This window comes from Geotrypetes seraphini, chromosome 16, assembly GCF_902459505.1.
Source record: "Geotrypetes seraphini chromosome 16, aGeoSer1.1, whole genome shotgun sequence".
In the NCBI taxonomy this organism is placed as follows: Eukaryota; Metazoa; Chordata; class Amphibia; order Gymnophiona; family Dermophiidae; genus Geotrypetes; species Geotrypetes seraphini.
The window spans coordinates 13,818,778-13,890,866 of NC_047099.1; the positions used below are offsets into that span (position 1 = coordinate 13,818,778).

At 40.9% G+C, this 72,089-nt stretch overlaps 2 protein-coding genes and 1 pseudogene across 2 annotated transcripts in view; 1 reads left to right on the plus strand and 2 right to left on the minus strand.

The window, feature by feature from the left end:
* The first annotated feature begins 19,273 nt into the window (after window positions 1–19,273).
* Window positions 19,274–44,247, plus strand: LOC117349677 (olfactory receptor 6M1-like). Its single transcript, XM_033923271.1, has 4 exons — window positions 19,274–19,390; window positions 31,700–32,627; window positions 37,947–38,001; window positions 44,112–44,247. The coding sequence occupies exons 1-4, from the start codon at window positions 19,274–19,276 to the stop codon at window positions 44,245–44,247; spliced, it is 1,236 nt and encodes a 411-aa protein (XP_033779162.1).
* A 10,372-nt stretch (window positions 44,248–54,619) lies between these two features.
* LOC117349678 lies at window positions 54,620–55,562 on the minus strand (annotated as a pseudogene).
* Window positions 55,563–71,570: 16,008 nt separating this feature from the next.
* The window catches only part of LOC117349679 (olfactory receptor 10A5-like), a 1,701-nt gene continuing 1,182 nt past the window's right edge, over window positions 71,571–72,089 (minus strand). Inside the window, exon 2 of the mRNA XM_033923272.1 lies at window positions 71,571–72,089. This exon is cut by the window's right edge and continues 429 nt beyond it. Within this exon, the coding sequence (XP_033779163.1) occupies window positions 71,571–72,089 (519 nt within the window).

Sequence of the window (72,089 nt, forward strand, 5' to 3'; positions counted from 1 at the left end):
AAGTTGTTTTTTGTCCAAGTCGCAAGTTGTCCAAATTAAGAAACATCTTAGGACACATTTTCAAAAAATACGTCCAAATTTTTTTTCATTTTGAAAATCGTCTAACTATACGTCCTGCTGATCTGATGGTCCAAGCCCCTAAATCATCCATCTTAAAGCCTAGAACAAGCCCTGTTGGACATGGGAGGGGTCTGCGAAGTGATGGACTGAACATCCAGACATGGCACCTAAATAGTGGGGGTACCTTACAGGGCGCTGCTGTGAACTTCACAAAAAGGGTGCCATGTTATCATCTCACTACAGCTCCCTTATAGATCACGGTGAGCCCCCCCAAACCACCTCCAGAATCCCCTAAACCCACTTATATACCACCCCAATAGCCCTTATGGCTGCAGGAGCCACTTATATGCCAATACAAAAGGGTTTTGGGGTGTATAGGGGAGTGCACATGTTTCAATATCAATAAAGTGATTACAGGGGCTTATGGGCATGGGTCCTCCTCTCCATGGGTCCCTAACCCACCCCAAGATGGCTTAAGCTGCCTCTGTGCAGAACGACTAGGCTTTCTTATGCCAAGCTGCCAGGTGATAATGTTCTGGAGACACAATTTTCAAGTTGTAATTAATATTTTTATGGGGGGCGGTGATCACTCGGGTAGTATGTGGGGGTCTGTATTATGTGTTTTCAGTGCTTATCTGGTCACTTTAGGTGGGTTTTTGTGACTTAAATGGTTTAAGTCACAACATCCAATTTCCGTCAATCCTGTGCTGTATAACTTTCGGTTATACATGCTGTACGACTAAGTCTAAGCCAGCCCACATCCCGCCCAACTCCCACCCTCAACACAACTCCTGAAATGCCCATTTTAGCCCTGGTCGTTCAGCAGCACTATGAAGGCCTAGGTCGTTTATCAATACGTCCAAAACCCATTTTTATTATCGGCAGTTGGACATATTTTGACAATGTTCGTCCAAGTGCCGACTTTGACCTGTTTTTGGACGTTTTTCTCTTTCGATTATGAGCCCCGTTGTATTTATTTTTATATTTGATCTTTTTACTACTGTTAACAAAATTGTACATTTTATATTGAATTTCACTTGCTGTACACTGTTGGGTGAATCTGTTCATAAAGGTGGATAATAATTTCCAGTTAATTAATGGTAGATATAATTTTTTTTCTTGAATAAAATATATTCGTGGGAACATTAGTAAACGTTCTTCCATCCCTCTTCCACACTCTTTTACACTTAGTGGCTGGATTTATAAGTGTTAGTAAGTCCAATGTCAGCTTCAGGCATTGTGGAATAGCTGAAGACACTCAAGAAAGAATACTTCATTCTTAAATCCCCATTATACAGTTTCACACCTGCTTTTTGTGACTCTTTACTGGGTATTTTCCCTTTATAAATGAATTTGCAGACAATGACTTCAAAATACACACGGATCTGAACACAAAAATGAATCCATGACACAAATATTATGTTATTCTTTCAAATCAGATATGATCCCAAGAAGGTACCAAGATTACTGGCCTTAGTAAGGAAGGGGATAGTAAAATCATTGTGACATCTGAACATTAAAAAGGGAAGGGAATATACTCATCCACGAATCATCTGTCTTCAATCTACTGAGTGCAATGTTTTTTTTTTAATTTTATAACTTTATTTTCAGTTACCAATATGAAAAGTCTTCATTACACATAATTAAACAAACTACCTTTTGCTGTCTGACTTGGTGAGACCTGTTAACTTAATCTGAAACGCAAAACACAGGGGAAACAAATCCACAGAAAACAGAATAATAAAAAGCAAGTGGAATTGTCCTATAAGGAAAGGTGCAACAAATAAAAATGTCTTTCAACTCATCTGGACAATCAGATAATCCTTTATTCTTCCAAAAATACTCGACCCATATGATTGTCCAGATGAGTTGAAAGACATTTTTATTTGTTGCACCTTTCCTTATTGGACAATTCCACTTGCTTTTTATATAACTTAATCTGAAAAACAGCATTTTAGAAAGGACATAAAAATCAAAATTATTAATGTTGCTTTAGGGGCTTTTCAAGTTCTACTGGTATTTTCACAGCTCCCATTCTAAAATACAAGGAGAAATAAAAGTTCATGTGCCAGTTACATGTAGCACAAACATTCATTTTAAATTTAGGGGCATTTTATAATGAAGTGCAGGCTTTTAGAAGCTCAGCAGTGAAGATAATTTGTTAGGAAATATTCCTTATCTGACACTACAAAACCATGCTGTGATGCTCATAGAATCCTGTGAGCATCAGAGCTGTTACCACTGCTTATAATTAATTGTTGGATATAAGGGAGGGGAGATATTTGATGAAAGATATAATTTGATGATATAATAAGTAATGTTAAAGTATAAAATGATTGTATTTGTGCTATACTTATTGTGAGTTTAAAAAATGAATAAAGATTTATTTAAAAAAAAGAGCTGTTACCACAGCGGCCAGCGCTAAAAATGCTAGCGTGGTTTTCTTAAAGGGATGGGGTGGGGGGGGGGGGTAAAAGAGAGGCACCCACATCTTTTGAATACTGAACTCGTGTAGCTTTTGATACAAATCATGATTTTAGGTACGTATCTTTAGGTAGAAAACTTTCCTGAGGGCATTTTTGACATCTTTATTTTTCAGGCTGTAAATCAGAGGGTTAAACATAGGATTTAAAATATTCTGCAGCATGCTGAACAACTTGTTTTGATCTAATGATTGCACGGACACTGGTTTCATATACAAACAGAAAAAGATCAAATAAAACAGAATTACTGCTGTGAGGTGGGAGGAACACGTTGAGAAGGCTTTGTGCCTCCCCTCTGTCGAACGAATCCTTAGGATGGCAGAAATGATGTAGAAATAAGACGAAAGGGTTGAGAAAACGCAAGGCAGCCCTAGAAACACACCTACAATATACACTATGCTTTGAAGAGTTGTAGTTTTACTGCAAGAAAGCATTAGCAGTGCTGAGATATCGCATAAGAAATGATTAATCTCAATGGAGCCACAGAAAGAGAACTGAGATAGAAGAATGACATAAGATATAGGTATCGAAAGCCCGATGATCCATGTTCCTGTGATCATCAGGATACAGACTTTCTGATTCATAATCAAATGGTAAGACAGGGGATGACAAACCGCAACATAGCGGTCATAGGCCATGACTGAAAGAAGTACAAATTCCATGCCAGCCAGAGATAGAAAGAAATACATTTGCGTAAAACACCCACTCACTGAAATACGATGGCTCTTTCTTAGGAAGATATCCAACAGCTTGGGGAGAGTGACCGAGGTACAGGAGATATCAAGGAAGGACAAATTACTGAGGAAAAAGTACATAGGGGTGTGCAGATGAGCGTCCAGGCACACAATGAGGATAATAGTGAGGTTCCCCATCAGGATAATTAGGTAAATCAATAAAAAGAGAAAGAAGAGAGGTATCTGTAGCTGTGGAAATTCAGGAAACCCCAAAATGATAAATTCTTTTCCTGTAGTAAAATTTTCATTTTCCATTGGCGTTTGAAATGCAAGGACATTCAAGTATTCATGAGATATCCATTAGGTTTACACCAGCAATGAGGCTGTCGCATTGTCTGCTCCCTGAAATATAAGTAAAATGACTGCATAATTTGTTTGGTTGACAGAAATACAGATTTGTTTTTTTTTTACCTTTTTTAAAACATCTTATTTTGGGCTAATCACTTGAGAAATCACTGAATAAATAAATGGCTCATCTTCTCTGAGATCCTCTTGTGAAACTTTGGGTTCCTTTTACCAAACCATGGTAAAGCTTTTTACCGTGGGCTGGCGAGGTAAAGGCTCCAACACTCATTCCATTCCTTTGTGCGCTAGAGCATTTACCTTGCCAGTCCGTGGTTTGGTAAATGCTTGTTTCATTTCCAGTTATTTTTAATATGATTTTTGCATCCAATATTTTATATTCATATGATTAAAAACACAGCAGACAGTGATATTGCTTTAAGTCCTATAATAAGAGTAGAAATACGACTACTACTGTTTATTGTTTTTATAGCGATGAAAGGCGTACGCAGCGCTGTACATTTTGTCATACAATAGACAGTTCCTGCTCAGATGAGCTTCAAATCTAATTTAGACAGGACATTTCAGAGTTGAGGAGATTATAGTGGGTCTATGTATCTGACCGCAGTGACTGGGAGTTAAGAGTTGAAAGAAGTTTCAAAAAAGTGGACCTTTAGCTTGGATTTGAACACTGCCAGGGCTGGAGCACAACGTATTGATTCAGGCAGCCTGTTACAGACATACGGTGCAGCGAGAAAGAAGGGAGTCTGGAGTTGGCAGTGGAAGACAAAGGTATAGATAATAGTATTGGTATGCTTATTTTCTTACCTTTCTTGCACTATCTGTGATCTGGTTGCACCCTACAAGACCTGCATATGTATATTCCTTGTAGGTCCATTAGGGAATTGATCCCTAAGGCTTAGATGTGAAATCAAAGATGAAATGCATGACTGCAAAATAATTCCACTTTATGTGTTTTATTAAGTAGTAATGTGATAATAAATATCTGATAAAGGCTCCAATAGCTTGCCCAGTTTGAGATTTTTGCATATTAGGAGAGGCAGAAAAGAAAATCTCATGCAATTATTTGCGACACATAAGAAAAGTGAACTCCTCTTGTTTGAGGAAAGATTAAAGAGGTTAGAGGTCTTCAGCTTGCAAAAGAGACATTATAGGGGAGATATGATTGAACTCTACAAAATTCTGAGTGGAGTAGAACGGGTACAAGTGGATCGATTTTGCACTCCATTGAAAATTACAAAGACTAGGGGACACTCAATGAAATTACAGGGAAATACTTTAAAAACCAATAGGAGGAAATATTTTTTTTTTCATTCAGAGAATAGTTACGCTCTGGAACACATTGCCAGAGGTTGTAGAAGAGAGGATAGCGAAGCTGGTTTTAAGAAAGGTTTGGACAATTTCCTGGAGGAAAAGTCCATAGTCTGTTATTGAGAAAGACATGGAGGAAGCCACTGCTGGCCCTGGATCAGTAGCATGGAATGTTGCTACTCTTTTTTGGCTAGGTACTAAGGAACCTGGATTAGCCACCATGAGAATGGACTACTAGACTTGATGGACCATTGGTCTGACCCAGTAAGGCTATTCTTATGTTCTTATGCAAAAATATATAGCAAGCTCTTAGCTAGTAGACTCCAAAAGATTCTACCACACATTGTAATAATAATAATAATAATAATAACTTTATTTTTGTATACCGCAATACCACAAAACAGTTCAGAGCGGTTTACAGGAGAAGAGACTGTACATTTACAGCGAAGATGCAGAGTCAGATTAACCAGGGTAAAGTAACCAGTAACAATAACAATTAAAATTAAAAAGTAAGATCTCAGGCTGGAAAGGGGTCACGAGCGGAGTTCCGCAGGGGTCCGTGCTGGGACCGCTCCTGTTCAATATCTACATAAACGACCTAGAGGCGGGAACAAAGTGTGAAGTCATTAAATTTGCAGATGACACCAAACTATACAGCAGGGCTCAAACCAAGGAAGACTGCGAGGAGCTCCAAAAAGATCTAACGCAGCTGGAAAAGTGGGCCGAAAAATGGCAGATGAGCTTCAACGTGGGAAAATGCAAGGTCATGCACGTGGGGAAAAAGAACCAGATGTTCACATACAAAATGGGGGGAACACCACTAGGGGTTAGTAACCTGGAGAGAGACCTGGGAGTGATGGTAGATGCAACACTGAAGGTATCGGCGCAATGCGCCACAGCCTCTAGGAAAGCAAACAGAATGCTGGGTATCATTAAGAGGGGTATTACGACCAGGACGAAGGAAGTTATCATGCCGCTGTATCGTGCAATGGTACGGCCGCATCTGGAGTACTGTGTCCAGTACTGGTCGCCATACCTCAAGAAGGACATGGCGGTACTTGAGGGAGTACAAAGAAGAGCAACCAAACTGATAAAGGGAATGGAAAATCTCCCATATACCGACAGATTGAAGCAGTTGGGACTTTTCTCCCTGGAGAAGCGAAGACTTAGAGGAGACATGATAGAAACCTTCAAGATCCTGAAGGGCATAGAAAAAGTAGACAGAGACAGATTTTTCAAATTAAGGGGCACCACAAGTACAAGGGGGCATTGGGGGAAATTGAAAGGGGACAGGTTTAGAACAAACGCTAGGAAGTACTTTTTCACTCAGAGGGTGGTAGATACATGGAACGCGCTTCCAGAGGCTGTTGTGAACAAGAAAACACTAAATGGATTCAAAGAAGGTTTGGATAGATTCCTAGAAGAAAAAGGGATTGGGGGGTACAGATAGGTATAGACCATTGCTCAGGCAATGGGCCTGATGGGCCGCCGCGGGAGCGGACCGCTGAGCAGGATGGACCTATGGTCTGCCTCAGCGGAGGCAACTTCTTATGTTCTTAAGATAGGTACTTAGAAATTCCTTTACTGTCCCGAAGGCTCACAATCTAACTAAAGTACCTGGAGAATAACAAAGAAGTGAAAAATAGAGATAGAGGAAAAATAAGAAATAAACATTCTAACAAGACTGCATTGATCTAAAATGCTTTGGAAGGATGAAGAGAGGAGAGAAAGGAGTATATACAGTTACAAGGGAGTGCAAAATGAGGATAGTAAGATCCGGGGAAGAAGAGGTATATAGGTGAGGAAAGGAAGGAAGGATGGGGTTAGAGAAATTTATCAAAGAGGTAAGCTTTGAGAGATTTTCTGAAGGATAGGTAGGATGGGGCAAGAGAGATGAGGGTGGTAAGGCAATCATTCCATTTGCCAGCTTGAAAAGAGAGGGTTTTGTCCAGGAATCTTTTGTAAATACATCCCTTTGGCGAGGGGAAGGCAAACAGGTGGGCATTGCGTGTTCGGTTAGAGCCTGGGAAAATAAAGTGACGTGACAGGTATATCGGGGATGATCCAGTCAAGGTTTTACAGCAGAGTCAGGCGAATTTGAAGATGACCCTTGCTTCAATTGGAAGCCAATGAAGTTTTCTGTAGAAGGGGCTAGCATGGTCAGACTTTTTGAGGCCATAGATGAGGCGGATTATAACATTTGATAACATTTGATAAGAATGGCAAGGCAGACTGTCTAGTGATAACACAGGTCTATTCAGCAATGTAGCTGTAGCTAGTTCCTTGGATTATCCTTTATTAGCTATGGATTAGATGCAGAGAAAGCCTTTGACGGAGTTGAATGGCAGTTTCTGTTTACATTACATTACATTGATGTCTTCTATCCCACCGATACCTTTCAGTTCTAGGGGGTTTACAACAAGAAATTAGCCTGGGCATTCCCAGAGAGAATACAGGGTTGATAGCTATAGTATGCATCGGGATCTGGGCATGGTCGATAAAGTTTGGTTAGATCATTTGACAAATTTCTTGAATAGTATAGTTTTCAGTTCTTTCCTGAATGTTTTGTAGTTAGGCATCATGGTCAGCAGATTTCAGAGGTGGTGGTCTATTTTTGCTGCTCTGACGGCTAGTAGACAGTCATATATTTTTTTGCTTTGCATGCCTTTGATTGGGGGGTGGGTAAAGTGTGCTTGAGTTCTCCTTGGTCTGGATGTGTTTCAGATAGCTTGGTCCATTTACATTTAGGGCTTTGAATAGGGTGCAGTAGAATTTGTGTTGCATGCGTGCTTGTACTGGGAACCAGTGTGAGTCTTGGAAAGCTGAGGTAATGTGGTTGCATTTTTTCAGAGAGTATATTAATCTTAGGGCTGTATTTTGGACTTTTTATAATTGTTTTAGCATGTTGGTGGGGCATGACAGAAAAAGAATGTTAGAGTAGCCTAGGAGTCCTAGGATTAGCGCTTGTACTATGAGTTTGAATTGTTTGTTGTTGAATGCCTTCTGAACTGCTTTGCTGATTTGAAGTTGCATGGTGCAGCTTTTGTCTATCATTATTCCCAACAGTTTTAGGTTGGGTTGTAAGGGATATGTGATGAAGTTTATTTCTAGGTTTGTTTTGGTTGGGGTTTTGTTTCTTTCTAGAAGTATGAATTTGGTTTTGTCTTGGTTCAGTTTTAATTTGTGGTCTCTCATCCATTTTGACACTGTTTCTAATGCAATGTGTAGTTTGTTTGTTGTTTTGGGGGTGGTTTGGTCGAAAGGCAGGAGGATGGTGATATCATCTGCGTAGCTGTATGACATTATGCCTTGTTTGTCTAAGCATGTGCCAAGTGTGGCTATGTAAAGGTTGAAGAGTATTGGTGATAGTGGGGAGCCTTGGGGGACTCCACAAGGGTTATTCCAGGATTTTGATTGTTCAGTGTTTACTTTTACTGAGCTTACCTGGTTTGGTTTTAATTAGGAATTTCTGAATATGGTAAAAGTGCTATACTTATTTCCTACAACCATAAGTTATATAAATGACACATTTTTTGCTTCATTCCATCCCAAGAGAGACATGAGGCAGGGATGCTCCCCTGTCTCCACTTCTGCTCAACATTGCCCTTGCACCACTACTAATAGCTTTTCGATGTAATGTTGTGAAAGGTGTCAATTATGATGATAATGAGATTAAAATTTCAGCTTATGCTAATGATGTCCTTCTATATACCACACCTAACTCGATACCTCACATATTATAAATTATAGCATGTGGTATCTGGTTACAAATTCAACCTTTCTAAAATGGAAATAATGCCACTGAATTGCCCTGAATTTTGTAACACTATACAGGGGACTACAATGGTCTTCCAATAAAATCAAATATTTAAGACTGTATTTCGGTCCAACTCTTGAAGAAACAGTAGATTATAATACTACATACATAAAAGAGTCTATCCAAAGTATGACATCTACATGGTCCCCTTTAAAATGATCTTGGTGGGGATGCCTCGACACTATCAAATGATGGTATCTCCTGTGGTGGTTGAGTATGATGTCTATATATCTCAAGTGATCTTCATATGTGAAAACAGAAATACTATTAACATCTTCAGGAACAATAAGACACCATGAGCTCCTTTTACTAAGGTGCGCTAGCGTTTTTAGTGTTTGCTCAAGATAAGCGCGTGCATACCACGCGCCAAATGAAAAATACTATGGAGGTGTTAGCATTTAGCACGCGTGGCATTGTAACGCGTACTTAGTGCACGCTAAAAACACTGGCACACTTTAGTAAAAGGAGCCCCATGTATAAGTATAATGAAACTAAAAAATGATAAGAATAAAGGGGATGTGACTTTCCCCAGTTTTCTAGAGTATCATACTGCATTTATATTACACCAAGAATCTCAATGGATTCACCCTAAATCCAAGTGGATATGCCTAAATGGAGAAAATTTGAGCAATGGATGGCTTACAACACTGATGGGTATATTCACTTTATCTCACAAACCTTGTCTCAGTATTAGGAATGAAACCATCTTATCCACAAAGATGGCTGTACAAGAAATTGACAACATCCTTAAGATACATTGGAATGACACTACCTCCATGCTTCTATTCATTGAAAACTTTAGAGTTCTGCTGATATTTGGACTGTACAACTATACAACACCTCTAAATGGACACCATTTGAGGATCTTTGCAAATGCTTCAATATACCAATCAACCAACATTATTGATGGTTGCAACTATGCTCTTCCATTTGTACGTTATATCATAATGTGAACTTTAGCTATAATAAGCCAAGCAACCAAATTGTGAAAATGATGAATCAAAAATCTCATTCTCTCTTGGGATTACAAGCCACATGCTCCACAGATTCTGCCATTCAACTTGAGGAAGAAACCTGGTGCCTAGTATTGCTACTATTTGGATTTCTGGAAACAGGATAGATTGGGATAGATGGAACATTGGTATAATTCAGTATAGTTATTTTTATGTCACCTGATATAGCTATTCTTATGTTCTTATGTGCTGTAAGAGCTCTCATGTAAGCACGTGCTTTATAAAAGTCCTGAATAAATGTCTATCGAGCCCCTCTCCCATCCATTCCTTATGCAATGTAAATAGAATAAGGGGCATCCATGCCTAACTTTATGAGTGAAGATTTGTACATTTTCCTTGGGGGCAAATGGTCTTGCCGAAAGTTAGGCATGGCTCCTGGGCATAAAGATTATTCTAGAAACTGCACCTAACTTTAGATACCATGTATAGAATAGTACTTTAGAATATTTTGTTTTGTGTTTAGGTACTATATTTATGACATTATAGATGAAAGATCGATAATAATAATAACACAAGGCAACAAAAAAAATTTGGGGGGAATTATCTGACAACACAGCACATTTTTCTACCTCAGCTTTTCACCCTGATTTTAGATCTTAGTTTGTTTTTTTTCTGTCACGTAAACTTTCAAAGTTATGACTAATGTTAGTTTATAGTGTTTTAGCATATAGAGTTTTAAGAATTGCAGCATCAACTTAAAGAAATGCTGCAGTACCTTTGGTCCAAAGTCAAATAAGCACACAGCATAGCATAATTATACTGGACTGTGTCACTTAGCAACCAATATTTCTTCAAAAATGCTTAGAGTATGATTTCTTTTTGTGAGTTGTGTCTGGATTGTCATGGCACAACATCTAGCAGTAGTCAGCCATCATACTTTCATTCCAGAAACTTTGGTAGCGATACTCCATGAGAGTGATTGCTTAAAATCTTCATCCTGCATAACAGACTTGATCTGTGGACCTATAAATATCCCTTCCTTCAGTTTTGCAGTGCTGATTTTTGGAAATTTCTTAACAAGATATTGAAAACCTGGTGAATTTGCTTTATCCATGGCCTTTACCAGGTTCTTCATCAACCCCAGCTTGATATGAAGAGATAGAAGAAATATTTTATGAGAATCCACAAATGGCATAAATTTTACACTGCTTGTCCCTGGATTATAGGTATCCCTCAGCTGCCAGACACGCTTGACATAATGTTCAGCTGTAGATCTGCTATCCCACAACCAAAGCAAACAGCAATATTTAGTGAATCCTCCTTCCATTCCCATTAGCATGCCAATGACCTTCAGATCACCACAGATGTTCCGCTGGTGTGTTTTATAACTAATTGCTTCTAGTAAATTCTTCATATTCTCATAAGACTCCTTTACATGAGCAGAATGGGCAATTGGTATACTTGGTTTGGAATTTTCATTGTACAGTAACACTGCCTTCAAGCTTCTCTGTGAATAATCAATGAGCAGATGCCATTCATCACTTGTGACAAGCTATTGAAGAGCACATTGATGTCATGACAAAAGCACAATGAGCCATTTACAGTGAAAAATTTTGTTAAGTTATGATTCCTTTTTCTGTAATGAGCTATATTAGCATCTTTTGCAAGCAAGTACTTTTGCTTAAGCCTTGAAGCAAGAAGTTCTGCTTTTTTGAAAAGTTCTGCTTTTTTGAAAGTTCTGCTTTTTTGAAAGTTCTGCTTTTTTGAAAGATTTAGATCACGAATAAGATAATTGAGCTAAGTTTGTGTAAAGGTCTCTGGTTCTGGATCTTCATCATTCACATAATCAGGATCAGATAATTCTGGATTGTGACCAGCTGCTGCATCATCATCACATTCCTCATCATGTTCCACAGAAGCAACTCCATCTTGTGGAAGTACAGGGACAGGCACTGAGTCATAATGAGGAACAAGCCTAATAGCAGAATCCAGAGTAGGATATATAATTTTGTGCTTAGTTTTAGCTGATAATCCACTTGTGTTCACAAGGCAAAAGTAGCAATCTTTAATATGGTCTTGCATTTCCCTCCATATCATTGAGATTGCAAATGACATTGTTGCCTTTTGTCTATTGATCCAGTCACAAAGTCGATTGGAACAACTAGCACAGATGATATGTGGAGCCCAAGACTTATCCTGGTCACTCAGTCGATAGCCAAAGTACAATTTGTATACCTTCTTCAGATCTATGGTAATTGGGTGACGTACTTTCATCGTTAATGAACTACAGACGCAACAGAAACTATCTGGATGATTAGTACAATGTCGTGGTATGATAAACACTGATATTAATCACCGTCAGTAGCATAAAAACAGAGACAATTGTTGTTAACCCTCCCTATACGTTTATCCTATAAACACATGATTTATTACCCAATTAATGTTTATAAATATATATAATGAGCCTTATTACAAAAATGTGACGTGCTAGTGAAAAACTAAATACAGATTTGGAATCAGTATGAACAATAGTACAAAACCCCACCCAACATTAACTCTGATGAAAATCATGTGTTGATCTGTGTAATAATAATAATAATAATAGGCTAGATATTCAAAGTGATATTGTTTATATAATATGTGCTAGGGGGTAATAATAATTAAAAAAAAAATCTAAAAAGTGTCCTAAGTGGCTACTTGGACGATCAAAATGCCTGATCGTCCAAGTACCCATAACCAAAGCTGGTTTTTAGACGTATCTAAAAACAGCTTAGGCCTTTCCCCTGCCTCTAAATGCACAGAGAGAAAAGAGGTGTGTTTAGAGGAGGGGAAAGGGCAGGCAGTGGGCGGGAGGTGGGCCGACCTACACCTAGGCGTACAACACCTATAACCAAAACAGTTAAAGGTTGCCTAGTCGGCACTTAAATCTTTTTCACTTAGACGAAATAAAACCAGGTCTAAGTGCCAAAAAAAGGGCCGCTGAGCTGATGGCCGCTGGTGCCATCAATTCAGTGGCCCGGCAACCTAATTATCACGGCAGGAGAGATGCCTCATCTCCCCTACTGCAATGCCCTCACTCCTCTACCTGAACTGTCCCGACCTGTGGCAGTTCCGGTAGAGGAGTGATGCCATCGTGGAAGGGGAGATGAGGCATCTCTCCTGCCATGATGGATCACTCCCCCCACACACAACATCGGGGCAAGAGGGATCCCAAGCCCTCTTGCTCCGCGACAGCCGCGACCGCCCCCGACACGATCGGGGCAAGAGGGAGCCCAAGCCCTCTTGCCCTGCAACAGCCGTGACCCCCCTGACATGATCGGGGCAAGAGGGAGCCCAAGCCCTCTTGCCACGTGACAGCCGTGACCCCCCCAATACGATCGGGCCAGGAGGGAGCCCAAGCCCTCCTGGCCCAGGTGACCCCCCTACCCCCACCCCCCACTACATTATGGGCCCTCCTGCCCTCGACGACCCCCCTCCCCCAATGTCCGCCCCTCCAGAACCCCCGATCGGCCCTCCCAGCTGACCCGCGACCCCCCGGCCGACCCCACGACCCCTCCACCCCCATCCCCCTTCCCCGTACCTTTGTTAGGTTGGCCGGACAGATGGGTGCCAAACCCGTCCATCCGGCAGGCAGCCCAGAGAAGAATGGGGCCAGATTGGCCCAGCCTAACCAAAGCCCCACCTACTGGTGGGGCCTAAGGCGCCTGGGCCAATCAGAATAGGCCCGGGACCCTTAGGCGGACATTGGGGGAGGGGGGGTCATCAAGGGCAGGAGGGCCTGGGATCCCTCCTGCCCATAATGTAGTGGGTGGTGGGGGTAGGTGGGTCGCCTGGGCCAGGAGGGCTTGGGCTCCCTCCTGGCCCAATCGAGTCGGGGGGTAGGGAGGTCGCCTGGGCCAGGAGGGCTTGGGCTCCCTCCTGGCCTGATCGTATCGGGGGGGGGGGGTCATGGCTGTCGCGGGGCAAGAGGGCTTGGGCTCCCTCTTGCTCTGATCGTGTCGGGGGGGTTGGTGGTTTGACATGGCAGGAGGGCTTGGGCACCCTCCTACCTGGATCGTTGGGGGGGGGGGGGATTCTGTAACCGGTGTTGTTTTTGACAGACACCGGTTACAGAATCCAGCTTTTAGGCGAAGGACTGGCTCCTCCTTTGCCTAAAAGCCCTTCTGTTGGACGTTTAGGGCTTAGGCGTTTTTTTGTTTCATTATGGCTAAAAAGTGTAGACGTGCTGTGGGTGTACTTTTAGATGTAGTGGAGATTGGTGTTTAGGCAGAGGAAGGCCATAATCAAAACATGGCCGTTTGTTTTGGTTATGGACACTTTCCCTGCTTCTGGGTTGAACATTTAAGGACTTAGGCCAAAAGGGGACTTGGACGCTTTTTTTGATTATGCCCATCCACATGTTTCTTATTTTTTTGTATGATTGATTTTTGTAAAACTGCCTATTTATAGGTGGTTAAGAAATTTTTTAAATAAATAAATTTAACTGGGCCCGGATATTCACAGGTATTCAGCTGTTCTTAACTGGATAGTGCCATTGATTTCAGCACTGATCACCTCCATAGTATCTTGGCAGTGTCAGGGAGGTTTGGGTCACAATATGGGTGGAGCCAGCAGTTATCTGGGCATCAGCAATATTCAATGTCATTGCCTAGATAGCTAACTGTGCAGATAGAACAACATAAATATCAGTCCTATCTTTGTCCAGTTATCTATCCAGGCATTGGCTATGCTTATTGGTCAGTACCAGTATAATGTCCAGGGAGTAGTTGGGATGATATTTAATTGGTCCCTTACCAAGCTCTCTTCAATAACAGTAGATACCCCATCCTGACCCCCTAACCAATAGCTTATTTCTCATGTAGACCCCTCTCTACAGAACACCTATCCAAGATCAGCCCTTTCTAAGATAGACCTCTCCCCTTATTTAGCCCCCACCCAATACCAGGAAAATCCAAGATAGATATCATCCTCTGAACTCACCAAAAGATCTGGAACCCCAAAGAGCATCAAAAGGCCAGCAATGAAGTTCTTGCCTACCTACCTAAGATCAGCCTTTCACATAAGGTTCCTCAGGCCTACCTTAAAATATCCCTGGTGGTCTAGAATGTAATCCTGAGAGAAGGATGCCCTGTGACTCCTGCTTTTGTCAGTGTCAGGCTTCAAAATAGTAGCTAACACATGTAGCAGAGATTGTGGCCACAGTTTTGAAACTCAACTTGCCACTCAATGAGACAGATTTTAGAAAGTATGTGGAGAAGGAAATTCATAATGTAAGGTCAGGACATGGAGAATTCCCTTAGTATTTTACATATTGTTCTGCCAAACAAAGAACTCTTTAAAGGGAGCAGAATCACACATATTTGTCTCTCTGTGTGCTATCAGTGCAGTAGTTTTCAAAAACTGTGCGGAAAAATGTGGCCATCAATGATGTTCCCTCTAAGCTGAGCACATACATTCTAGGAGCATCACTCATAGAGTTTACATGGTCACTCACAAAAATGCTTGAAAATCTGGAAAATTGTTGGGTTTTAGAACTTGTTGCTCACCCAAAATTTTTTTTAGAACGCATCGCTCACATGAAAATTTTTTTTCATGAACCAGCCCAAATCCTTAGAGGGAATATTGGTCTCTACTTATTTGTTGGAGCAACCTTTCAAAACTACAGCTCCCACAAAGCCCCAGTCTCCCAAATAGAATAAGTCCTCCCTCTTAGTCTTCACATCCAACAATTTTACATTCTTTGGCCTTTCATCTTCACTAGCCATAATTGTATACTCTGTGTCTTATTTTGCATGAATAGTCACTGTTAGGCTGTGATATCTCAGTGGGATATCTGTGCATGGAAATCCCCGATGATCCTCTCACCTATTAAATGCTAAAAGTCAGCTGTCCTTACATCTACTTAATTTATTACAAGTGTTCCCCCATTGTCCTTATTTTTATATTTAAAATCCTTTACCCTACAGTAGATTAAAAATGGGAACCAAGCCTCAGTGAATCCAGCTACTAGATATTTGCTCTTTCTCTCTGATTATCTCATTTGTATTCTTTCCAACCATCTCTTTTCCCCCTCATTCTTACTAGACTTTTTAATTCTTTTTTTCCACTCATCATGAGTTAGCAACAGACTAAGCAGAGGACACATCGCAGCCACGGGACTACAATGAAACATTATCTTTAATAAACAACAGATGCTCTACCTGGTCAGCTACTGCTCATTCAGACTTAGAAACTGATTTGGAAAGTTTATCTCTCTCTGTTCTGTGTCTGTGGGAAAGGTTCCTGAAAAAAAAACAGGCCTTTCGGCTGTACAGTAGTTCTTACTATATACTTGGGGACAGCTACTTCTTTCAGCAGTACTGTGCTAAATTGTTACACATGTAATTCTACTTCTGAACTGATTTCTCTGTACTCTACGGACCATTTATGAAGGTGAGTATCTGATTTACTTATTGTTGAAACTGATGGCAACTTGAGGACAAAAGGAGTAGCAAACCACAAAAGTCAAATCAAAAATGCAAGCCGCAAATAAGCAGGATGAGATCAGGAGTCCAAAATGAAGTCACTTGTATTAAAACACTATATGAAAAATGAAGCAGCAAAATTAAGATGAATGGTTGCACTAAGGACCGAACACAGACATTGTTTGGGCAGCCTATATCTTCATCAGGAGTCCATATATCCTGTGCTGTATTATATAAAATTGAGAAATTTGGATTGACATCAGGTTGATATGCACATTAGTGCATTAATCTCCCGCTATAATACTGAAAGCCATTTCAGCATTGTAGCAGGAGACTGGGTCATTAATACATCCATTCATCTGGCTTTTGCTGCTTCATTTTTCATATAGTGTTTTTAATATATAATAATATCTAATATAATATCTAATATAGTTCATATAGTGTTTTTAATAAAGTGATTTAATTTGGACTCCTGCTCTCATCCTGGCTATTTGTGGCTTTTCCACCCATTTCATTTTAAATTGAGAATGAAACACTTTATCTTGCAGAACCTTATGGAAAGTCAGAATTGTTCATCCTGGAATTCTATATTTAATCAATCAGAAATGGTTTTCTTATTTAATTCATAGGCTCTCTCAGGTACTTTAGGCATTCAGCTGACAAGACATGTCATTATTTCATTTTTTGTTAATTCTTTTTCTATCCCGTTGGCCCCGAAGAGCTTAGAATGGCTTACAGGTTAAACATATATATTATATAGTTGACAGGTTACAATTTGACATAATTACAGAACAAGTTTACTTTACAAGGTTGTATCCTAACTTGACACAAACTAAGGATCTAGTATAAACAGAGTTTCCAGGTTACAATTTGCATAGTTATCCTTGGCAGAGCATGTATTTTCAAGACAAGATTTTAACCTAATGTGACACATATTGAGATCTACAGTAGTACCAATATATTTCTCTGCAATCCATTTGTCATGGGCAGGTAATGGCTGTTACTTCTTTTCTGTGTACTGGAGCCTACTAAAAATATGATAATGTAAGGTGTAACTATCATTGTCTTTAAGCCAGGTTTTAGTAGTCAGGAATATGTTCCTGTATTTATCTGTAAGGTCTTTTAGTATGATGGCTTTGTTATTTACTAGTCTGGCTTTTATAAGGGTGATAGATATGTTTTTTTGTTGTAGGGGTGAATGTGGAAAAGGAGATTCCTCTCTGTCTGTGGGGGTTGTGTTGGGAGGGATTTTTTGGGTCAGCATATTTGCCATGGCTGATAACTGGGATAGGAAAGCACATGATGGGTACGATTATGATATAATTAAGGTATAGCATTGGGTTTGTTGAATTATATTTTTAATTTAGTTACTTTTATTCTGTGTTGGTTGGGCAAAAGCTGGAGGGTGATTGGTGGGTGGGCCAAGGCTGAGTTCACAGTGTGGCTGTGGAGACTATCTCCTAAAGGTAGCTTATACTTTAAGGATGGACATTTTTCAGAAGTATCCCTGAAGAGATCCAGAAGTGGCAAGAGATGAGAGGTGTAGTCCAGGTAGAAATAGCTGGGTTTATATGAGTGCAGAAAAGTTGTAAAATAGTTTGGGTTCAAATGATTTAGGCTGTTTCTTAAGGTGAGAAGAAGGGAAGGAAGGAATCACCTAGGCTGGAGTAGTAGAGGTATGTTAAATAAAATGTGTCATTGTTAATATGGTATACTGAATATTAAAGGTTTTAGATTTTAGTGAATAGTTGATTCTTGAGCAAAGAACATTAATTGAAACTCTACCAGTGAAGGACAATGTAATATATCTAACGACTTCAAGTCTTCATTGAACTTTTGTTAATTAGAAAAGGACCAACAAATAACAGTTTTATAAAATGACTAATATTTATCTCGTTAGCTTGTGCTTGAACTATTTTCAGCTTGATAAACTTAAAATTTTCCTATCTTATTGTTCTCCAGTTGAATGTTTTCAGCCATGTTAAGAGCATAAGAACATAAGAATTGCCACTGTTGGATTAGACCAGTGGTCCAACATACCCAGCAGTTCGCTCACGCAGTGGCCCTTGGTCAAAGACCAGCGCCCTGAGACTAGCCCTACCTGCATACGTTCTGGTTCAGCAGGAACTTGTCTAACTTTGTCTTGAATCCCTGGAGGGTATTTTTCCCTATGACAGACTCCGGAAGAGTGTTCCAGTTTTCTACCACTCTCTGGGTGAAGAAGAACTTCCTTACGTTCGTATGGAATCTATCCCCTTTTAACTTTAGAGAGTTCCCTTCTCATTCTTCCTACCTTGGAGAGGGTGAACAACCTGTCCTTAACTACTAAGTCTATTCCCTTCAGTACCTTGAATGTTTCAATCATGTCCTCTCTCAATCTCCTCTGTTTGAGGAAGATGAGGCCCAGTTTCTCTAATCTTTCGCTGTACGGCAACTCCTCCAGCCCCTTAACCATCTTAGACGCTCTTCTCTGGACCCTTTCGAGTAGTACCATATCCTTCTTCATGTACGGCGACCAGTGCTGGACGTAGTACTCCAGGTGAGGGTGCACCTTGACCCAGTACAGCAGCATGATAACCTTCTCCGATCTGTTCGTGATCCCCTTCTTTATCATTCCTAGCATTTTGTTCGTCCTTTTCGCCGCCACCGCACACTGCATGGACAGCTTCATTGACTTGTTGATCATAACTCCCAAGTCTCTTTCCTGAGAGGTCTCTCCAAGTACCACCCCGGACATCCTGTATTTGTGCATTGTGACCCATCAGACTCTGTGCCTGCAGATGCACCGGTCAGGGTAGGCAAGAAGGGGGGTAGAAAGACCAGGAAGGGTATATACAAAGACCGACCTGGCCACTGCACTAATTCCCCGAAGCCTACTAGTTCTCCTGAGTTGGAGTGTGTGGAGCATGTGTATCCACTAGGTGGAGCCAGTAAGGCTAAGAACTCACCAGGCATAAGATATTCAGGTCACCACCGGGGGAGCTCAAGAGCTGTTCTAGTGCCTGCTGACTCAGCTAGATCAGGGCATTGCCCTGCTCTAGAAAAGGCAGCAAGTTGGGAGAAACAATTAGGCAAGCTAGGGAGAAGCATCAGGTTCCTTTCCCAGGATGACTCCCCTGGTCCAGGCAGAGGTGAGACCAGTACACCCATGGAGGTAATAGAGGCTGGAGACACTGAGAATCTGCAAGCTGTGGATGAAGAAACTCCTATGGATTTACAAGGGAGCTTGCCTGAAGAGTTCCTTCAATATCCTGAACCAATGAAGGTTGGATTTACTTCCAGGTGCCAGTAATGATTTTCAGCACAGTGAGTTTTTGTTTGGACTTTCTGTTTTTGAAACTCTGCATTTTGTGTGTGGATATTTGAAGCTGAAAGTGTTTGATTGGGTGAGGTTTGCAAACACCATGGGAGGGAATTTTAATAGCGATTTGAAAAACTGTTTTTGTAAGGCAAACCTGGGACACTCTGAATTTACCCAGCAGTGCTGTCAAGGCTGCTGGAGGCTTCTATTTGAAAACTGTAAGCATTGCACAGAACTGAGCAGAGAACTGTATTGTTGGTGTTATAACCTGCTTGGGAGCAGGCTGAGAGCACATTGAATCAATTAGCTCTGAGGAGAGCAGGAGCTCAAGAACATTGTTTTTTTTTTTGTTGTTGGAAAAGAGAGAAAACTTGAACTTTTATTTTTCTATTTTCTTTTGACTTTGGGATTCTTTTGACAAAGCTCTTCGACCCTTTTGTGTATGACCATTTTGACTTTATTTTTGATAGTAAAATTCATGTTATTAGTACACAACTTTGGTTGTGTGTTTTGCTAAGTTCTTCTGATCACTCCAGTCCTGCAGGGTGACTCCAGGCCGGGTCACACATCAGTGTACTTCTTTAGGTTAACCACTAGTAGTGCTGTTGAGTCCCAACTTCGGACAGCAGAGTGGTTACAGCATGAGATTTTTGTTACCTACATGCATCACTTTATACTTATCCACGTTGAACCTCATCTGCCATGTTGATGCCCTTTCCTTGAGCATGATTATGTCACATTGCAGATCTTCGCAATCCCCCTGTGTCTTCACTACTCTGAATAACTTCATATCGTCCGCAAATTTAATTGCCTCACTCATCGCACCAATGTCCAGATCGTTTATAAAGATGTTGAAGAGCACGAGTCCTAGCATCGAGCCCTGCGGCACCCACTGGTGACACTCTTCCAGTCCAAATATTGTCTATTTACTCCCACTCTCTGCTTCCTATGTTCCAGTTTTTAATCCACGTGAGTATTTCACCCTCGATTCCATGGCTCGCAGTTTTCTGAAGTAGTCGTTCATGCGGAACCTTGTCAAATGCCTTCTGCAAATCCAGATATACAATGTCGCCCGGGTCGCCCTTGTCTATCTGTCTGTTTACTCCCTCAAAGAAGTGCAGCAAGTTCGTCAAACACGATCTGCCTTTGCTAAAACCGTGCTGATTGGTCCTCATCTGTTCTTTTCTCCTTCATAAACTACCCAAAAATATGTAATGGAATTAGAAAAGTTATAGAGAAGGGTAACAAAAATGATAAAAGGTTGGGGACAACCTCCCTATGAAGAGAGGCTAAAGTGGCTAGGGCTCTTCATCACGGAGAAGGGACAGCTCAGGGGGGATATGATGGAGGTCTATAAAATAATGAGAGGAGTGGAAAGGGTAGATGTGGAAAGAATAGGACTAAGGGGGCATGCGATGAATCTACTAAGTAGTAGATTTAAAACAAACTAGAGAATATATTTCTTCATACAATGTATAATTAAACTCTGGAATTTCCAGAGAATGTGGTGAAATTGGCTAGATTAGCAGGGTTTAAAAAATGCTTGGATAATTTCCTAAAAGACAAGTCCATAGACCATTATCGAGATGGTTTGGGGAAATCAGTTAAACACCTTGTTCACTAGCATCAAGAAAGATATCTAGCATTTCTGTTTAGGAGTTGATATTCAAAATTTCTAAGCACTAACTTTGGCCCCTTTTAGTAAGTGCTGTTTGGGTCTAACTGGTCATTTTGAGTGACATAACTGGTTAGCACTACTGAAATTAACCAGTTGTACCTAACTCAAAACTAACACTTAGGGAAAGTGTCATAAGAACATAAGCAATGCCTCCGCTAGGTCAGACCTGAGGTCCATCATGCCCAGCAGTCTGCTCATGCGGCGGCCCAACAGGTCCAGGACCTGTGCAGTAATCCTCTATTTATACCCCTCTATCCCCTTTTCCAGCAGGAAATTGTCCAATCCTTTCTTAAACCCCTGTACTGCACTCTGCCCTATTACGCCCTCTGGAAGCGCATTCCAGGTGTCCACCACTCGTTGGGTAAAGAAGAACTTCCTAGCATTCGTTTTGAATCTGTCCCCTTTCAACTTTTCCGAGTGTCCTCTTGTTCTTTTATTTTTCGAAGGTTTGAAGAATCGGTCCCTCTCTACTTTCTCTATGCCCTTCATGATCTTATAAGTGTCAGCACTTGGTCGAACAGGTTTAATGCACAAACGTTAGTCCTATCTTTTGCTGGCTTTTACTAAACGGTGAAAGAGGTTTCTACTGTGGATCGGTGAGGTAAATGCCGTGACACTCATAGAATTCCTAAGAAAGTCGGAGCATTTACCTCACTGGCCCGTAGTAGAAACCTCTATTACAGGTAGAAAACACTTCCTATATCCGTTACTGCTGGTCTTAAAATCCAAAATTGGCGTCTGAGATTTCCTTGCAAGTGTGTGATAAGATATCAGTCCTTTAAGTATGTTTTCCTAGAACCGTCACAGTTGTCCAGTTTCATATCTCTTAAACGTCTTGAGAAAGGAATGTAATATGTAACATCAACATTATGATATCTAAAATGTAAAATTTCCCTCATTCATTAGTTAACTGATACCCTTTATTTCTCTTTGCAATCACTCTGAAGTAATCTTGAATCTCTAATTTGAGGATTTGAGAGAGATTAGCATATTCTTTGTTTCCTTTGTATAATTTATGATGTAATTCAAGATATTTGCTTATTTTTTCTTTCTGTACAAGTGTTTAATGCTTGAAAATTATTTTGAAAAGTAATAAAAAAAAAAATAAACCTCTATTACGGGTTTAGTAAAATGAGCCCTTTATGGAGTAACCCCTAGCTGGTGAAGTGTTCAACATTGCAGTTATTTGACTGTGCATTAGCTGGCGCCACAAACCCAGAAATTCAATGGCAAAAGCCAGCTGAATATTGACTACTAGGAGAGTTATTTTTACAACAGAATGTCTGTCTGTGCTGTGAAGAAAAATACGTGGATTGGTTGAACATATTTTATAAAGGTAGTATGAAGGCAATTCTATAACTGGCAATCTTCTTGAAGGCCATGCAGTAGCCAAAAAATATTTAAAACCATTTAACTGGCCAGGTTTATAGAACTGCATTACCATTAGGTACCTTTAAAAAAATTGCACATCCTAGATATAGGCAAATCTGTACGAACATAACGAAGTTCTTCTTCACCCATAGAGTGGTAGAAAACTGGAATGCTCTTCCAGAGTCTGTCATAGGGGAGAACACCCTCCAGGGATTCAAGACAAAGTTAGACAAGTTCCTGATGAACCAGAACGTACTCAGGTAGGGCTAGTCTCAGTTAGGGCGCTGGTGTTTGACCAGAGGGCTGCCGCGTGAATGGACTGCTGGGCATGATGGACCACTGGTCTGACCCAGCAGCGTCAATTCTTATGTTCTTATCAGAATTCACATATATTATAATTCTGCCCAGATTTACTGTTATCATCTCAGTCAGTCCAATTTCTGTTCATTTGATCTTTGCAACATTACAATAGTCATACACTAGTGTATATGCCCACACAACTGGTTTTCCATTTGTTTTCAAATATTTAGAATTCCCCATATTTTGATGCTTTTCTTTCATTCATATCACATTTTGATTTAAAGAAAAATTCTTGGCATACCTTATATATTTTTAACATATGCATAATGAGGTCTACTTTTATCTAGCTGTGGTAGAAGTTTTTACCGCGAGCAGGCACAGTAAATGCTCTAATGCTCATAGAATTCCTAGGGGCATCAGAGCACTTACCTAACCAGCCCATGCTAAAAACCTCTAGAGCAGCTGGATAAGTGTGTGTGTGTGTGTGTGTGTGGGGTGATTGTATGCATGCCAATTTGGAAGACAGCATGCATTAATTTGGAAGGAAGGAAGAGATTGGGGCCAGATGCACTAAAGCCAGTGATCGTTGCTAAACCAGTTTTGACAGCTTTAGGGACAATCACATTTACCACCCTGATGCACAAAGGGGTAAATTGTCTATAATGCATCTAAAATTAGGTGTGCTTTAGACGTCCGAGTTAATGGAATAATGACAGAGTTAAGGGTCTTAATAAGCGTTAATTGAGAGTTAAACGTAGCTAGACATCATCTAGATGTCCAGGAAAGATAGGCACAGGGGAGATGTTTAAGTAAAGCGTAGTCGCGTCTAAATTTGTAGATGTAGGCGTAACGTGGGCGTGGTTATGGGCAGGCACTACTTAGACGCTACTTAGGTGGCAGACCGCGTATAAATATCGTCTAAAATGTAGGCGTAGGAAACACTGGGCTAACGTGGGTTTTTCTTCATTTCAATCCAGTTTCAACTTTCATAATTCCGGCTCCCCATTAGACGCAACTTAGACGTCCTTTGTGCTTTTGCAATTATAATTCCAATAGCGAGTTTGAATAGGTATTTTTCATCTTTTCTCTGTCCTAATAAATTTAATGACACTATATCAATAGAGCACATTATATTGCATGGATAACAAAGTACATTTCTGCCCAAACAATAATATAATTTACTCATTACACCACCTTTGGCTTTCCTGTTTAAAAACAACCCCCTTTGTTTCTCAACAAACAGTGCTGCAATCAGCTCTTTTTTGAAAGCAAAGAAAGAACAGGAAACACATATCATTATTGCACACATTACTTCATTTCTCAGCACTTAAAAAGAGAAAAAACAGATACACACCTTAACATTCATTTTCCCTCATTGCAAAATGGAGCTCTTCAGCTGCACAAAGCTGACCTCATTGTGACATCATCAAGCTGCACCTTCAAGGTAGTATGCCACAATTAAAAGATGCGCTGGTTGTAGAACTCACAACCTCTATACGACTAGCACAGCATATTTACCCATAGAACTACAGCATCTACTACTTAGGTCCATCTCACCGCCCTTTCATATCATACTTGACTAATCTGCCTATGTATCATCTCATTAGATATCATGTCACATTCAACACAAAGAAAGCATTTCTGGCTTACCAGGTTAATGCACCTGGTCCAACCTCTCAAGGTCACTGGTTCAACTCCCACTCTCACCAACCCTCTTTTTCATAGCTACCTATTAGCTCTCAAAGGAGTATATATATACTGCTGCTGTTAGAGTTAGGGTTAGGGTTAGGGTTGTAGCTCAGTGAGTACAAGCACTGTACCGATCATCCGGAGGTTGTGAGTTCAACTCCCGGCTTGTCTTTTACTTGTGGTATATCTCCCTTCCAGGTGCACCTTGATGATGCTTTCCACCTCTTATAGGAGTTGAGTATAACATTAAGGTTAGGGCTTAGGGTTTTATGCTGCAGGAGTGTGTGTTGGGGTGGGGTGGGGCAGGGGGGTCTAGGAAGACAGAGAACAGGCTGCTGAGAATTGTTTTATTTTTGCTTCTGTTCATTCTAGTTGTTATTCTCATGGAGCCCACCTTCCCACACAGCATGGATGGCGGCGGTGCCAGCAATGCCAGGAGCAGGCCAGGTCCAGGGCGACTTGAGGTGGGTTGAGGCAGCCGGCGTTGGTGTAGGCAGCCTCGGAAAGAATCCCTCGAGGTGGATGTCAGATGATGCAGCTGTCAGTGGCTGCAGACCACAGTGGCTTTTGGCAGCGGCAGACTGCAGTGGCTGTTAGCAGTGGCAGACCGCAGTGGCTGTTGGCAGCGGCAAGCTGCAGCAGCAGTTGGCTGTGGCCTGGCCGGAGGAGGATGAGGAGGAGTTGCAAGAGCTACACAGAGGTAGGAGGTGAGGAGAGAGAGACAGATGGGAGGATGAGGGAAAGGGGCTGTAGGAGAAACGCTGCTGTTGCTGCACAGGGAAGTGGTATGGGTGGAGGGAAATGGAGGGGGAGGGAATGCTGCTGCTGTGGCTGCTGAACTGGAAGTGGTGGGAGAGAAATGCTGCTGCATAGAAGGCAGGGAGAGAGACAGATAGAAAGAAAAGAAGAGAGACACAGGAAGACAGACAGACAAAGGGGGCTAGGGAGAGAGACATACAGCAGGAGGAAGAGAGAGACAGAAATAAAGAGACACAAACATATATTCTAGCACCCGTTAATGTAACGGCCTAGTTATCTATATTCTCACAACACTAACACGTGTCACTTCCCCCCCCCCCCTCACAGGTGCATAGGTTTTAGAAGATTTAATGAGACAAGAGATCCACAATGACGCTGATCGCAAAATGCAAATAACACCGATTTTCCACATCTGACGCCTATGTGAAACAGAACAATACTTACAAATGTATACTTCACTAGTCTTATAGCCCATTACATTAACGGGTGCTAGAATATATGCGTGTGTGTCTGTCTTTATTTCTTTCTCTCTCTCATTAGCCACTTTCTATATTTCTGTCATTCTTTTTCCTTGGCTGTCCACCACCACCCCTTGCCTACTCCCCCCTGTCCATTCTCCCTTCCTTTTACCTCCCCTATGTCCACCACCACCCCTTCACTGTTCCTCTTATCCAACAGCAGCCCTTCTTCCTTTGTTTTATCTCCCCCCTGACAAGAAAGGCAAAAAAAAGGGTCAAAAATGGAAATCTTAAGTTTGGCATTCCTCCACTTCCCTCCCCTACACCCAAAACAGAAGCCTCTCCCCAAAGTGTTATGAAGTGGCCACTTATTCTCATGCTGATATTTTAAGGCAGAAATGGGCACACCTGTCAGCCTTGCATACTTTTCTAAACCAAGCAAGTGACGGCTCTCACCCAACGACAAAAGCAGCAGACGTCTCGGCTAAAAGAAGCCCTCGCCGGGTTCTAGAATTATATGTCTGTTTGTCTCTCTCTCCTGCTGTCTTTCTTTCTGTCTGTCTCTCTCCCTGGCCCCCTTTGTCTGTCTTTCTGTGTCTCTCCCTGCCTCTGTGTCTTTCTTCTTTTCTTTCTCTCTCCTCTTTCTATCTATCTGTCTGTCTCTCTCTCTCCCTGACTGCTAGTCCTTTTGATGTTGGGAAACAGTAGTCAGATAGGTGTTCCACTAAATCCACACAATTCTCCACCTGCTCAACTGTCCTGCCAATCTCACTCAATTCTTGGCAAATCTCTATCAAAGCAGCCTCAACATCCATAGGTACCTATTTCATTTCAGATTTTAGGGCACGGAATCAGAAAATTAAATCTTTTTTAATGACCTCATCATCACTGAAAATGCGGGGCAAATCATTGTCCTCTTCAGAGTTGGACTGCCTCAATGTCATTTTGTCAGGCCGCTCAACTTCTCTCCCAGCGTCCTACGGTCACTTGCTTTTTCAACAACACATTTGAATTTCTCAAGACGGAACCTTAGTGAGCCAGGGGAGGAAGGTCACCTCAGCCTCGTGCCTCAGATAAAAAGGTTCATTTTTTAGGGACCGTGTAAGCTGATCAGGGACAGTCTTCAGTGGCTCAGAGCCCTCCTCCCGGCTGGGCAGAAGGAGGAGGCTTTGGCGGTGGTGGTTTTGGTGGTGAGTGAGGGTGGGAGGGGGGGAGTCACCAGCTGTGCTGTTTGTCTCCGAGTTGCCTGGCCGCCGCATCTGCACTCCTGCTGGCCACAGACCTACTGATCACAGATCAGAGATCACGGAAGCACGCAGGTAAGTGTGCATGCGCGGCTAGGGTTTTATTATATAGGATACAGACCTATCGCATCTCATTTTCATCTCAAACACATTAGCAATACTACACACAATACATTACAAAGTTGAGCTTGTGTTTGATAAAAAAAACAGCATAATTTGACTCCGTGTTACATTTATTGAACCATACTTAAGACTATGGATTTTGCATCCGTGACAGCAGTGCTTTAAACCATTGAGCTACCAGTCTTTTGTCTCAACTAACTGTGAGATGATAGCTAAGTAGATTATACCTTAGCACATCACTAAGATATGCTATGACAGGGGTGCCAGAGACATTGGAGTAAAAGGTGCTGTAGCTCAGTGAGTAAAAGTGCTGTACCGTTCTTCTGGAGGTTGTGGGTTCAACTCCTGGCTTGTCTTTTACTTATGGCATATCTACCTTCCAGGTTCACCTTGATGATGTCACAATGAGGTCAGCATTGTGCTGCTGGCTACTTCCTCTTCCTATGAACTAGAAGCCACATTCAGGTCTGATCTGTGTTTTTATTCTGTTTCTAAGCTGGGCCAGTGTAAGTTATGAGATTTACCTTTGGTCTGAAGAATGAGCTGATTGTAGCAATGTTTTAAGACCAGGAGAGTGTTATTTAGAGCAAGATATCACTTCTAAACTATCCTCTCTCAAATAATGTCTCTGGGAAATCCAGAGAAAGCTCATTGAATGACTTAGGGTGCCTTTCCTGCCAGTCTTTGTGGAACTTAAACTAGGTTTATCAGAAGCCTATATGGTGTTCAAAGTCCTATCCTTTCCACTTCTAATAGGAGGTGAATATAACATTACTGTACAACTTTCTGTGTAGCATACATCTACAGTTTCCCACCTTCCATACTGATAATTTAAGTTCAACACCCACTCGGTACATTTTATCTTGTAGTTTTCCTTTTAAACATAACATATTTTTTTAGTTTGTATTAATGGTAAACTCTACAATTCTGAAATCATAAAGGAAAAAGATAGAACACAGCAGTGTTTTCTGTCTCCTAGCAGAATTAACTGCCATTCCCTACCTATAAGGCGTAGCATAATCAAATCAGAATAGCTATTATTGCATGGTTCGTTGTCTAGCACAGCGGTTAGCATGTCATCCTTTAAAATATACTCACTGATATTCCCAGACCAACTCCCACTAAAACTAATATATTACAAAAAATATATAGTTTACAAAATGGTATACTGTGTTTTTATTATCCTTTTAATCATCCTATACTTTGAGTTAATTATGTGAAAGCTTACAATGCTGAAAGAATGATAATAAATCAGTAAAGAGTACTTCTTTATATATATAAAAAACATCGTAGGGACGTCTATCTGGCGTCTAAGCATGGCCATGTAGAGACGTCTAGATGATGTTTCAGAAAGCCGCGTCTAACCTGCGCTCAGCGTCTATACAGATGTCTAGAAGACGTCTAAGTATCTCTAATTGATACTTGCGCTTTCTGGACGTCTAAAGCACGCCTAAGTTTAGACACATTATAGAGAATTTACCCCAAAATGTCTCACTATGTGTTTCTCCCCTTGATCACCCACTTTCTGATCTGGCCATGCAAATTAGCTGAAATCCTATGCAAACTAGCCAAGCAATTGATGCACTAACATCACTTGGCTATTCACAAAAAAACAAGGGTTTTAGTGATCTGAAAAAAACAACAGGTCTATTCCTGTCAGTAACTATATTATCTACATGTCTGCCTGTTTTGGGGTTGTTTTTTCCTTTTTTATAGCACAAAATATCTGTCCCATAAAAAAAATTTAAAAAGCACCCCCCCCAATGACCCCTGATGAATGTGGCATCAGGAATCCCCCCTGCACTAGCAGAAATCAGCAGGAGTGATGCCCATGCCCTCCTGCAGACTTCAGATTTGGAGAGACTGAGCATTCCTCCTGCTCCCAACTTCCTTGAAAGGTATAGTGGGGGGGCCAACGGAGTCAGTGGACTTCCATTGGCAGGAGGGAGTGGTCATTCCTCCTGCCATTTCACTGCCGCAGGGGGGGGGTTGTCAGCATGGCAGGAGGGAGTGGGAATCCCTCCTCCCATTTTTTTTCTCACAAGGGAGAGGTGAGCAGCAAGGCTGGAGGAAATGGGTATCTCTCCTGCCAATTTTCACTAGCATGAGATGATTCCGAATTCCGTATTCATTGGAGGTCATCAGGGAGTGCTGTCATCATGGGAGAGGGATTTTTTTAAAATGGGGTACAGTATCTGTGCCAATTTTTTTAAAAAAAGGTTTCCTGCCCCGAACAACTGAGTGGCAGGAGGCTGCTTTTGGGGATTCCTCTGTTTGGGATGCCGGCTCTGCGCATGTGTGAGAGTTGCTCTCACACAGTATTCAATTGGATATGAGAAACGGGGATTACAACAAACCTCTGTGTGAATCATTTGCATGCAAACTTTTTATTGGATCAGAGCAGACCCACACGGTCTCACCGATCCTCTTTAGAGTATCTAGCCCTGGGACTTTCGTAGTTACACGACCACACTCAAAGCAGTTTACATATATACAGACACGTACCCTCCCCCACATTCACAAAATTGCAAAATCATTTTTTTAACACCCACCGGCGCTCTGAATGTTGTGCACTGCTCCTATGCTCACAGGATTCCCGTGATCTTCAAAACTTACTCCTCATTTTATGGAGCTGCCGCTAGAGGTTTTTAGTGTGGGTTGGCGATATAAGTGCTTTGACACTCGTAGGAATTCTATGAGAGTTGGAGCCAGCCTGTGCTAAAAACCTCTAGCACAGCTTGATATAAAGAGGCCATTAATGAGCTATGTAAAGTGACTTCCAGTACTTTAGAGGGTTTTCTTTTTTTAATGTTAGAAGCTGGTTCTAGTTGTCAGACTGATGGCGAATGGGATTACATAATATATATATATAATATATATATAATATAATATATAATAACTTTATTTTATATACCGCAGTACCACAAACAGTTCAGAGTGGTTTACAGTGTAAGAGACTGTACATTTACAGCGAAGATACAATGAGGACTGTACATATTTAGTAAAGGTGTTTATACAGCGAAGAACAATGTAGATTTACCATGCAGGAGACTGTACATATATAGCAGAGATATTTATATAGTGGAGAGGCAGTGCGAGAGGCTTATAAAGAACAAAGCAGTGTACAAAACCAATGGTGGTGAATGTCAAGAAGACAATCAGTATCAATTACAGGATGGAAGTATTTGATTATTTGGTGATGGGGGGGGAGGGTTTTCAAGAAATTTGTCGTAGAGGAAAGATTTGAGAGATTTCCTGAAGGATGAGTATGAGGTGGCAGATGAGATGAGGGTGGTCAGGCAGTTTGTCCGTCTGCCAGCTTGGTATGAGAGAGTTCTATTGAGGAATATTTTGTAGGTGCATCCCTTTGGGGAAGGGTAGGTAAACAGGTTGGCATTACGCGTGCGAGTGGTTCCAGGGAACACAAAGTGGTGAGACAGGTGTGTGAGACGAAGTGGTGAGATTAGGTGTGTGTGTGTCACCCAAACCATTTTTTTTTCAGTGTTTAGTTTGAGATGGTGAGATTTCCATTATTTGTTTCTCTATTTGTTATTGGAAACTCAATAAAAATATTTGAAATCATATTATATTATATATAATTAAACTGCTGTACAATCAATATTAGTATTAATTTTTCTTTAATACCAAGTCTAAACAAGCACGTCAAGGCAGTTTACAAAATTAGAAACATAAAAACAGAAATATGACGGCAGATAAAGGCCAAAAGGCCCATCTAGTCTGTCCATCCACAGTAGCCATTATCTTTTTCTCTCTCTCCGAGAGATCCCACTTGCCTATCCCAGGCCCTCTTGAATTCAGACACAGTCTCTGTCTCCACCACCTTTTCCGGGAGACTATTCCACACATTTACCACCCTTTCTGTAAAAAAAAGTATTTCCTTGCCAGTATTAAGGAGGAGCTCTGCAAACTTAAACAGGAATTGAATACAATTAAAGCAGCTTCCATCACTCCACAAAATCATACCAACTTACCACCTCTACCTCAAAGAATAAAACAGCCCAGGAATAAATGGGTCACAGTAGGCTCAGGAAGACTGCGACATGTAACACAGAAACATCCACCTTCACTAATATTACCTCTACAGAATTCCTTCGCTCCACTAGTGCACTGCGATACTCAATGGTTCCCAACCCTGTCCTGGAGGACCACCAGGCCAATCGTGTTTTTGGGATAGCCCTAATGAATATGCATGGGGCAGATTTGCATGTCTGTCACCTCCATTATATACAAATCTCTCTCATGCATATTCATTAGGGCAATCCCAAAAACACAATTGGCCTGGTGGTCCTCCAGGACAGGGTTGGGAACCACTGCCTTAGATTACTCCAGAGTCTATCACCTCTTAATTTCAACCTATGCCCTCTCATTTCAGAGTTTCCTTTAAAATGAAAGAGACTCGGCTCATGCGTATTTACATTACATAGGTGTTTAAGCTTGAAATCTTTTGGTGGCCCTCAGGGTTTCTCAAATTCACACTGCAGCCCTTTACATGAAAAAGGTTGGAAACCACTGATCTACAGTATGATGTCTATATTAGCATTGATTTCAAAATCCTACAAACGGAAAATGGTTTTCTTTCTGTATACAGTTCAGTTAACTGGCCTGATCTTTACTCTTTTTTTATTTGCAGATGGAAGTTATAACAGACCTAGAAGTTGGAAATAAAAGTAGGGTGACTGAATTCATTTTGATAGGATTTGGGTTTCCTGTCACTCCATTTCTTAGAATAATCTCTTTTATACTTCTTTTCCTGGTATATATCTTAACCCTAACAGGGAATATCTTGATCATCGCCTTGATAGGCACCAATTCCCATCTCCACACGCCCATGTACTTCTTCCTCAGCAACTTGTCTTTCCTGGAGATTTGGTTCATCACCTCCATTGTTCCTAAGATGATGATGGATACATTGTCAGAAAGGAAATCCATTTCCATTGCTGCTTGCTTTTCACAAACATATTTTTATTTTTTCCTAGGGACGGCAGAATTTATTCTTCTGGCAGTCATGTCCATTGATCGTTATGTGGCAATCTGCCTCCCATTGCGCTATGGAACTATATTGAACAGTCGAGTTTGCCTGGGCCTTGTCATCTTTTGTTGGGGAGGCTCTTTTGTAATTATTACATTTCCTGCCATTTTTTTTTTCCAGCTTTCATTCTGTGGTCCTAACATCATGGACCACTTTTTCTGTGACTTGGCTCCTTTGCTGGAACTTGCTTGTTCTGATACTCGACCCCTTAAATGGGTAAATTTCATTTCTGCATCATTTACATTACTCGGTTCTTTGCTCATTACCCTGTTTTCCTATATATGTATCATCTCCACCATCCTGCAAATCCCATCCACTGGGGGTCGTCGAAAGGCTTTCTCCACCTGTGCTTCTCATCTCATTGTTGTGGTATTGATCTATGGAAGCTGCATTTTTATGTATGTTATACCCAGCATAGGAGTAAACAAAATGGTGGCAATCTTAAATACTGTGGTGACCCCTTTGCTAAACCCCTTCATCTACACTTTAAGAAATGAGAAAGTTAAACAGATCATGAAAGACACCATCGGTAAGATTCTGAAATGTCCACCAATTGCTCTTGAGACTTCAGTGTGATTCTTTTGCATATTCCCTGCTGTATGTAATATTTTTTTTGTCAAGATTATATCATTTCCCTAATTCACCATCAAATCAATCTTTCCCCAGTGTGAGAAATATCATGTGAAGAATTTCCCCAATATAATATGAAATCAGCAACCCAATAGCTGTAAATATGTTCCCATGAAAATGTCTAATATCTTCTGCAGAAGAGACATGTGCTGAGGTAGAACTCCATAGGAAGCCCATCAGGGCCAGGTGCTTTCCTCTTTGTCATAGATAGTAGAGCGTCTTGAATTTGTGAGCAGGTCAAGAGAACCGATAAAAGCTCATTATCCGCTTCTAATACTACATTATGTGGTAAGTCCTTTAAAAATGAATCAAAAAGTGAGGAATCCGGTGAATCAGAGGTATACAGATTAGCATAGAATTGAAGAAATTGTGAACAAATGTCAGCATTATTGAGCCAGGTAAAACCTAAGTCATCTCTGATAGCTGGTATTGTGTTTTTTTCTGTTCGCAATTTTACATATTCTGCCAATTGATGACCACATTTGTTGACATTAGCCTAATAATGTACAGATTTCATGAAGACGTCTCTGGCTGCAGTCGAGCTGAGAAGTAGGTTATATTCAAACCTAAGTTTCTGTAGAGAGACCAAGGATACAATATCAGTAAAATGAGATTTATGATGTTCTTCCACCGTTTCAAGTTTATGTCGTAATTCCAACTCAGCTTTAGCAAGATCCTTCTTTTTGCGAGCTGTAAAAGATATTATCATTCCACGAATGAAGGCTTTGAAGCAGTCCCAAATTGTAGTCCAAGATGTGACTCCTGGTTGGTTGAGCTAAAAAAAAAACACTCAATGTGTTGACGCATCTCTGACAAGAATTGTTCATCTGATGTTAAATTTGTATTGAATCTCCACATGCAGGGATTAGCTTTAACACCCAGACCATCAAATTAATACACAACCGCAAAAAGTTTGATCATGTTACTCCACTTCTGATCGAATCACACTGGCTTCCTGTCGCTCATCGCATTACCTTTAAAATCCTACTTTTAGTTTTTAAAACTCTGTCTTCGAACGAACCCCAATTCATTAATAAACTATTTATTCCCCATAGTACATCACGTTCTTTAAGGTCCATTAATCAAAAACTCTTAACAGTTCCATCACTGAAAGTTATCGGAACTCGTCATCATGATATCTTCTCTGTAATGGCCCCACAATTATGGAACACCTTACCTCAGCATTTAAGAGAAGAAAATGACCTAAACCATTGTAAAGGCAATCTGAAGAACTTCCTTTTTAAAGACACCTTTAATTTATAATTATATCTAATGATTACCTTCTTTTTTATATCTTATTCCCCCTTCCTGTTGTTTTTACCATTCATGTCTTCTTCTATGCTTTATTAAATACAATTGTAGTTCTGCCCTTTCTCCCTTATGTATCTATTAGTTTGTATGTCAATATGTCAAACTCATGTAATTTATTATAAATAAGCTCACGTGTACACCTTTTGTTTTAATTTGTAAATCGCTTAGCAAATTAAATAAGCGATTCAATAAGTTAAAAATAAACTTGAAACTTGAAACCTGACCATGAAAAGATATCAATATAGATGTGTGGTCTGATACTACTATCTCTCCAATGGTCGCTGTGTCAACCATTGACATTAAAGTATAGCTGTTCAAAAAATAGTCAATACGTGAATAAGATGAATGAGGGGTAGAAAAGAAAGTGAATCCCGCTTCATCTTGATGAAGCGTTCTCCAAAGATCACCCAATTTCATCTGTGTAAGAAGTTCATGTAGTTTAAACCAAGATTTAGATTTTCTATATGGCACTGTAGATTTCCTGTCAAGCAAAGGATTCAAAATTAAATTAAAGTCACCACCCAGAATATAATGTAATCCGCAATTTGATGTCATCAGTTTGCCAATTCATCAAAAAATGCAGGGCAGTCTACATTAGGAGCATATATATTAAGAACACTGATGAGAGTATTGTTTATCTTCAGGTCAACTTTTAGCCATCTCCCCAGAATATCAGCAGCGTGTGACATGATGGTAACATCAGGTCTTTTCCGAATAAGAGTGATCACTCACACATCCTTTCAGTGAAATTTTGGCAGATTCTAATAGGGACAAATGTGTCTCTTGAAGCAATATGTCAGGAGTGAATTTGGACACATATGTCATAATTTTGGTTCTTTTCATTGGGTTATTGAGCCCTTTAACATTTAGCGAAAAGCAAGTTACTGACATGTGAAAGAAATATAGGAGACAAATCAGTGAAATGTCATGTGAAATCTGCAAGTATGAAAACATTGAATATAGAGCATTGCATTAAGAATATCCTGTAAATCAATGAAAATATACATGACACAGACTGTACTACTATAACTGGATAACAAACAAGCTATGGGAGTAGTGACTGCGCTGATAGCCCAGCAGATAAACAACGAAGAAAAGCAAGTGAAAGATAATAAAACCATCTATTTAGCGTTGAAATAGGGAAAACATGCTCCAAGCAAAAATTGAGGATACACAGAATATGAGGAATGAGATGGGAACACATTCCAAGTAGGTTAAGACCTCATAAGGTGGTATGGTAAATAGACATATGACCCATGAAAGAGGATTCAGGTCTTATCAATTGTTGATGGCTGTACAGACTCAATAAATTCAGCCAAATCTGATGGATTTAAATAGTCAGTAGTTTTGTTCTTATAAGTAACACGCATGCGAGCTGGAAAAAGAACATCGAACTTGGCTCCCAATTCCTTCAGCTTAGGTTGATAAGCTAAGAACTGCTTCCTCCTTTTAGCTGTTTCTTTGGCCAAGTCAGGCACAAACATCAATTTATTCCCCTTGAACATGATTGGGCCATGAAGTTTTGCATGTTGCATAATCGCCAGGGTCTGATTGTGACGCAGCATGGTTGCTACGATCGGCCGAGGATAGTGATTCGATTAATGTCGTTGATGAGGCACTCAAAAAGCTCCATCGAAATCCAATTTCATGTTGTCCTATAATTTCAATATCTGCGGCAACAACGCACCCAAGAATTCCACAAGATCGCAGGCTTCACGGCCTTCAGGTAGCCCGAGTAACCAGAAGCCATTCCGACGCGCCTTGTTGTCCGCGTCTTCCAGAGCACGTTCTAGGTGAGCTATCCGTAATGTCTGTCTGTGTAGCAATTTGATTGATTCATCTGCCGCAGTCGACTTTGTTTCCAGGATCTCAATGCGGGTCACAGCTTTAGCAAACTCGCCCTTCAGGTTGGATAAATCATCTTTCATTATAGCGATGTCCTGCTTAGTCTCTGTGAGTAAATCTTTGATGCCACAGAGTTCAGCTAAGATGGTCGACGCTTCATCCTCCGTCTTTCCCATGCTAGTTTTTTGCGGTGAGGCTGGTTCCGCGCTTTTGCGTTTATTCGGTTTGGACTTAGCCATATTCCGAGGTATATCGGTTAGTACAATTTCTATTTTAAAATGAAGTTCTTCCCCTTCACGTATTGTATGAGTATGTGTGTTTGACCATAGTTATGGACTTTGCATATTGCTTATATGTGTATGTTAAAGCCAAATTGTTTAAATTGTACATCGTTTAGAAACTTTGTTTAGGCAGTATAACAAATTTTTAAATAAACTTGGAAATTTGGAAAAACAGTGTACACTCTTTAGACATAATGCATATCAAACATGAAAAAAAATAATAATAATGAATATTCCCAGAAAAGGTAGAAAACAAAGATTTCCTGGCTGCCAGTATTAATCATAAAGTGTATAGGGACAGACTTATAATAGACTGGTGAATCTAACATTAGAGCTGGGCAAAATGGTAGCGACTAAGGGCTCCTTTTATCAAGCTGCGGTAGGCGTTTCAAGTTTCAAGTTTATTAGGATTTTATATACCGCCTATCAAGGTTATCTAAGCGGTTTTTTTTTACAATCAGGTACTCAACTGCCTGCCACGCTAGTTGCTAACGCCTCCATTGATGAGGCGTTAGTTTTTTGGTGTGCCACGGGGGATAGCGCGTGATGAAATGTCCGACGTGCTAACCCCCGTAGCACACCTTGATAAAAGGAGCCCTAAGAGACAGAACATATACTTAAGCATGGATTAATGAGACAAAGACAACATGGATTTAGACACTGGAAATCTTGCCTCACCAATCTATTAGATTTCTTCAAAGGGGTAAATAAATATGTGGATAAAGGTGAACCAGTTGATATTGTGGATCTGGATTTTCAGAAGACATTTGACAAAGTACCTCATGAATGACTCGTGAGGAAATGAAAGTCATAGGATGGGGGTAGTGCCTATTATGGATTAAGAACTGGTTACAAGCTAGAAACAGGCATTGGTAAACTCTTCAACACTGCCATTTTTTGCCGTTTCTGATAGAATTTTTCAATTAACTTAGGCGTCGGCAGAGTGCCTACTGTCGCCTAAGTTTAGGCGCTGGTTATAGAATTTCCCCCTGAGGGCCAGATTCGATAATTGATGACCAAAAAACATAGGAGCCTAACTTTAGGTCACTATTGTATGCCTATCACACTTACATAATCGTGCTTAGAGGCACCTAACTTAAAACGTAGGCACCTGTAATATTGGTCAAGTTGAATCTCATGGATTTGAAGGACTTAACTATTCTGAGATTATCCTATCTTTCCCCCTCTTTTACTAAGTCTGACAGTGTAGGTCAACACGTTAAATGTTCTAACGCCCATAAGCATGAACATCGTAGCATTTTCCACAAGGCACTTACTCCCATGGCTTAGTAAAAGGGAGTCTTTATTACTTATTTAAGCAATGGGGGGGAGGGGGAATGATGTGAATGTAATGTATGCTTCCATTGTTATTTTGCAATTCTCTGTGAATGTTTATTATTTATTGGAATCTATGCAATAACACAACTCGTAAACTCCACAAGGGACTTAAATCAATAAATGTTCTTCCCAAGGTAGTACGTACTCAACTACCCTGATATGCCCTCATGCATAAATATTTAAATCAATGCTCTCAAGGATCCTCAGCGGCACCACTTGGGGCTCAATACCATCTCATTGCCCCAAGCTTTACGTGTCAACTCTTCATTGGGTCCTATCATAACTTGTACAGTTCTATTACTTTTTATACTTTTGCATTTATAATTTTTTTATATATTTATTTAAATTTAAAAAGCTATACTTAGCTTTTTGTCATGTGGTCTCTGGCCAAGGGATTGTCATACCGACATGTTTCGCTATGGACTAGCTTTTTAGCTCTATAGGCAGAGTGGTCGTGTTTGCTGGCGATTTAATGCATGGGGGATTATCCTTGATAAAGCTAGTCCATAGCGAAACATGTCGGTATGACAATCCCTTGGCCAGAGACCACATGACAAAAAGCTAAGTATAGCTTTTTAAATTTAAATAAATATATAAAAAAATTATAAATGCAAAAGTATAAAAAGTAATAGAACTGCACAAGTTATGATAGGACCCGATGAAGAGTTGACACAAGGTAAGCAAAGCCATGGGACCAGACAAATTGCACCCACGAGTTCTCAGGGAGCTGTGCGATGTCCTGGCGGAACCATTAACCACGCTCTTCAATCTCTCCCTAAGTACAGGGAGAGTCCCCCTGGACTGGAAAACAGCTAACGTCGTTCCTCTGCACAAAAAGGGTTGCAGAGCGGAGGCTGCAAATTACAGACCAGTGAGTCTCACATCAATAGTGTGTAAACTCATGGAAACACTACTTAAATGTAAATTAGACACGATTTTGGATGAGGGGAATCTAAGGGATCCTAGTCAACATGGATTCACTAAGGGTAGATCATGCCAATCCAATCTTATCAGCTTCTTTGATTGGGTAACAGGAAAGCTGGACTCGGGAGAGTCTCTGGACATAGTGTACTTAGACTTCAGTAAAGCTTTCGACAGCGTCCCACACCGTAGACTATTAAACAAGATGAAATCGATGGGGTTAGGCGAGACACTAATTGCATGGGTCAAAGATTGGCTGAGTGGAAGACGTCAGAGGGTGATGGTCAACGGCACCCTCTCTGAGACATCGGAGGTGACCAGCGGAGTGCCACAGGGCTCGGTCCTGGGTCCACTCCTTTTTAACATATTCATAAGAGACTTGACCCAAGGGCTTCAGGGTAAAGTAACTCTATTCGCTGATGACGCCAAACTATGTAATATAGTAAGTGAAAGCAATCTGCAGGATAGTATGACGCAGGATCTGCTTACGTTGGAAAACTGGTCCTCGACATGGCAGCTGGGCTTCAACGCTAAGAAATGTAAGGTTATGCATCTCGGTAGCAGAAATCCATGCAAACCTTACACCTTAAATGGAGAAACACTAGCTAGGACTTCAGAAGAAAGAGACTTGGGAGTAATCATCAGTGCAGACATGAAGGCCGCCAAACAAGTAGAGAAGGCCTCATCCAAAGCAAGGCAACTTATGGGATGTATCAATAGAAGCTTCGTTAGCCGCAAATCTGAAGTCATAATGCCACTGTACAGAACCATGGTGAGACCTCATCTGGAATACTGTGTGCAATTCTGGAGGCCACATTACCGTAAAGACGTGCTTAGAGTTGAGTCGGTTCAGCGGATGGCCACTAGGATGATCTCGGGGCTCAAGGGTCTCTCGTACGTAGAAAGACTAAACAAATTGCAGCTCTACACTCTAGAGGAGCGCAGGGAGAGGGGGGACATGATTGAGACATTTAAATACATCACGGGACGTGTCGAGGTGGAAGAAGACATCTTCTTTCTCAGGGGACCCTCGGTCACAAGGGGACATCCATTCAAACTCAGAGGAGGGAAATTCGATAGTGACATAAGGAAGTATTTCTTCACAGAAAGGGTTGTAGATCACTGGAACAAGCTTCCAGAGCAGGTGATCAAGGCCACCAGCGTTATTGACTTTAAGAATAAATGGGATGCCCTAGTAGGATCCTTGCGAGGGTCGAGTTAAGGAACTAGGTCATTAGTACTCAGACTTAATGGGGTGGGTCAGTAGAGTGGGCAGACTTGATGGGCTGTAGCCCTTTTCTGCCGTCATCTTTCTATGTTTCTATGTTTCTATGTAAAGCTTGGGGCAATGAGATGGTATTGAGCCCCAAGTGGTGCCACTGAGGATCCTTGAGAACATTGATTTAAATATTTATGCATGAGGGCATATTATTTATTGGAAGCATCTATAATGCTACCACATAGAATTATGAGGTATTTGCAGTATGCAAATGGAGTGTTATGTTATTTTATGTTCTGTCACCCAACACAGCTATCTGCCTGTGGTCATTATCTCTCCCTTTCCACACTCAGCCCTGCATTTTCATTTGTATCCCTGTCCCTCTCCTATGCATTTTGCTCACTATATTCACATATCCTGAACTTTCCTTCATGTATCTGATGAGGTAGACTCTGATTTTCAAAATGTTATGCTTTAATTAATTGGTTGGTCTTTAGTCAATTTTGTTACACTGGGATAACATGGCTGTCCATTTAAAGTTTAAATTGTTTTGAACACTGAAAATTAATGTATTTCTGAATGTAAGGGTATATTCTTTATAAGTTTATTTTGCTATGCAGAAATCACAAAAAAACATTGTCTCTTTTTGTTATCTGTAACTATGACTACTGGCTGTGGAATTTCCCACCTGTTTTCATGAGAAATGAGAAATGAAACTTATCTTTCCCTATAAGCTACACCCATTATTATATTATGACTGCGCATGTACAAAAGGGGGGACTATAAATATGTGTAGTTCTTCTGAATAAAAAAACACATCTCTTTGGCTATCTGTGTGTGTGTGTGTGTTTTCTGTCCCCGGATGCATCTGTAGTCAGGACAGCAGAACGAGGCTACTACAAATTGGGACCTGTTCGTTTCAGCTGGGGGCTCACTTGGGAGTGGAGATTCACCCTCTTCCACACCCTTATTTAATTATTGAGGCTTTTGGCAAGTCTCTTGAGGTTTTTGACCCTTTGTGAGTTTATATTGGTGGTTTTGGGAACCCCACAGATTACCTGTCCTTTTGGGAAGGACCAATTTAACTAATTACCTGCCTTTAGGGAAGGACTGCTCTAACTAATTCAAATCTGTACAGTCTTGCCTGTTCTGCTGTTCTTGCGTGTTCTTTTTCTTTCTATTGCATTGTATATTATGGTGTCTTGTGTATAAGGTAAGGTAAGTGAGAATTGTGTATTACCACGCTGTGTTTTGTACTAGACATTGTACATTTGTATATATACTGTATATATATATATATATATATATATATATATATTTACAAGTCTTTAAGCCCGTTACATTAACGGGTGCTAGAATATATGTATGTCTGTCTTTCTTTCTTTCTGTCTCACTCCCTGCCCTTGTGTCTTTCTTCTTTTCTTTCTGTCTCCCTCCCTCCTATTATTTGTCTTTCTTTCTATTTGTCTCTCTTTCTGCCCCCTATGCAGCATTTATGTCAAGCCCGTTACATTAACAGGTGCTAGAATAGATGTGTCTGTCTGTGTTTCTTTATCTCTCCTTGGCCGCTGTCTGTATCTTTCTGTCACCCCCCTTTCCCCCCCCCCCCCCGAGCAAAGCTGTCTGCCCCCAGCACCCACCTCCCCCCCAAATGTCTCTCCATGGCCCTCTTCTGTCTTCCCCCCCAGAGCAAAGCTGTCTGTCCCCTTTCCCTATCTCTCCATGGCCCCTTCTGTCTCCCCCCAGCACACCCCTCCCCCCAAAGTAGCCCCATATCCCTCTCCCTGTCTCTCCATGGCTGTTTGTCCCAAGCACACCCCTCCCCCCAAAGCAGCCCCCTTTCCCTCTCCCGCTGACTCTCTCTCTGGCCCCCTTTCTCTGTCTGTCTTTCTGTCCCTGTCCCTGCCCCTGTCATTTCCATCCCACTTCCCTATAAAGCAGCAATAGCATTTCCCGTCTATCCCCCCCTTTCCTGTGTAGAATCAGTAGCAGGATTTTCCGCCACTCCCCCTTTCCCTTTTCTTACCTTCTCTTCCCTGCTCCGTTCGGCCCCTCCCCCTTCTTTTACTGGCGTTGTCGATCCGGCCTGCTCCTGACCCTCCCACCGCCGACAAACCTTGGGACTCCAGCCGCATAAGCAGCACTTTAAACACGCTGCTTAGCGGCCTTCAACTGGCGATTTCCTCTGCCGCGTCTGTCTCCGATGATGTCATCAGAGACCCGGCAGAGGAAATCGGCAGAGAAGGGCGTGAAGCAGCGTGTTTATAGTGCTGCCTACGTTCGAGAGAGGAGCCAGGGGTGAGGAAGGCCGCCGCAGTTGTGTACCTGTTTTTTTTTAATTTGAAAGCCGCCGCCGCAGATTCGGATAGAGTCCTTGCGCCCCCCCTTCCCTTCCCTTCCCTTGTAAGTCGGCGATTCAAGCAGCCTGTGCAGCAGTCTTCACACGCTGCTTCGGGTCCTTCTACTGCGCTTATTTGCTCTGCCGAGCAAATCAGGGCAGTAGAAGGGCCTGAAGCAGTGTGTGAAGACTGCTGCTCAGGCTTTTTGAATCGCCGGGTAGGTATTCGGGTCAGCAGCAAGGGAAGGGGGTTGAGCGGCAAAGAACTCCTCTGGTCTGTTGCGGAGGGCGGCCCGGCTCGATTTATTGATTCGTTGGGGGGGGGGGGGTAGGCAGACGCGGGGACCGTCCAGTTCGAGAGAGGGGCTGGGGGTGAGGAAGGCCGCCGCAGCTATGGAAATTTTTTTTAAATTTGAAAGCCGCTGCCGGGGCCGCGCATGCGCAATCATGTTTCCGTGACGGGATCAGGGAACACAATTTTTTTAGTGCGCATGCGCGTCCTACCATTTTATTATATTAGATAAGAGGAAAGAATAGGGTTGAGTAGGATTGAGTTTCTTCTGTGAGACGTGCCAGGGGCATGAAGCGAGAGGGAGTCCTTATTTGTGTTTCCATTGTCCTGCGAAGGGTGTGGCCAGAGACGGACGAAGCACAAGATTTCTGTTGAAAGCAGGGTGGCTCAAGGGGCCAGAATGGGGGGGATAAAGCAGAAGTGAGAGACCTCCCTAGACAGAAATCCTCTGGAAAAGCCCTTAGAGAGGATCCTGCAGTGATAATGACAGTGTGTCCGGTATTAAGAGGAAAGATAAGAAGCAAGTATTGAGACTCCACCTAGCTTCTGGCCATTTTAGTGCGGAGGAAAAAATTGGCTATGTCCAAAACAAAGGGGATTGCAAAGAGGTAAAAAATCTGCCCATGAGACCCCTTAAACTATTTATCTCCTCCCTGTAAAACCCTCGGGGGAGAAGGGATGTTAAGAGAAAACAATTTGAGACGGTGCCTTAAACAGAGATGGGAGGAGCTGAACGGGTCATTCAGCATAGGACGGGGAGCAGTAAGTTCAAATAGATAAGACTCAGGAAGAAATACAGCTTTAATAGTTAAGCTAATACGAACAGACTTTCTTAAAGCAAGTGATGCTTTGGAATTCAATAATTTTTACCAGTGCTTAGGGACCACTTTGCATATTTGAAAGGAGATTGTCAATTTTTTTGATTGTTTGTTTGTGTTGTACCTAGGCAGCCTTCTTTTTCTTTTACAAGAGAGGGGGCGTACCGCTTTTAATCATGAAATGTAACATCTCAGCCCTGCCAGTTATGGCAGGATTGCAGATGATAATAAGAACTAGTTTTCTGATGAACAATTTATGAATTAATAGTTTTAGGATATCTTTTGGCTTTAGGAGACATTAAGATTCTTTTATAAAGCTGTGGGTGTGTGACTTCTGCTGGCACCAATTTAAGGTGGCAGAAAACTGTGCACTGTAATGTATGACAGAACAAACGAACACTATCGCCTGCATAAAAAAAAATCTAAGAATAGGATTATTGCCAAAAGTTACAGCACTGTGCATATTTTGAAGTTTTGAGCCAAAAAAAAAAGTCAAAGGCTTAGTATTTGGAATTTAATTGAGTTTTTAACTTGGAAACTTGGTCAAAGAAAGCACTGGGGAGATGGAAAAAAAAAAATAAAACACATGGGAAAGGTTGTAGCAAAGATGCATGATAGTTGCTGAAAGTTGCAGACAGGATAGTGTACATTGCTAAAAAGGGATGTGTCAAGTGTTTGAAAGTCTGTGCATGTATTATGTGCTTATTATAAGGGATATTCTAGTTGGAATAGGCAGGTGTGAGTAAAGTTCCAAGTTATTTTTGTTTCGGTAAGCTCTTTGGGGCAGGAACTGTATAAAGCAACTATGAATTGACACTAACTCATATGTTCTAGTGGAAAGTGCAATTTACTACTTTAATCTGTTAAGCATTGTAGTGTTTCATTTTTTTTTGTTTTGTTTTACAGTACACTGTACAAGTCTCTTTTATAGGTCTGGGAGATGCAGGTTGTTGGCAACTGATTTACCACCGGCATCTGGCAAGGGGCGTTTCCCCTATCACTTTTCTTTTTTCTTAACAGTGGGTATGTGTTTCCTTATGATGATGTGAAGGCAGGCAGTTGGAATACATACATAGCTATCTTGGATCAGTTTTGGTACAAAGAATCTTTTGCTGAACGATACAAAATAAACAGGAAGAACAAGTGCTTCAAGTAACCTTGAAATGACCTTGCACTTTAAGATTTAAAATGTTTCTTTTTCCTCTTAGCATTGCCACTGCAATACTTCATACTACCTCTGGACACTGTATTGTGCTTTACCTAGTAAGATCTGCCTATTTCTGTAGATTGAAGCTAGTTGTGTCCCTGATTGCATTATCTGTTATGACTCTTTGACTTGATTGATGACATGCCCTATGCCTGACAATGGAGCCCATTGACACCATTTTTTTTTCCACTTTAAATTGGTGCCAACACTTGCAAACTTTTCACTTCCTCCTCCGACTACATAGCTCCGACTACACTCATGAAGACAGGAGCATGGCAGGATGGCAGCCAGGGAGCCCAGGGTTACAATTCTGATGCTATTTCAATTGTTGCTTTAAAACGTAGTGGTGAAACTTCTAGGGGTGTGATGAAACTGGCAGAAAAGTTTGCTGTAAATGATGATTTTGTATGAGATTTTAAAATGAATGCTATCCTACCAGCCCCAAAGTAACTGTGATGAAACAACAAAACTATTTTTGGTCATTTGACAGATACTTTCTCAATTTATAAGAACATAAGGACATAAGAATTGCCGCTGCTGGGTAAGACCAGTATTCCATCGTCCCCAGCAGTCCACTCACGCGGCAGCCCTTAGGTTAAAGACCAGTGCCCTAACCAAGACTAGCCTTACCTTTGTTCTGGTTCAGCAGGAACTTGTCTAACTTTGTCTTGAATCCCTGGAGGGTGTTTTCCCCTATAACGGCCTCCGGATGAGCGTTCCAGATTTCTACCACTCTCTGGGTGAAGAAGAACTTCCTTACATTTAACACATGATCGATGGCCATTTTTAGTCAGCCGCCAATATCAGTGTCGTTTACTCATTGAATAAATATATTGGATTTTTTAAGGGCATGTATTTAAGGGGTGGGCTTTGGGCTTTTATTTATGTAGCTCCTTTCTGATGTTTTATTTTTTTATTATGTAAACCACTGAATGAGTTTGGTCTTAAAGCGGTATATTAAGTATAATAAACTGTAAATTGTCTTGAATTGAAAGTAAGCTCTTTATAACAGGGACTGTCTCATACATGCTTAATGTACAGTGATGATGCTGCATAAGTCAAGTAGGGCTATAGAAATGAAAAGTAGTAATAGTAAAACGGAAGGTTTGTATTTTGATATATAATATTTAACATGATATACCACCATTTGATATGCATATCAAAGTGGTGTATATATCCTTGAAATTTCATTTAAAAATGGCATTAGAAAGATGGCAACAAAGACAGGAAACAAGGATAAATAATTTGGGAGCCTTTTTCAGTTGTAGTTCAAGAATAAATGAATTCAGATAACATAGTTTTTTTTCCCCCTGACTTCAGAGGGATAATAATTCTAAAACTGAAGCAATGTGGGTTAAATTATTTGCTCAGAGTCACAGTGGGATTTAGCCCAGTGCTCTAAAAATTAGACTAATAATAATAATAATTTTATTCCAATATACCGCCAAAACCGTAGTAGCTCGAGGCGGTTTACAAGAAAGAAGATCTGGACAATCAGCGAATATAGGTACAATGTAAAGTCGACAAATACAGGTGAGCAGGATACAAAGGTAAGGCATAAGAGATCCTGGGAGACAATTCGGTTAGTGTTGTAGAGATAAGGCTTAAGAGGTCTTAGGTTACAAATCGTTTAAGCAAGTTTGTTTTTACTAATTTTCTGAAGCTTAGGTAGGATGAGGAGTGCGCGATAATATTACCTAGCCAATCGTTCAGTTGACCTGCTTGGAAAGCAAGAGTTCTGTTCAGGTATCTTTTGTAACAGCAGGCCTTTAGTGTTGGGTGGTTAAACAGATGTACTCTGTGTTTGGGTCTGGATGGGGGCCAAACCAAGAATGGATTTGAAACAGAGACAGGTAAATTTGAACAGCACTTTTGCTTCAAGGGGCAGCCAGTGGAGTTTTTGGTAGTAGGGAGTTATGCGTTCCCATTTTTTTAACCCAAAAATCAATCGGATTGCTGAATTTTGGATGATTCAGTCTTTGAATGGTTTTTTTGAAAGACTACACTTAACTTTAGGGAATCAGCAAACTTAATTTAACAAGACGTTCTTACTTCATATTTATTTGATATGCTACAAATTACATTAAAAAAAAAAAATCTATGCAAGGGTGCTGAAAAGTTCTTAGTCCCTCCAACTTCCTAAATTCTGAGTGTTATTTTGCCATTGTAGCTGAAAAGAGTGTTATCTTATTTTATTAAGTGACCATTTGCAGAAACAAAACTCTATGTTTTGGCATTGTTTCAGATCATTGATTGAACTATAGCCACATTGTTCTCTTGGTTGAGCTCAGAACTTTTCAGCACCTCTCGTAGTGTGACGACTCTGATAGCCAGAGTTGATATTGTGACATCATAATGCCTCCTTCCACCAATGCCTTATAGCCAACCTCATCAGTGATGTCACAATGGCTTAACTGTCCTATACTTGGCTCACTTTTATTACATACTAGCTTTATAGCCCGTTACATTAACGGGTGCTAGAATGTGTGTGTGTGTGTCTGTCTTTATTTCTTTCTCTCTCTGTCTCCTTAGCCGCTTTCTGTATTTCTGTCTTTCTCCCTTCCTTTTACCTCCCCTGTGTCCACCACCACCCCTTCACTGCTCCCCTTATCCAGCAGCAGCCCTTCTCCCTTTGTTTTACCTCCCCCCTGTCCATCAGCACCTCTTCCCGGTCCCCCTGTCCAGCCATAGGCCTCCCTTCCTTCCCCCCCCTGTCCATCAGCACCTCTTCCTGCTCCCCCTGTCCAGCAGTAGGGAGCTACTTCAAAGTGCTCAGTTATTTAATAACTGCCTTTTCTCAAGTTTTCTATTGTCATCTCTGCCTTTAATTTTGAAGCTAACTGCAATTGTCTACTCCTTTATGATTTCTCTTTTTCTCAGTCTCTGTTCATCTTTTCATATCAGTAATCCTATTGAATGTTGTGCTGCTCAGCCTGCTTTGTATGGAACCTGGGGAGGAAGGCCGCCGCAGCTTCGCGCGACTGGTCCGTTGGGAGTTTGGTCGGTGTTTAGCGTGGGACTCGGTTTCCCACACAGCGCCGCGCTGTGCTTGGAGCGTCTTTGGTGGAGAGGGGAGAGGCCTGTGCCTGAGGAGAAGCCCCGGATCCGCCACCATTCAGCACCTGTACACCGCGCTCCTCAGCATGAGCGGCAGCAGACGGCAAAGGACCAGCTCGTTCGCCAACTCGGGCTCGGGGCCTTCCGCTGTTGGAGGAGCGGAGAGGGCTTCTGGAGGCGATCGGCAGCTTGCTGCGGTCGTGAAGACTGACTGCGAGGTCCTCAGTACGCGACTGGAGGTGCACTGGTAAATAGGAAGACGTCGGGGAGGAGAGAGAGTGTTTCGCGCGCATGCACACTCCTATCTGCGGTGCCCTACAGCGCACAGAAAACGGAACACACGATGGCAGTGCGCATGCGCGGCTTAGCCTTTTATTATATTAGATGAGAGAGCTGAAAAGTTCTCAGCCCGACCAACCAACTTCCAAATTTTGATTGTTATTTTGCCACTATAGCTGAATAGTGCCAATTTCATTGAGTGCCAATTTGCAGAAAAAAATTACATATTTTGACATTGTTTCAGATCATTGATTGGATCATATCCACGTCATTCTCTTGGTTGGGCTGAGAAAAACAGGTTTTTAGATGTATCCAGAGACTTTTCAAGCCTCTGAATGCCACTGTACACCCAAAGCTAAAAGAGGTGTTTTAGGAGGATTGGTGAGGGTGGGATTTGGGTGGGATATGGGCTAACCTAAACTTAGGGCTCCTTTTATCAAGGTGCGCTACGAGGGTTAGGGTGTCAGACATTTCATCACGTGCTAATCCCTGCGGCACACCAAAAAACTAACGCCTCGTCAATGGAGGCGTTAGCGACTAGCGCGGCAGGTGGTTGAACGCGCGGTATTCCACGCGTTGACCGCCTACCGCAGCTTGATAAAAGGAGCCCTTAGTCGTATTGCAAGGATAATCAAAAGTTTTACGAGGCTGCCTAGACGGAACTTATACGTTGTGACTTAAGCAATTTAAAAACGGAAGGTATCCAAAGTGACCAGGTAACCACTGCAGACACAAAGAACAGATCCCACAGACTGCCCCGGTGATCACTGACCCCCCCTCCCCCCCACTACCATACAAATCAGAATAAAAATATACATACCTGCCTCCAGAACATCAGCACCAGGCATAGGAATGCCTAGTAGAGCTGCAAAGAGGTGGCTTAAGTAGTCTGAGGGGTGGGCTAGTGAACCATAGAGAGGAGAACCCAGGTCCATAAGCCACTATAACCACTGCATTCATGGTAGAAAATGTGAGTCCACCAAAAAATCCTCAAACCCTACTGTACTGCCATATAGATGCCATCTGCAGCCATAAGGGCTGCTGGGATTGTAGACAGGTGGGTATAGTAAGTTTTGGGGGTGGTTTGGAGGGCTCACCATGACCTGCAAGGGAGTTGTGTTGAGATGTTTATGTGGCACCCTTTTTTTTTTTTTAATGTTCTTTATTCATTTTCAAAATTACATTAAGTGTAAAATATATTCATTCACAGTAACAATAAACATATCACTTATAAACAATCATTGGTACATTATATAAATTTTTATCCTTTCCCCTTTCCCATCCCTCCCATCCATATCTTCCATTATTATATAATATATGTAATAATAAAAATACCCTCCTCCCTGATAATTAAACTGATAATTAAAAGGGAAATAATTTTACTTAATCCTTACAATATTTTGTTAATGGTTTCCACACATCCTGAAATTTCTTAAAGTATCCCCTTTGTAAAGCGATAAATCTTTCCATTTTATAGATATGGCATAAAGAATTCCACCAAAAGTTATAATTTAATCTCCTCCAATCCTTCCAATTATATGTAATTTGCTGAATGGCAACCCCAGTCATTATTAGTAATAATTTATTGTTGTTAGCAGAAATCTGACTTTTTGCTCTCATTTCCATACCAAATATCACAGTATCATAAGATAATGCCACTGGGTTATCTAATAAATTATTAATTTGGTCCCAAATTGATTTCCAAAAATTCATAATATATGGGCAATGAAACAATAAATGATCTAAAGTTCCTACTTCTAGATGACAATGCCAGCATCTATTAGACAAAGAACTATCTAATTTTTGCAACCTAACAGGGGTCCATAACGCTCTATGTAACAGAAAAAACCAAGTTTGTCTCATAGATGCAAACACCGTACATTTCATCCTCCAAGACCAAATTCGTGGCCATTGAGATGCAGTAATTTCATGCTTAATCTCAATGCTCCAAATATCTCTTAAACCAGTTTTTAATTTCTTTTTAGTAAATCCACTTAATATTTTATACCACTGGGCGGCCTGGTGACCCAAGAAGTCTGTCTGAAAACAAAGAAACTCCATACTATAATGATTATTAAGGTTTTTCCAATCAGGGAACCCCGCCTGAATGGCATGCTTCAGTTGCAACCATCTAAAATTTTCTGATTTTTTAAGTCCAAACTTATGCTGCAACTGTGAAAATTCAAGCATAGCACCATTAGAAATAACATCATCCAATATACGTATTCCTGCTTCCAGACTAGCCTTTCTCCGCCAATTTGAATCTTGGAATTTACCCATATAGATTGACTTGTAGATTTGTAAATTGGAATAGTTGTTAAATTGCTTACATACCGTAAAGTTTTCCATGTATCGGCTAGTATTCTGTTGTCCTTACTGTAACTAGGCATTTTGATACTGAGCAAATGGCACAGACGCAATGGAGACATGAGTTGCCATTCTATCCATAACCAGTCTGGGAGTTTTCCTATGAGTTCTGGGAGGATCCAATACATACCATGGCACAAAATATAGGCTTGATGGTACCTATAAAAATTTGGAAAATTTACCCCTCCCTCTGAAATTGATTTTTGTAAGGATACCAAAGCCACTCTAGGAGTTTTTTGAAGTTCACAGTAGTACCCTGTAAGGTGCCCCACTACTCTGTTGCCATGCCATCACTTTGCTGGCCCCTCCCACATCCAGAAGGTCTTGTTCTGGGTATTTGGAACTTGGACAAATTTTGGGATGGGAATGTGTTATAAAGATAGGTAACCTGGTGGTCTGGACGATCAAATGGCAGGACGTATTGTGGCGACGCCGACGCCCGTGGATATGTTAGGCTCCGGCCATAGCACACTAAAGCTCACCTCTGACGTGCTTCCATAAAGTTGGAAGTCCTGCTGGTCTCAATGTTCAGTGATAAAGCATGAAACAAAATCCAAAAGAGTCAGTTTATAGTTCATGCCAACACACTTTATTGTGGGCTTATATTGGGAGCCAACTTCCAGTCAGTCCAGACTCCAAGTAACCAACATAAGTTCCCAAAACAAAAACAGAGCTGATGAAAAATAATAAAGTCTCAGCTCTCACCTTTATCCAGGTAAGTAACATAAAACACATTGCAAAATACTTGCTGTCAGATGCCGAGAGATAACTCTCCAAAACAATGTTGTAATCTTTAAAGTCAGACAGTTAGCCAAGACTGCTATTAGCACTGCCTGTAGTGCTGTGTCCAAGCCTGAGAGGTAAGTAGGCTTGGCCCCAGCCAGCTCCAAAGGAGTTGGTGGGGGAGGGGAGTAAGCGAATCCACAAAAATATCTCTGTTATAACAGAATGCCCAAATGGCCCCACAAACCCATCCAGTTGTACAGTGGATTCTCCCCAAACTTACTTCCTCATTCTTCAGCATTCAAAACACAAAATAAACTTAACAGTGCAGATTTCTTCAATGAAAAAAAAACATTTTTTTTTTTCTTTCAGGCTCCCTTAAAGGGAGAAGTTCAGCACTGCTCTCCTTCTTCCCTCAACTGCAAACAGCTGCTGAGAAGCAGTCTAAACAATTTGCTCACCTGAGCAGGAAGACAAAAAAAAGTCCCACAAACATGTAACCTATTATTCTTCCATAGGCATACCTTCAGGAATATCAACAGTTTCCTGGCAATCCATAGGTTCTAGCTCTGATGACTGGTTAGCCACAGGGTCAGGATCAAAATCTAACATCTCAACGTCAGTAGAGCAGAGAGGATCAGGAGCATTGTCCTGGACACCTCCTTCCTGAGCTGGCTCAGGGCAGACTGCTTTCCTTCCCCTCAGAGCAGCTTCTATTACGTTTAGCCGGGCACGCCCAGTTCTCTGAGGGGGAGGGCCAGCCTGTAGCTTTTGCCTAACTCTCTTAGGAGCAGCAATCAGCTTCTGCAGCTGAGAGTTAGTAGGTGAAGTGGGAGTGATCAGAGGCTGTTCCAGGGTGTTACACTCAGCATCCTCCACTCCCTGGAGCTCAGCCAACTGAGATTTAAAGGGAAATGAACCACCTTCCCTATTCTTTCCCTCTGGCTTGTCACATTGATCAGCTCTTCTGACAACTGGGCTAGGTTTAGACAAACCCCTGCCTGGCACAAACCGAGCTTTAAGGCTAGGGGTGTGACAGTATATAGGTAGACGATTCTCAAAAAAAAAAAAAAATTATTTTATTTTATTTTTTTTTTCCATTTAACAAAATTCACAAGTTACACTTGCAATACAGTGTCTCTTTAGAACCATTAATTACAAATGCAATAACAGAAAGAAATTCCCACAAGGTGAAGAAAACCTAGGCACTTCCTCAGACCACAAATTAGGGTGTCAGGTCAAAAGCGCGCTGGGACAAAGGCGCGAGCGGACAATTGAGCGCAGCGCGGAGGTGTGCGCCGAAGAAAATGACTGTTTTTAGGGCTCCAACGGGGGGGGGGGTAATGGGGGGAACCCCCCACTTTACTTAATACACATCACGCCGTGTTGTGGGGGTGTTGTGGGGGTTTGGGGGGTTGCAACCCCCCAAATTTTACTGACAACTTCACTTTTTCCCTGTTTTTAGGGAAAAAGTAAGTTTACAGTAAAATGTGGGGGGTTACAACCCCCCAAACCCCCCCACAACGCCGGTGCGATTTGTATTAAGTAAACTGGGGGTGCTCCTGAACAAAACCCCCCGTCGGAGACCCTAAAAACAGTAATTTTCTTCAGCGCACGCCTCCGTCTTGCGCTCAGTTGTCGGCGCGCGCCTTTGTCTTCCGCGTTGTTGTCTATGAACCCAAATTAGAGATAAAGTGAAAACTAAGAATAGATTTGGGAGAATCGTTACTAAAATAACATTAATAAAGCAAATAGCAAAGACATCTTAACTCGGAATCCATTTTGCATTACTTATTGTACAGTATCTGAAGTTAACTTCTTGAGGTCTAAGAAGGACCTCAGATGTTCAGATGGAAAAAATACATATCTTAAACCTAAATACTTGATTATACATTTGCATGGATATGCTCCCAAATAATTAGCCCCCAGTTTTCTTGTTTCCTCTCTCATTATAAGGAATTGGTTCCTTCTTTCTTGAGTGGATTTTGTGACGTCTGGGTATAACCATTATCTTTGTCCACAGTAATTAGAGGCAGGATTTTAAAGTATACCATCATAGTTGAATTCAGATCTTGCTCAAAGATAAAATCTACTACAAGTGCAGCCCGTTCCTTCACTTGAGAGAGGGAATCTTCCAAAATATCTGTAATATTTAACAAATCTTTATCAGTATGTAAATCAGTTACAGGGAATACCTTATTCACGTCATCTCCTGTTTCTACCTTCTTAGATTTTATAAGAGTCAAATAATAGGCTTTGTTAATCGGAGGGATAGCTTCTTGAGGATATTTTAAATTTTCTAGAAGATATTTCTTGCAGGTTTCAGCAGGTGATAAGCCCAAAATTTTGGCAATTGAGGACTCTCAGATTTAAATGTCTGCTGTGATTCTCTATTTGTTCTATTTTCCTCTGTGTAGATTTCTGATCTTTTATATCTTCAAATAAAGTGTCTTTCAATGAAGAAGTCTCAGTTTGTATTTTATCTAAACATTCCCTGTGAACTTTATCAATATTTAACGAGAAGGTATCGACTTTGGAAACAAGTACCTCTAAGGGCTCCTTTTACTAAGCGGCGATAACGTTATTAGTGCGTGCAGAATTTTAGCGTGCGATAAATCCAAGCTATGTGGCTAGAACTAACACCAGCTCAATGCTGGCATTAGCTAAAACCGCTATCACAGCTTAGTAAAAGGATCCCTAAGTCTTGTGCTGTTTTTCCAGTCTTTACATCTAGTCCCCATATGGCATCAAGAAGTGTCCTCAAAGTTATTGCTGACTCCGGAGCTGGATACCCAGCTGCCCTAATTATCTTTTCTGTCTGTAAACTTTTTGAGGGAGACACTATCTCTAGAATCGGCTCCGGGTTTCCTCCTCCACACTCCCAGTGATGGACAACATAGAGTGTTGAGTGTTGAGGGAGACAAAGAGATCTCCCGTTCCTCCAGGTTGAGCATTTCCCTGCTCGACCCTAATGCAGAACTCATTCCCCGACTTCCATCCCGAGGATCAATGATGGCTGATATCCTCTCTAAAAACTGAGGAAACTGAAGAGGTGTTGATGAAAGAGCTGGAACCCCAGCTCTCACCAAACCTTTTCTCTTTGTATGCAGCATCTTTTGGAACAAATAAAAGGTAAGAAAACATGGGAAATTTATAAAGACGCCGCAATGAAACAGAGAGAGGCAGAAACGCTGTCAGAGTCTGTCGGCCATCTTACATATTTTTTGAGAATGGACATTTCTCTGCTCCCAACTTTGGGTGACTAGCGTCCTACATCCAAATCAGACTTAGACGTATTTTTTCATTTTGACCCTCTAAGCGGTTTACAACTTAAGCATACACAATCATGTACACACATGTAATCAGTAATAACATTTCCTACCTAATCTTCCCAACTCTAACTCTTGCCAAAACTAGCGCAAAGCTAATAAAAGTTAGATAAAACAGATTATCAAAATCTAAAACATCACTACCTAGTAAAAAGCTTTCACAAACAAATATGTTTTTAGTTGCTTCCTAAAGGATATCTTATCTTTACATAGTCTCAAATATTACATTAAAGTATCCCATTTCAGAGGACCTGCCACAGAAATGGATATTATTTGTGTCTTTTTGTGGTGAGTTTCACCAAGCACCTCTATTGATAACCTCATGGACCTTAGCATTCAGGCAGGTATGTGTTGTTTCAATTACTGCCTTAAATACCATGGTGTTACTGTATAGATTGCTTGGAAAACAATCGTAAAATTTTATAATCAATTCTACATTGGACTGGCAGCCAATGGAGGCTTTTCAATACTGGCATTATATGCTCGTTCCATGCTACCCCATTAATCATTCTCGCGGCTGCATTTTTTCTATTGAACACCCCTCTTACAATGTTCAATATGGCTGATCAAGTCCACTGAATCCTGCAATGTATTTTCCCAGTCACGATATGCCTTAATGCATCTTTTACATCTCTGTTTCGTAGTGTGTATATAAAGGGATTTAATAATGGAGTAACAATTGCATACCACATTGATACCATTTTATTCATCTCAACTGAGTAGTGCGCTGATGGTCTGACATACATGACACTAACTGTCACATAGAATACACTGACTATCAGGAGGTGGGATGTACAGGTAGAGAAGGCCTTTTGTCTTCCAGTGGCAGAGGAGACGTTCAGTATAGTTAGTATGATGTAAAAGTATGACACCATAGTCAAGCTGAATGAACTTATTACTATTGCTACTGCTAATATAAAGTTTATCAGCTCTATGATCTTTGTATCAGTACAAGAGAGTCTTAGCAAGGGGTCAGCATCACAAAAGAAGTGATTCAGGCCATTGGGACCACAAAAGGATAACCTAAACATCAATGGATAGCATAGTCAGAAAACCTACCAACCAACAGATAGAGGCTAGTTTGCAGCAGACTTCAATGTTCATAATCATCGTATAACGTAAGGGATCGCATATAGCTAGGTAACGATCAAATGCCATGGCAGCCAGAAGAAGACATTCTGTTGACCCCAGTGAAAAGAAGAAATACAACTGGATAATGCAGCTGGTAATAGAAATTGATTTACTATGTAAGAGAAGACCTGCCAACATCTTGGGCGTAACTACTGTTGTGTACCACACTTCCAAGAATGCCAAATTACTTATGAAGAAGTACATGGGCTTGTGTAGATGCCAATCCATCCCCACTGTCAAAATGATCAGAAAGTTGGCTAGCAGTGTCAAGGTGTAGATTAAGGAAAAGATCACAAAGAATAGACTTTCCAACTTTTGAGTGCTGGGAAATCCAAGCAATAAGAGCTCTGTCAATTCCGTGCGATTGTGAGATTCCATGGCTGCTTCATGGCCTACCTGTAGACATAGCAAACACAGATTAATGGCAGTGAAACAAAGAGTCTGACAAACTCATTTATGTGTTGCATTTCTTGTATTTGAAAAACAATGATGTTCTTAAAGGAAGATAAATCGCATAGTGAAGTGTTGGCTCATCATGTTTTCTCTGTTGACTGCAGATGGCAACATCCTTTCCCTTCCTGTTGTTTTCTCCTTAATTATTCTCTTTTTCAAAATATTGTAGTTCTTCCTCTTTTTCTTTTTAATTCTTTATTTAAACACTACGTTGTTCCTGTCCATCTTTGTCTGAGTTTATCATGTAGATTCTAAATGTCAAATGTTCACCCTTAATTTATATGATGAAACATAAGAACATAAGCAGTGCCTCCGCTGGGTCAGACCTGAGGTCCATTGTGCCCAGCAGTCCGCTCACGCGGCAGCCCAACAGGTCCAGGACCTGTGCAGTAATCCTCTATCTATACCCCTCTATCCCCTTTTCCAGCAAGAAATTGTCCAATCCTTTCTTGAACCCCAGTACCGTACTCTGCCCTATTACGCCCTCTGGAAGCGCATTCCAGGTATCCACCATACGTTGGGTAAAAAATAATTTCCTAGCATTCGTTTTGAATCTGTCCCCTTTCAACTTTTCCAAATGCCTTCTTGTTCTTTTATTATTCGAAAATTTGAAGAATCTGTCCCTCTCTACTCTCTCTATGCCCTTCATGATTTTGTAAGTCTCTATCATATCCCCTCTAAGTCTCCTCTTCTCCAGGGAAAAGAGTCCCAGTTTCTCCAATCTCTCAGCAAATGAAAGGTTTTCCATCCCTTTTATCAGACATGTTGCTCTCCTCTGAACCCTCTCGAGTAATGCCATGTCCTTCCTAAGGTACGGCGACCAAAATTGGACGCAGTACTCCAAATGTGGACGCACCATCGCTTGATACAACGGCAGGATAACTTCTTTCGTTCTGGTTGTAATACCCTTCTTGATTATGCCTAGCATTCTGTTTGCCTTCTTAGCGGCCGCTGCGCACTGTGCCGTCAGCTTCATTGTCATGTCCACCATTACCCCCAAGTCCCTTTCTTGGGTACTCTTATTCACTAAAATCCCTCCCATCGTATAGTTGTACCTCAGGTTTCTGCTTCCCACATGTAGTACTTAACATTTCTCAACGTTGAACTTCATCTGCCATCTTGTCGCCCATTCCCCTAGTTTGTACAAGTCCCTTTGCAATTCTTCGCAGTCCTCTTTAGTCCGAGCTCCAGTAAAATTTTAGTGTATGTTTTAGAAGTCTGAGCGGTATAAGAAATTTTAAATAAACTTGAAACTTGAATTTTGTATGTGTGCTTTTTTGTAACATATATATTCTTAATCCCCCCCCCCCAATGATCTAATTAAATTACTATTTTTATAGATAGTCACTAAAATTTAAGGGCCCTTTTTTATCAAGCTGCGTTAGAGGTTTTCAGCACAAGTTGGCACGATAAATGCTCCAGCACTCATATAATAATTCATAAGTGTATTGCACTTTTAAGTTTCGAAAATCAATAAAGAATTAAAAAAATAATAATAATAATTCCTATAAGCTTCACCAGCCCACACTTAAAACTTCTATTGCAACTTGATAAAAAGGGGGCAAATAAATATAGTACGCCATATTCTTTAAAGCATACAATGCAATTTGAGATATTCTGTAATTTGATATCCAAGACATATTCATTGATATGTCTTCTTTTTGTTAGCTTCTCGCATGAGAAAATGTGCCCTCAAAGTCTATTTTAAGCTATGAGCACAGTTGAGCTTGGACTGTTTTAGAACTTAGAGGAGTTTTAAGTGAGACTTTAGTGTAGCTAAGGCCCTCTTTTATTAAGGTGCGCTAATCGTGTGTATGTTAGTCTATGGACGCATTAGTGTTTAGCGCGTGCTAATTCAATTAATGCACACTAATCGGTTAACGCACCTTAGCAAAAGAGGGGGTAAGTGGAATTTATTGTTTCATGAGACATTGTTGATTTGTGCCCACAATTTAATTTAACAGCACAAATAATTGGCAATTAAAAATAAATAACTGGAATTAATTAGAAGATACATGCACAACGCTAGGCATGATTAAGAAGGGGATCACAAACAGATCAGAAAAGGTTATTATACCGCTGTACCAGGCCATGGTCCACCCCCCACCTGGAATACTGCGTCCAGAAGTGGTCGCCGTACATGAAGAAGGACATAGTACTAAGAACATAAGCAATGCCTCCGCTGGGTCAGACCTGAGGTCCATCGTGCCCAGCAGTCCGCTCACGCAGCGGCCCAACAGGTTCAGGTATAGATAGAGTAATTCTCTATCTATACCCCTCTATCCCCTTTTCCAGCAGGAAATTGTCCAATCCTTTCTTGAACCCCAGTACCGTACTCTGCCCTATTACGCTCTCTTGAAGCGCATTGGCTAAGGCTCTTAACATTTGCATCTCCTCTTCCTATAGGCTAAGGCTCTTTGCACCTGCATTGTGATGTCATAGAGCTTTATGGTTATAGAAACCTAGAAACATGATGGCAGATAAAGGCCAAATGGTCCATCCGCAGCATCCACTATCTCCTCCTCTCCCATAAGAACATAAGAAATGCCTCCGCAGGGTCAGACCAGAGGTCCATCGTGCCCAGCAGTCCGCTCACGCGGCGGCCCAACAGGTCCAGGACCTGTGCAGTAATCCTCTATCTATACCCCTCTATCCCCTTTTCCAGCAGGAAATTGTCCAATCCTTTCTTGAACCCCAGTACCGTACTTTGCCCTATTACGCCCTCTGGAAGCGCATTCCAGGTGTCCACCACACGTTGGGTAAAGAAGAACTTCCTAGCATTCATTTTGAATCTGTCCCCTTTCAACTTTTCTGAATGCCCTCTTGTTCTTTTATTTTCCGAAAGTTTGAAGAATCTGTCCCTACTCTCTCTATGCCCTTCGTAATCTTGTAAGTCTCTATCATTACATTACATTACATTAGTGATTTCTATTCCGCTTGGGGTTCAAAGCGGATTACATAAGAAGAGAGCTGGACATTTCCAGGAGGGTACATTACATTGAAGAATACAAATTGAGGGTATAGATTAAATTACATTGGAAATTATATCAGGCTACATTACATAGCAAAGTATTCTGTTTCCTTACATTGGTAGATAGTTGGATTCGGTAGGAGAATTTAGGTTTCAGGTTGATTACTTGGCTTTCCGGATCTTTTTTTTTTTTTGGGGGGGGGGGGACAATTGAGGATATGGTGCCAGGGAGAGGGCAGTGCATGGTCAAAATAAAGAGGGGAAGAGGAGAGGGAGATTAGGTAGATTGTATATACTTTTTGAACAGAAGTGTTTTGATTTCTTTACGGAATGCTTTGATATCATATCCCCTCTAAGTCTTCTCTTCTCAAGGGAAAAGAGTCCAAGTTTCTCCAATCTCTCAGCATATGAAAGGTTTTCCATACCTTTTATCAAACGTGTCGCTCTCCTCTGAACCCTCTCGAGTATCGCCATATCCTTTTTAAGGTACGGCGACCAATATTGGACGCATCGTCGCCTGATACAACGGCAGGATACCTTCTTTCATTCTGGTTGTAATACCCTTCTTGATTATACCCAGCATTCTATTCGCTCTCTTAGCAGCCACTGCGCATTGTGCCGTCGGCTTCATTGTCATGTCCACCATTACGCCCCAGTCCCTTTCTTGGGTACTCTCATTCAATAACGAGAGAGAGAATTAGAAGGCCTTGAGCATGCGCAGATGCATGTTCAAGGCCCGGCAGAGGCAGGAAGATCTTCTAGCGGCATCGGCATGTCCTGTGGGCTGTGTGCCGGTGCCAGTTCGGTGTCTGTTCGGGCGGGGGGTGCCAGTTCGAGCGGGGGGTCTTTGCTAGCGGGGAGAGCGATGCCAGTTATCGGGGGGGGGGAGGGGGTGCTCACAAATCGAGTCAACACTCGGTTTGTGAGACAAGTTTTGCGAGAATCTTTTGCTCGTCTTGCAAAACACTCCCAAACCGGGTTACTCGCAAACCGAGGTTTGACTGTACCTCTGGAACAGATATGTTTATAGGTGTTTCCTAAATTCCCCATAGTTATTAGCATGCATAAGTAATTGTTCCAGATCTTTTCCCCATAATGCAGCTTGAAAAGAGAAAAGATGTTGATGATGTTTTTTAAATTTACATCCTCTAACCGGTGGTGAGACAAACTTCAGGTGTGAGCTTCTCTTATGTCTATTGGTTGAGAAAGAGAAAACTCAATTATATATTTGGGTGCTAGACCGAATAGTACCAAGAAGCAAAAACAGCCAAATTTGAACTTGGCACGTGCTTCCATCAGCAACCAATGCAGGAGTCGGTAGGAAGGGGTTACGTGATCAGATTTCTTCAACCCAAAAATCAGTCTGACCGTCGCATTTTGCATCAGTTGTAAACTGCATATTCTTCTGAGAAATTGCCAGATGGGCGATATTACAGTAATCAATGGCTCAGTATAAGGGATTGTACCAGAATTAGACTTTAGACCTTAGACTTAGTGGGGATGGGCGGACCCGCTATGCCTAAGGCCTGATTGGTCCAGGCTTCTAGAGCCTGGGCCAATCAGGCCTTAGGCTTCGGCGGGATGGGCCGGGAAGGGGCGGGCCTGCCTCATTTCGATGAGGCAGGCCTGCCGGCTGGACGGGCAAGAACCATCTGGCCTTAAAAAAGGTTAGTTTAGTGGGGTGGAGGTTTGGGGGTTGTTAGCGCCGGGGTGGGGGAGGGTGCTTCTTCGGGCAGGAGGGATTGGGCACCCTCCTGCCAGCGATCGGTAGTGTCGGGGTGGGAGGGAGATCGGTAATGTCAGGGGGAGGCGGTTGGTAGTGTTGGGGGGGTGGTCGGTAGTGTCAGGGGGGCATCTTCTGGCAGGAGGGTTTGGCCACCCTCCTGCCTGCGATCGGACAGGCCGCGACCCACTATACTTATAGTGGCAGAGAGATCCCTTGCCGCAATAAGTATAGCGGCCGCGTCTACTTACAATGTAGACCAGCATTTTGCTGGCCTACATTTTAGCGCTTCTCCTCTACTAAGGAGACGCGTAGGGCCGCCTAGGTTCGCCTAAGGCCCTTAGGCAAGCTTAGGCATCTTGCGGGTCTCCCTAGGCTCCCGGAGGCGCCTTCAGGCCTGCCTGGGGAGCATTTTTTTTTAAAAAAACGTGCATCCCGATTGGCTGATTAGACAGCTATAGGACGCCTACAGCTGCCTAAAACCGGGATGCACTTTTGAGAATCAGGCCCTTGGTGTCTTTGAGGTGCTATTCCCCATCGAATCTTATCATGGAGTGTTGTTCCCCTTTGTCCTTCTGTTCTTTTATTTACTGCTCTTGTGGGGGTAGATTGGGATCTTCTCTCAGTACCATTCCTTTCCTTTTACCATTCCGCAAAGCATGGAGATGGTGGAGAGTGAGGCATGGTAGATTGCCTCATGTTTCTCCATTCTTATTCCTCCTCCTCAATCTGAGTTTTCTGCTGGGTCTCTATGGACTTGCATGACTGAGGGGGCGGGAGGAAAGGGACACTACCTTGGGGAGTATGTTACAACTGGGAGGCAGACATTTTCCTTTTCTCACTCAGATGCAGTCACAATGGGATTTACCTGCAGCTAACATTTATACTTATTTCCAAATTAGATATTATTACCAGTCTTTAGTGTCCACACATGGGGAATATTGGGATTATAAAGGCCTATACACTATTTTCCTCACTACCACCACATTTTTTAATAAGATTTCCACATGGTATAGAGAGGGTAGGGATTTTGGGGGTGCTGTTTGGATGGACCACATTGCAAGGGATTGGTCCAATGAGTTAGATATGGTTGTCACCACACATGATATGCAAGTGTTTTTCCAAAATCTCTACTCTTATGTGAAAGCGGTGTCTCTTCAGGAGGATCAGTTTAAACTTTTACATAGAGCATATTTAACATATTTGCTATGGGATTTCGGCCTGACAACAAGTGTGTTAAATGCAAACAGCAGAGTGGAACCTTTCTTCACTCGTTTTTCGAGTGTTCTGCTTTGACTTTGTGGGCTCCAGTGCAGTGGTGTTTGGCCGCGGTTCTTCAATGCCTTGCTCTTCTGTTGGGATATGTACAGGACTTCGATCTACAGAGTCTGGACCTGCAAGCTCAAAAGTTATGCTATCTTATTGAGCAAAAAGCTCATCTTGCAATATTCGGTGGAGGCCCCATCTTATAATTTGTAGCTCACCAGAATGAGGACCCAGTCATGTTTTCAACTGGATACCTACTCCACCTAACCCAAGGATCTGTGGAAAGCTTATTGTGCACTGTGGGAGAGCTTTCTGTCCTATATGTCTCCTCATGCTTAATGCTTAATGTCTAATGCTTCATGTTTGATATTTGCTCATGGTTGAGTGTTATTTTCTATATGACCTATGTTGTATTAGTTACATTATCAGTTATGTTCTTTCTTGATGCTTTTCAGGGGGCTTCTGCTTCCAACTCACTCAGTTTGTAAAACATGGCTAATGTGGTCCATTCTTGTATTTAATGGATTACTTGCTGTTCAATTATTTATGTTCTGTTGTGTTGGCTTTTACCATTTTGGTATTCGCATTGTTTCTGTGGATGCATTTTGTCATAATAAATATATTACAGTAAAAGAATATGGCTCTTAGCATGTGCTAATCCTGTTTACATGCACTTGGATAAGTTGATGAAACTACAAAGCCATGTGTTAAATGTATGTAACTGTATGGGTTTTTTGAAATTTGAATGCTTATTGGTAAAGATACCATAAAGATGAAAAAGGTGGTGGAACTCTTCTAATATCTTTCAATATCTAAGAAGGTCCCATATTAGGTGTATAGTTTCAGCATGGGCTGTTTTACTATTAACCAGGGTTATTAATACTTAGATCTCACAGTATAATGGGATCTATGCTAAAAACGTATGAGTTAGAGGTAAAATAACATATCTTAATGGTAGTCCACATTGATAACTCCCTTATGCAATGAGACCTATGGGTATAGTTTTCAGTGTAGGTTATTATTTTTAATTAAAATTGTTATGTATAACATAAACATAAAAATGTCAAAGAATATGCCTAGGATACAAACAAATAAAATTACATTTATAAATTATTGCAATCCAGTCATCAAGGAACAGATAGCCAACAAAGAGCAGATCTATTCTAAAATACTAGAAAAACATGATATAGCCTGACCTAGATATTCAAATACCAATTTTCATGATCTTTCTAAAATCCATTCCCACAACAAACATGCTATGTACTTTTTTATGAGTATTCAAATCCAGGTGAAGAACAAGTTATTTCTGCTAGTCTGTTTCTATTCTGATTTCTTTCTTTAAAGCTATTTATAACAACCTGTTTATTGCAAGTACGAAGGGCTGCTGAAAGGTTTTCAGCCCAACCAACAAAGTTGGGGGCAGTCTCCATCGAGAGCTATACACTTAGTTCAGCGATTTTCCACTTTTTTTGCTCTGTATTTTTCCGACAGAACAAAAAAAGATATATCTTTGGACAGTTAAGACCCTGAATCAGTAAATAAACCATACATATATATTCTTCAGTATAAATTCCATAGTAAAACACTTACTTTGATTTTTTTTTGTGGGTCAATATCTTGGAATCTGGAGTTCTACCCCTCCAACAGAGGTTCAGTATTCCAATTTAATGACAGCTATTTTTCTGTTTTGATTCCAGCTTATCAAAATATGAATGTAACAACTCTGAAGAACAGTTAAGCATTTAGCATGGCTTTTATAAGGAGGAAAATAAATAGAGCCCAGTGTTGCTCAACATATGAATTGTAAATTAACTCTCATAATGATGCTTAGTTACATAACAAAATCCCATGGGTGATTATTTTGATACCCTTAATAACCAGGACTCAAAGGGATGTAAGTACAAAAGTGTGTATTTTTGTTGTTGTTGTTCAAAGGTAACAAAGTCATGAAACAACCTATCCAATATACTTTACTATGTGTATTTTTTTTTTAATATAGCAAGTCTAATACATTATTTTGCTTACATGTAAATTGTTTCATATGAATAACATTTTGAGAACCTTTTTTGCTAATAATTATGGAGACCACACCTTCAAAAAGATATAATCAGGATGGAGTCAGTCCAGGAAAAGGCTACTAAAATGGTCAGTGGTCTTCTTCATAAGGCGTATAGGGACAGACTTGAAGACCTCAACATGTAAGAACATAAGAACATAAGAATTGCCACTGCTGGGTAAGACCAATGGTCCATCGCGCCAGCAGTCCTCTCCTGCGGCGACCCCTAGGTCAAAGACCCTGGAGGGTGTTTTCCCCTATAACAGCATTTGAAAGTAAGCTCCAGAATGAGATCGCATAGGATGAAGTTAAGAGGTGATAGGCTCAGGAGTAATTTAAGGAAACACTTTTTTTTTTCTACAGAAAAGGTGATAGAGTGTGGAATAGTCTCCCGGTAGAGGTGGTGGAGACAAAGACTGTGTCTGAAATCAAGAAAACATGGGACTGGCATGTGGATCTCTCAGGAAAAGGAGGAGATAGTGGATGCTGTAGATTGGCAGACTGGTTTGGCCATTTGGCCTTTATCTACCACCATGTTGCTATGTTACTAGAGATCAGAGGGTCACCCACTTCTCAACTAACAGTGATTCCATGCAGAGAACCTACGATCAATTTCTGACATCTAAATCAGTACCTAATCCTAAGATTTATACAGAAATAAATTAGCTGAACAATCAATGATTGACATTAATTTATTTAATACATTTATATACTGTACTGCCTTAAGTCCAGGCAGTTTCTAGTATCAAAACAGTCATAAAATTCCTTAAAATAGACAGACATGATATCACACATTATCTACATTCCAATAAGAACATAAATGTGATCATCATTCACAGTCCGACATACTAAACTAAACTAAACTAAACCTTAGGTTTGTATACCGCGCCATCTCCACAAGTGTAGAGCTCAGCACGGTTTACAGAATTAGGAAGAAAGGAACTCCAATGAAGGGTTATAGGAAAGGAACAAGAAGAAAGAGAGGGACAAGGGTCCCAGAGAGCAGGAGGTGTTAGATTTTTGAAAAGAGCCAAATTTTCAGGTGTTTGCGGAAGAATTGGAGGGAGTTTGAATTTCTGAGCGGGGATATGAGGTTGTTCCAGAGTTCTGTGGTTCTAAAGAGAAGGGATGTTCCTAGTTTTCCTGCATGGGATATACCTTTTGTAGAAGGGAATGATAGTTTCAGTTTTTGGGAAGATCTGGTGGAGTTAGGGTTAGAGGAGTTCCAAAGGAGTGGCATCAACAAATAATTAACTTTTTAATCATTTCTTAAAGTTAATGCCCAGGAAGACTGTTCAACAGATGTACAGCAACAATACAAAACATGTCCATTTTTGAGGACACATCAATTGTACTCCTACTTCCTTTATTGCTATTAATTTCATCCCTCTCTCTGATCTTAATGTTTTTTCCCAGTTTGAATATCTCCCACAATGCCCAAAGCAATCTGGGGCCAACCTATAAACAACCTGGTGGACAATCTTAAGGACCTTATCCTGTACTCTCTGTCTTACTGGGAGCCAGTGAAGATGTTTCAAAGCTGGTGAAATGTGTGTCATTCTTGATGTATTTGTAATCAGCCTTGCAGCCAAGTTCATTACTAGTTGCAAAGCCTTATTCTTTATATGGGTCAGTCCTAAGTAAAGTGAATTGCAATAATCCAGTTTTGGTAGGATTAAACCCTGTACCACCATCCTAAAATCATAGAGTGTTAGCATCGGTTTCAATCTGTACAAGGTTTTCAATTGTGCATATCCACCTTGCATAGTTTTAAAAATCTGTTTGCTCCAGTAACTCATCTATTGTCACCTGAAATGTTATTAAGGAAGTTTTTCAAAGAAGTACTGGGATTGGCCAATGCGGAGAAATTTCCAATAAATAATTATTATCATATTCCTCCTAAAAAAATTGAATCTGCCCAGGAGGTGGACCATCTGGTCACACCAGAGGTAAATTTGACCGAATTTCTGGAAGATACACAAGGCGTGATCCAGAGTCGGTCCACCCTGGTGATAATATGCATGAGCGAGATGGATAAGATGTTATTAATGAAACTTTACTTTAAAAACAGGTTAATGAAATTTTGTGGGGATTTAGTCAGGATTTTTCCGGATGTCTCTAGAACCACTCAATTGAGAAGGAAAGAATTTCTGAAATTGAAGGATAGAGTTTGGCCCTAGAGGCATCTTTTTACCTGAAATTTCCCTGTAAATGTTTGGTTAAGTTACAAGATATTGAGTATGCCTTTTGGGATCCTATACAACTACAACAATTTTTAGTTGCGAGAGAACAGAAATGAGATTTGTTTCATCTAGCTGAGAATATGAGGAGAATTAATTTAAAATAATATCCCATTTAGTAAGGAATGATTCAAGGTTCTTTAGTGCGAACCGAAAATTACTGTCCTTTAATTTTCTTGAATTTATTTGATTAGAAATAGTAACATGTGCTCCCCATTAATGTGGGCTTAAAAGGAATTATGTATGCATGATTTGATTATGTATGGTTTTGTGTGATTTTTCCTTTTTTAATGCTGAGTCTAAACAAACACCCAAAATTGTCAATTCCTGTTTCACCTTCACTTGTAACCTCACCACATCCAAGTAATCTACTTGTAGATCTTCTAAGTGATGTCCCATGAGCTTAACTTCAGTTTTGTTGACATTTAATTGAAATCCATGTGATGTAATCCATGAGCCTACCTGTTGCATGCAATAATTCAATCTTTGCTCAATATTCTACTTATCTTTTACAATTAGCATAAATGTGGATTTATGTATGGATCTGGCTGTATGAGATTATATGATTAAAAGTAAAAAAGAAGGGGTTATCCAGATGGCATAAAGCAAACAATTGAAATACCAATTTTGTAAGCAAATTTAAATGTTATGATGACAGTATAAAATATTGTTTATTTCCAATAAATGTTTTCTATACATATCTATTGATAGTTTCTTTATTCTCTCTGAGTAATTTTAACCTGTAGTGGGCATATCACCACTATACAGACATCATTCTTCAGAACCTCTTATGATGTATATATCATTTCAAGTTCCCGTCTTGTATATATTTTATAATCATTTATGCCCACCACCTCCTACCCTTTCCTACCTAATTTGCCTCAAACTTCATTGCTTGAAAGTTACTCCCACCTATCTCACGACTAACTTTTCTTTCCACGGCTCATCCTAGGCAAATAGAAAACAGATATAACAAGGATATTTTTTGCTGCGCACCTAGTAATTTTGCAAAATGGTAGAAATCATTTCGATATATAACTGCTTGTTTCGATCTGCGTCACAACTTCCGAATGGACAGTGTAGCATCTGTATGAAAATATGCATGTAAAAACACGCTGAATCAATATTGAAGAAACTCTACCAATATATTTTAAAAAATTTCTACTACTTGTTTAGCTCAAAAATATTTACAAAGGGAGTGATCTTTTCTGTGCCATTGTTGCAGGTGGTCCATTTTTAAATCCACATTCTACGAAGTCTGAAAACACCATACCTATGCGTTAATGTAGCATTGCTTCCATGGTAATCCTGAGCTCCCTATTTATAACTGTCATCTCTTACGTTTACATTATCACTGCTATTCTAAGGATCCCTTCAGTCTCAGGGAGAAGAAAGGCATTCTCCACATGTGCTTCACACTTTACTGTGGTGACTATAATCTATGGAAGCTGTATTTTTATCTATGTGAGATCACCACAGAGCTCATCATTGGATCTCACCAAAGTGGTGGCCATCTTGAATAGTGTGGTAACTCCTCTCCTAAATCCCTTAATCTATACTCTAAGAAACAAGCAAATCAAGGTTATCATGAAAGAAACAGTGGCAAAGATCTTTTTAAAATTCAAGTAGCCTAGTTCAGCAATTCTTAAACCTGTCCTGGGGGACCTCTCACCAGTCAGGATTTCAAGATTTTCATGCTTGTCACCTCTGTTATATGCACATCTACCTCATGCATATTCCTCATGGATATCTTGTAAACCCAACTGGCTGGGGGTCCCACAAGACAGGTTTAAGAACCGCTGGTCTAGCTGATTTTAATCAAGACAACATTAAACTAGAGAAACAGGTCCGTGGATAACTTAGCATGAACATAACAACATAAGATTTGCCACTGCTGGGTTAGACCAGCGGTCCATCGTGCCCACATGCGTTCTGTAAGCAAATGAGTTGAAAGAAAATAATCATTCTTATAAGCTGAAATGACATTTTGATGTATTAAGCCATAATCATATAATAGAGTCAATTTCACAGACTATGAAGGCAAAGCTATGGTTGGTTTAGCCAAGGAAGTCTTTCTGCTCCAACATCTTGATAGATCATGGCTACCATCAAAGAAATAAACCTGCCAATTGATGTTCTTCCTCTAAGGACACTAAAGTGTATTCATTGAATATTTTTCTTTTTAACATTTCATGTATTTTAATACATAAATGTCAAGTTTTTATTGGGAGTTGCATGATATAACAGCAATAAAACTGGATGTATGTTCTAATCTAAGGCCAGAAACAGACCAAATTCTTTATCCAGGAATTGAAGCATTTGGTGGAACCTGAGTAAAATATATAAACATGTTGAAGTAATGTATTTGTAGAAGCCATAATTCAGACTGAGTTGGAGCTTAGAGTTAACTGGTCATGACCTCAAAGCCTTGAGCATAGTGGTCAAATGGTATAAAGCAGACTATAAGAAATAGTGAAATTTATATCCACATTTTGCATAGAATGTGATGATCAGAATTGAGACATCTCATTGTCAATGGCATTTTAGAAAAGGATTTACCGACATGGATCCTTTACTAGAATACATGCAGGTATACGTGTGTATTGTATGTGCTGGCATAAGAAGTAGGATAAGCTTTTTTACAATTATACACATGAACGTCTCAGACTCAGTAGCAGCCAGAAGTTGTTTGTTACAGAACATAAGAACATAAGAAGTGCCTCTGCTGGGTCAGACCAGAGGACCATACCATAGCATTTTTTATAAATCTTTTTTTTTATATGTAAATCTTTATTCATTTTTAAAACTCACAATAAGTGTAACATAAAATACAATCATTTTATGCTTTAAAACATCACTTAATATATCATCAAATTTAAACTCATCAATATATCCCCTCCCTTATACCCAACAATTATTCATAAGGAAAAGAAATCATGAAATATTCCCACCCCCACCCCCATCCCATCCTGGACGGGTATGAACAAAAGGGAAAAATTAATATTGTTTTATGCAGTAATTTCAATCTTTACAATATATTGTTAATGGCTCCCAAATAACCTGAAATTTCTTAAAATTTCCCTGCTGCATGGCAATTATCCTTTCCATTTTGAATATGTGACACAAAGAGTTCCACCAAAAGCTATAATTCAGCCTATCCCAATTTTTCCAATTATTTGTGATCTGTTGTAAGGCAAACCCTGTCATAATGAGTAGAAGCTTATTGTTAGAGGATATTTGGCTTTTAAAAAAAGAATTAGTGAATATGAAGGTCTTATTAAAATATATTTTTGAGAGATAATCCACACAGAATAATATTCAGTAAAAGAATGGTACAGTGGTGCCTCACACAACGAACTTAATCCGTTCCAGGAGCAAGTTTGTTATGTGAAACGTTCGTTGTGTGAAACGCGTTTTCCCATAAGAATACATGTAAAACAAAATAATTCGTTCTGCAGCCCTGTTTTCCCATAAGAATACATGTAAAAGAAAATAATTCGTTCTGCAGCCCTACATTTCCCTCCCTCCACCTCACCTTATATGCATTTCGCAGTCAGACCTGCTTTGGAGACACCGAGCCAGAGGGGTCCTGCTTTAGAGAGTGGTGAAGGAGAGCTGCTCTCTTCTTTGGGACAAGATATCACTCTGTTCCTGCCAGCTGCCAGAATTCTGCTATGTCCAGCAGAGCAATGGGGTCGACCCGGGAGGGAACAGAGGTTGATGCTGTCTCCGCTGTTGCTGATCAAGAGGAAGGAAGGCCTGGTGAATCAACTGTTGATGTTACGAGTAAGGGAACAATAAATTCTTTTATTACTGCCCCACTAGTTACCCTGGCAGAGTTTGCCAGCTTTCTTTTTCACCCAGCCGCACGCTTTCAAAAAGCTGTGCACGCGCAGCTGCTGAAGTTGATCAATGTTCTCTTCTCCTGCAACTTCCGGTTTCCGGTTGCGTCAGAGGAGAAGATTGAACAACAGAGCATGCGCGCATGTGCTGCTCTTTGAAAGTGTGTGGCTGGCCGAAAAAGAAAGCCGGAAAACTCGGCATCTAAGGTAAGGTGGAGGGAGATGATGGAACACTGCATTCAGACAGGAGGGTGCTGCTGTTCCCGGCTTCGGCGAGAGTAGTTCTGCCCCCCCCCCGGGCCCCTCGGGCGACTTCGTTGTGTGAAACGAAGTTCGTTATAGGGAGCAAGACAAAAAGTTCGTTATGCGCAGCGTTCGCTGTGCGAGGCGTCCGTTATGCGAGGCACCACTGTATTTCTCTGGGCTCTATATACGTAAGCAACATATAGAATTGGTATTTTTTGCTAATTAGGGGATAATTATTAAGATGTGCCTTGAAACCTAGAAGTTAGACCACCACTAGGTTTCATTGACACAATTTTGAAGCTGGTGTCATCAGAGGCAAGAGGAACTGGGATTACTAAAGCCATGAACCCACTAGAACCTCAGAGATTTGCCATGTAGGCCCAAGAAAGTCTACAGTGAACAGTTGTGAAAAGAGAGAGACTTTTGGTGTGTGTGTGTGTGTGGGGGGGGGAATCTTCATGAGGGGCAGGGAGAAAATGGGGAGGCTTGAGTTGGGCAGTCTCCTGAAGAGTTAAATTACTTTGATTATCTACCCAATATTTTTTATTATAATAGTGGATGTCAAGTGCATCTGATCTCAGGCCTGATCTGAATTTATAGCGTTAAAACATCTTTATTCTCTCAGAATTGTTGTTTTACAGACTTATAGGTCAGTAGTTCCACCTAGTAAAATTTGCCTAAGGAGCATGTGACATCAAGAATATGCCTAGGCCCAGCAGACCAAGAGAACCAGTGATGTGTGGGAGATGAAACTACAATAATAATAATATTTATTCCATGCGGTTCACGTCAAGACCTCAATTCATGTCTTCTAGTTTTGCCATTTTCCTTTCTCTGGAAAAGATTTGTTACTACAGAATATTAATATCTTTCAAGAATTTAAACATATTTCCCCGTCCCTCCTCTGCTCTAGAGTATACGTATTCAGGTCTTTCAATCTCTTCTTGTATGTCTTTAGGCACAAGCTACATACCATTGTCATCACATTTCTCTGGATCTCTTCAAGTCTTTTTATATTCTTAGTCAGATATGGCCTCCAAAACTGAACACAGTATTCCAGGTGGGGCCTCACCGATGACCTGTACAGGGGTATTAACACCGTCTTTCTTCTACTGGTTTTGCCTTTTTCTATACAGCCCAGCATCCTTCTGGCTACAGCCTCCATCTTGTAAACCTCTTTTGTTGCCTTCAAATTCTCAGACACTATCACCCAAAGGTCCCTCTCCCCATCTGTGCATATCAGTCTCTCACCTCTCAGCACATACTGTTCCTTCAGTTCGTATAAGATATATGACAGTAACATAACATAACATGATAATTTTGTGACTGTTTCCTCAAGTTACAGTTTATTATTATCCTCATTTTTGTGGTTTCATATATTCATAAGGGAAATAACTCTATCATAAGTGAGAAGATACATTCCAGGAGGTAAGGTAGGGGAAGGGCTTTGCAAAAAACAACAACAAAAAAACCACAACAAATCAAAATATATAAATATTTATTGGTGAACAATGAGTCCAACATATTTTTGTGGGCATGTCCAATTAGGTCACAAGCTTTTTTCCCAGCATTCATTTTAAAGAAGGGATTTATTTGCTTCCCAGTAATTTCTTCAGTGCTCCTTTCACTTCTTTATTTTTTAGGGTATAGATAAAAGGGTTTAGAAAAGGTGTTATGACACAATACAGTAAGGAAAGAATTCTGCCACTCTCTGCAGAATGACTTGAATTTGGACAAACATATATGGAGATGGCAGTTCCAAAGAACAAAGATACAGAGATTAAGTGTGAGGCACAGGTGGAGAAGGTTTTCTGTTTCCCTCCCACTGAATGCATACGCAAAATGGTACCAAGGATTCGGGCATATGAGAACAAAATTAACAAGCAGGGAATTAATGCTGCAAATACTCCTGCCAGAAAAACACTAACTTCACTGCCGTATGTGTTCCCACATGCCAGCTTAATTACTGCTGGTAGATCACAAAAGAAATGGTTGATTATATTAGAATCACAAAATGGTAACCTGAAGATAAAAAGAGTGTGTCCAAATGCAACCATAAGGCCTATTATCCAGGAAGTAGCTGCCAATTCAATACAGAGTCTCCATCT

What these genes read in the sequence shown, in the direction of transcription:
- LOC117349677 (XM_033923271.1), top strand. Translation starts at nt 19,274, where the DNA reads ATGGAGGTAATAGAGGCTGGAGACACTGAGAATCTGCAAGCTGTGGAT. An exon ending in GATCATGAAAGACACCATCG is followed by an intron (nt 32,628 to 37,946) that starts GTAAGATTCTGA and finishes TTAGCTCTATAG; the next exon opens with GCAGAGTGGTCGTGTTTGCT. An exon ending in GGGGGATTATCCTTGATAAA is followed by an intron (nt 38,002 to 44,111) that starts GCTAGTCCATAG and finishes TTTTCTTAACAG; the next exon opens with TGGGTATGTGTTTCCTTATG.